General features: G+C 41.3%; 1 protein-coding gene across 3 annotated transcripts; it reads left to right on the forward strand.

The window, feature by feature from the left end:
• The first annotated feature begins 4,903 nt into the window (after positions 1 to 4,903).
• On the forward strand, positions 4,904 to 48,489 carry LAMP2 (lysosomal associated membrane protein 2). 3 transcript variants are annotated; one of them, XM_041000008.1, is made up of 9 exons: positions 4,904 to 5,093; positions 18,724 to 18,842; positions 19,610 to 19,820; positions 22,963 to 23,121; positions 24,331 to 24,518; positions 25,760 to 25,882; positions 32,344 to 32,404; positions 32,799 to 32,963; positions 44,981 to 48,489. In XM_041000008.1, the coding sequence occupies exons 1-9, from the start codon at positions 5,030 to 5,032 to the stop codon at positions 45,121 to 45,123; spliced, it is 1,233 nt and encodes a 410-aa protein (XP_040855942.1). In that variant the 5' UTR covers positions 4,904 to 5,029; the 3' UTR covers positions 45,124 to 48,489. The 3 variants fall into 3 exon arrangements, with proteins under 3 accessions (XP_040855942.1, XP_040855943.1, XP_040855944.1); XM_041000009.1 differs by lacking the exon at positions 44,981 to 48,489 and adding an exon at positions 42,295 to 43,430; XM_041000010.1 differs by lacking the exon at positions 44,981 to 48,489 and adding an exon at positions 35,315 to 37,669.
• The last annotated feature ends 23,600 nt before the right edge of the window (positions 48,490 to 72,089 follow it).

Genomic DNA, 72,089 nt, shown 5'->3' on the forward strand with positions numbered 1-72,089 from the left:
ACCTGGAGGAAGTTCCTAGCTCCTGGCTTTGGATCGGCGCAGACCAGTTGTTGTGGTCACTTGGGGAGTGAATCATCGGATGAAAGATCTTGCTCTCTGTCTCTCCTCCACTCTGTATATACGCCTTTCCAATAAAAATAAATTAAATCTTAAAACACAGTAATGCAGAGGAATCCATTTATTGTACAAATTTAAATACTGCAAAGTGTTTTAAGAATTTTACTTGTTAATTATCTGATTGCAGAATTACAGAAAGAGACAGAGGGACAAAGAGAAATCTTCTATTTGCTGGATCACCCCCCAAATGTCCACGAAGGCTGAAACAGGGCTGATCTGAAGCCAGGAGCCAGGAGCTTCCTCTGTGCTTCCATATTGGTGGAGAGACTCAGGCACTGGGCCTTCTTCCACTGCCTTCCCAAACACATCAGCAGGGAGTTAAATATGAAATGGAGCAAATTTGACCTGTACTGGTACCCGTATGAGATGCTGACAGTGCAGGCAGTAGCCCCAGCAGCTATGCCACAGCGCTCATTCCAATTCTTGTAAAAGTTAATTGAAATCTTTCTCCCTTGTCTCGTTTCTCTTAAAGATTGTATTTATTTACTTACTTGAAGGATAGAGTAGGAGAAAAGAGAGAGAAAGAGACTTTTCAGCCACTGGTTCATTCCCAAAATGGTCCTAACAGTCAGGGCTGGGCCATGTGCTCTCAAAACTGCTCAAAAGAATCAGAATTGACCTTCCGCTGGGGGTGAGGGGTGCTGAGGAGTTCTGAGCACCTAGGGGTGGGCGAGGAGGCTTGGGTGCGAGAGCACAGCAAAGCATTCAGAGCCGGAGCTTCCAGCCGCGCAGCCTGGGGCCGGATGATGTGAATCTGCACAGGAAAAATGATGAGGGTGGTTGTCAGGGTGTTTGGAGGAGGGGAACACGAAGCAACCGGGCCTGGAAACTCAAGCTGAACAAAGATTTGATATTGTTTAGCCTGTTGATCCTGACAAAATGCCCATCATTTATCTATAAACACCACGGCGTTGCTCTGTCTCATGAAGGTGCCTGTTCCAGACAAGCAAGCAGCATTTGTTTTTGTCTGTGCAAAAGATTATGTTGAAGAGGATTCAGCTTAAAAGGCTTCTCCTATTTCACTGTTCCATCTTTTAAAGGTTTATTTTTTGTTTGAAAGGCAGAGTTACAAAGAGAAGGACAGACACAGAAATCTTCCATCTGCTGGTTCACTCCCTAAATGGCAGCAAAGGCAGAGCTGGGAGCATCAGAAACCAGGAGCCAGGAGTGAGCAGTTTCTTCTGGGTCTTTCACCTGGGTGCAGGGTCCCAAGGACTTGACCCATCCTCTCCTGCCTTTCCAGGTCTATTAGCAGGGAGCTGACTGTGTTCCATCTCTTAAATTTGATAATATTTGCCAACACAAAGGGCATTTGTTAAATCAGATGTTTTATTAGTTGGGATGCTTTTATTTCCTCATATTTTTAAGAAATGAGCATTTACTCGTATAGAGGCCTAACAGTACAAAGTCGAGATCACATTGGTGACTATCCCTGGCCCATTGGAAGATTTAGAGAAAAATACCACGCCCAGCTCTGACTCTAGGCTAATTGCATCAGACTTTTCCTGTCCCGGGGCATGGGTCGGGGGCTGGGCAGGGGCATCTGTGTTTTAAAAGCTCCTTGAATGTAATTCCAATGGGCAGCCAAGATCAAGAAACACAGTCCTAGCTTCACCATTTCATTTGAAGACCAGAAAAGAGAAGTTGAGATGAAGTTACTTGATCAAGGTTGCACAGTAATTGTCTCAGCCCTCCTGACTCCTCAAATTGTCAATCTAGAGTTTCTTCCACTTCCCTTCTTTATCTCTTCTAAAATGTAGGGTTTTACTGACCATTAAACAGACACAATTTATAATGCAGGGAGAAAGGCCAGAGTCCTTCCACAAGGGCTGGTGGGTCACCTTTCTGAGGCTGAAAGTCACAGTTTCTCTGAAAAACACTCTACCCAGGACACATTTCCTGCCGAGTCTTGTGCGGCAATCAAATGCTGAGTAATGATGCTAAGACGGTGATGACCCTACTCAGGACTTGTTTTACCTGTGACAGAAGACATTCATAAACAAGTGTTCGCACTTTCAGGTATGAATTAAAACAAATGCGGGGTTCTTGAAGGGTACGGTGGGGACTCAGAGGTTCTATTTGATAACTAGGGAACGCTGTAAATTTCACAGAGGAAAAAACATGTATTCAGAACTAATCAAAATCACTCAAGTAAAACCTCGGAACGTTTTTCCTTACATCGATGCGTCTAAGGCATCACAGGACGACCAGCCATTGTGCACACGTGCTGATGCAGTGTGACTGCATGGAGCACCCCCTCCCTGACCCCCTCAGTGGACGCAGGAGACAAAGACAAACAAAGCCTGAAACAGTTCTCCCACCCTCCTTCCTCCGCACCTCTACCCTCCCCAGCCTAATTGGATATCCACAGGTGTGCATCCCTTTCAACTATGTAAACAATATTAAAAATAAATACATACACATGTATAAATATTCCATTAGATTATTGAGGATTCATGAGACTTTCTGCATCCCTATCCAAGCTCATTCATAAATCCTAGATTAAGATTTTTTCCAGGCCGCTGCCCTCAGGGACGCTGGCCGCCCGCGTGCTGGCCCAGGCTGAGGCTCACAGCCGTGGACGACTGCATTGTGATCTCGGACGACAGCGGCCCCGAGAGCTGCGGGCAGGCCGCTTCGAGCCGGGCATGAGGCTCCACAGGACCCTGTCTCAGACCTCTGGCGCGCTGCCCTGCCGCACCGTGGTATGGACAATGGCAGAGAGTCCAGCATCCTACTGTCAAGATATAGTTAACAGTTTCATTGGGAGTCCATCTTTAATGTGGAAGTGGAGATGCATACTGCATTGTATCCTCACATCTGGATATGTTAGTCTCCATTACACAGCTACTATACATCCCCTTAAATGAAAAGCCACAAAACAAAATCACCAGCAGGAAGAAAAAAGAAATTAACAACATCATGAAGTTAAACAACATGCTGCTGAATGACTACTGTGTCGCTGAAGAAATGAAAAAGAAAGTGAAGAACCTTCTTGAAGAAAATGATGCTACTGTATGATCTTTGAGTCAGTGAAGAATTTAGTGAGAAAGTGTTTTGAAGAAATGAAACTAAAACCAAAACCATCAAAATTCATGACATATATTTTCCACTGATCTTTGTTGGTGAGAGATATATCTCCTGCAGGCAACAAATACATGGGTTTTGTGTTTTAATCCAGTCTAATAATCTATGACTTTTGATTGATTTAATCCATTTACATTCAGGCTTAATATGAATGGGTGGTAATTTGGTCCTGTCACACCCAAAAGAATTATTATACAGACAATTTCAGTGAGCAAAATGTATTTCTTGCAAACATTACTTATTTTACTTGAAACAGTTAGAGAGAGAGAGACAGAGAACTTCTGTCTGCAGGTTCACTCTCTACCTGCTACAGTGGCCAGAGCTGGGCTGGTCCAAAGCTGGAACCAGCTTCCTCTGGATCTCCCTCATGGGTTCAGGGTCATAAGCACTTGAGCCCTTCTCTACTGCTTTCCCAGGCCATTACCACGGAGCTGGGCGGAATATGTATGTTTCTTTTTTAAACAAAGATTTATTTTATTTATTTGAAAGTCATAGTGCTAGAGAGTGGGAGAGACAGGTCTTTCATTTGCTAGGTCACTTCCCAAATGTCTACAACAGCTGGGGTGGGTCAGATAGGGGTCAGGAACTCCACTGGGGTCTCCCACATGAGTAGCAGGGACTCAGACACAAAGGTCCTGCTGCTTTGCCAGGCCTAATAGCAGGAATCTAGATTCAGGAAGTAAACTCAGCAATGAGCAATGGGCTGGTCCAGGCCAGAGCTCCACCATGCAATTGCAAGCCTGTGCATTTTCCACGAACTTTTTCATGGCCTGTCCTACAAGAACAGTGGTTCTCTTCAGATAGTGGGGGATGTGGGTAATCATTATTTTCCCTTGCTTTTAAATTTTATTTATTTTTTACGTGAAAGAGTTTCAGAGATAAAGGGAGAAGGAGAGACACAGAGAGATTTTCATCCCTAGTCCACTCCTCAAATGGCTGTAATGGCCTTAGTCGGGCCAGTCTGAAGGCAGACGCCAGGAGCTTCTAGGTCTCCCACGTGGGTACAGGGGTCCAAGAACCCGGGTCATCCTCTGCTGTTTTCCCAGACCACAGGCAGGAAACTGCATGGGAAATGAAGCAAGTGGATGCCGGTACTGCAAGCTGAAGATTAGCTTGCTGTGTGTGCCAAGGCATTGGCCTCCTATTTTTCCCTTTTTATCATTATTTTATTTATCTCACATTTTTCTTCCTGTATTTAATAACGGTACTTCCTCTTTCTGAGCTCAGTGTCTCACTCTGAGAAACAGGGTGTTTGTTGTAACCAGGCGAATTTCAGGACCATGCCTTGCTTCTGTGGTCAGTGGTTCCGTGTCACTCCCTAACTCTGTCGCCATCGGCTAGCTCCTTGGTGCACCTAAAAGCGTGCATTGTAGTGGTAAAAAGTGAAGAAGAATGTATTATTTTTCTAGGCATGACCTTGAGATACCTAGGAACCGCTTTTATAGCAGCAAAATTATTTTTTTTTTCTTCAAGAGATCGGAGTAGAAATAATCTCTGTACAGCCCTGAAAAGTTCTTTCGTTAATCTGAGAAGATGCCGTCCGCGCCTATCGCTTACAAGCGGAGAAATGGTTGTGAACCAAAAAGCCAGGGCGTGGTCACCCCGCCCACTGATCCTACATCACCACCCCTCTCGCTTTCTTCGAGCGCAGAGATAGGCTGAAAACAAGAAAGAGCCCCGCCCCTGGTCTTATGACTTGCGCTGAAGCGCCGACTCCTGGTTCTTGCAGCGCTGTGGTCGGTGGTCGGCGGTTGTCTCTCAACTCCGGGCGAGCCTCTTGGCTGTCGTGGTCGCCAACCGTTGTCGCCTCCTGCTCTGTGGGATCATGCCGCGCCCCGGTCTCTCCCCAGTTCAGGGCTTGGGATTCGTTCTGTTCTGCCTGGTTCTCGGTGAGTTCTCAGGCCCTCCCGCTTGGTGTTGAGCCTGGGCCCGGGGCTCCGGTTCGAAGGCCACTACTTGAAGGACTGTTCCCGCAGAAGGGGTGGGGTGTGTGTGTGTGGGGGGGGATGGCGTTTGAGAGGCCCCGCCGCTGATACTGGGCGGAGGCTGTGGCTCGGCCGAGGCGAGCGGTGACCTAGAGACGGCCTGACTGACGGGTGGCGGCGAAGAAGCGACCGCGAGAGTAACTAGGGGCAGATTCGGGGCGGGGGCGGGGCGCGTGGACGCCGAGGGAGTCGTCGAAGAGTGGGGCTTGGCAGAGGTCTGTGGAAAGACCAACTTGAGGAAGACTCTAGGGAGTGAGCGCGGGAGGGCGGGACCTGGCAGATTCTGGGGCGGCAGAGGCAATTAGGAGAGTCCTAATTGCCCTGGATCAGGGAAGAGCTTGGAAGGCGACTGAAAAAATATTGTGTGAAGTGAGAGAGAAATTCGAGAAGAGAGACTGCCTGCGTGGAATAACTTGGGGGGTAAAACGGGGGCGGCGGGAAGGGAGGAGACATAGGAGAGAGCCTGGAGGGCCAGGAAAGGGTTCCTGGGAGTTGTAGGTGGGACTTTGAGAATATGAGGAAAAAGATGATTTAAGAGATGAGTAATGATGCTGGATTTTGAGTTTGGCAGTCGAAGTTTTGAGACTGAAGGGACCTTAAACTGGCTGAGGCATTGTCCTTTGCAGTCTTTGGAAAACGGACGAGTGGGAGACTTGGGTATAGAATGAATGTCCTATGTGGACGGGTTAAGAATACTTTTTCAAATTAATTTTGCTGCCAACTCCCTGCCAGAACCTGATCCCTCCCCCTTCCCACACTGAAAAAAAAAAAAATCCAGACATATTTGAGGCTAGAGTGTCTCTCCGAGGACAGCTCTGGGGGACTGGCTGCTTCTTCCTCGTGACACAGCCAGGTGGGTGAGTTCAAAGTTGGTTGTTAGCAGGTGTCGTAATGGAGCTTAGCTGATTGTGTTCTGCCAGAACAGGCCACAGGTCCCCAGAGCTCTAATGCATAAAGCTGACCTTTGACCAGTGTCTCTTCCTGTGACCTCATTCATCCTGTGCTTGTCGCTACCCACTGGCTCTTGCTGTTTGTGACACAATACAAAACCAGAAGGAATAGACCCCAGTGGGAGTGGGGACGATACAGACGTGTTTGGGGGTGTTGGAGAAGGTAGTAGTGGTACTGGTACGCATTTTGTAATTCTCATTTCAGTAGAGTGAAATGACCTAGAACAGTGGATTCTCAAGAAGTGAGACAGTCTGGAAATATTTTTGCTTGTCTTGCGGGGGCAGTAGTGGCACCCAGTGAACACAGGCCCAGCATATTGGTGGATACCCTGCCAGGCACAGGGTAGGTCCTCAAAACAAAGACTTATCTGCCTCCAGAGGTCACTGTGCCAAGTTGAGCAGCCCTGTTTCAGAGCCATAGCGTTGGGAAGGTTCTGGAACCCAGTGATTTGCAAGGGCCTTTCCCAGGGCTCTGTGGATTCAGAACTGCAGAAAACTACTCAAATGTTTGCGTTTTTCTGTCCTCTCGCTAGTGTATAGTGAGGCCAAATAGTGCATGATGGCTGCCCATTCCCACGGCTCTGATGTTCATGTATTTTATTTTTCAAATTGAGTTTCTAATATGGTAAATGCTGATGGATGCAACTCCCATCAGCCTAAGTTGTGTAAAGTGCTTTGTAAATAACAAAGTGAAGCCCTCTTAACAGCAGCACTTTTTTTGTTTTTTGTTTTTTTTTTGCAAGTCCAGGATCTGGTGCAGTTTCCTCAGGGTGTAGGAAGCCCTTGTGTAGCACCTTGGTGGAAGATTTACTTCAAAGCGTTAACTGGGTTGCAAAGCCTTGGCTGAGGGCTGGCTGACGCTCGGAGGCTTGTTTACAGTGGAAAGCACCTTAACCTTATCAGTGCCTGGAACACATCTGACCAAGGCATCTGTTCACCACGAATTCTCGGCCAATTGAATCTGCACAAACACAACACTGCCATTGTTCAGAGATAGTGAAAAAAAAAATAGTAGTTGTCCTACTTGTTGGCTTTTATGCCATTAAATTTTGTTTTGTTCTTACTGAAAGCTTTGTTTTGTTTTGTTTTCCTGTGAAAGCAAGGTTTGCTCATTGCAGAAATAAACAGACAAAAAGGAGCATATGAAAGAACCCATCAGCTCATCTGCTAGTTCGCCATTTATTGGTTGGGACTAACCAGATTCATTCCCTTGGAAGATTTCCAGGATTGATTCTCCTGGTCTCTCAGTTCTGGAGCAGGATTCGGAGGAGTGAAAGTTAATGGACCTAGATGTGATATGTAACAGGTTCTAGGATAAAATTGAAACTGCTTTTCTGTATGCCTGCTTCTTCAGACAGCTCTAGCTCTGTGTGGAGCACAAAGGCCTCCCATGTCACTTTTCCCCCTAAGAATTTAGCAGGTTTGCAATTGTGGGGTGGGTTTTGCATGTTACTTTTCTACATAACAACATATATGAGGATTAGTTGTTTGAAAACTCGGTGATTAGGCCTCCACCTGTGATGCTGGCTGGCATTCAGTGTGGGTGCCGGGGTTCGAGTCCCAGCTGCTTCACTTCCAATCCAGTGCCCTGCTAGTGTGCTTGGGAAAGCAGTGGATGATGGCCCATGTTTGGGTGTCTGCTTCTTCTGAGTGGGAGACCCAGAAGAAATTCCAGGCTCCTGGCTGCAGACCTACCCAGCTCTCAGTATTGGTAGGTGTTTGGGGGAGTGAATTAGGGGATGGACAATTTCTCTAACTCTACAGAAGACTGCAATGATCGAACTTGGAGCTTCTTGCCAGTCTCCCGATGGGTGCAGGGGCCCAAGCACTTGGGCCATCCTCCACTGCTTTCCCAGGCCATTGACATGGGTAATGCTAATGCTGGATCATAATACAAGGGACTGGATCAAAAGTGGGGCAACAGAAGACTCCAGCCAGTGTCCATATGGGATCCTGGCACCGTAGGCTGAGGCATAGCCTGATTTACCATTGAGCCAGCCCCCCAAAAGCTCAGTAATATTTGTAAGGTGCATACTATGTACCTAGTACTATGCCTAGGTGCTGTAGAGGCTACTTGTAAAGAAAAATCTGTCCTGTAGGTACGGTCTGATTGGAGTTAGGGCTGTAGCTGTGCCAGTTTCTCTTTATAATCGTCCTGTACCCTTAAAAAAAAAGCCGCTTTATGTCAAGTACGAGAAGCAGTTCTTAGAGTCTACATGGTGGTCTTTTTCACAGAGATTAAGTTATGCTAATATTTACTTGAATGAATTATAATTGACTAGCGAAGTTTCTGAAAAGTTCCATGATTAGGGGATGGATAAAAAGGATAGTGAATGAAAGTACTTTCCTGACAGTATTACCTAATTATGTTCACTTTGTGACATCCTAGATTTTAGACTTCTGTTTTTATTGATTATTAGAAATAGCTTGATTTTTTAAGGGTTGAGGTATTTTTTTTTAAAGATTTATTTATTTATTGGAAAGTCAGATATACAGAGAGGAGGAGAGACAGAGAGGAAGATCTTCCATCCATTGGTTCACTCCCCAAGTGAGCACAACGGCCAGTACTGTGCCAATCCAAAGCCAGGAACCAGGAACTTCTTCCGGGTATCCCACACGGGCACAGGGTCCCAAAGCTTTGGGCTGTCCTCGACTGCTTTCCCAGGCCACAAGCAGGGAGCTGGATGGGAAGTGGAGCTGCCGGGATTAGAACTGGCGTCCATATGGGATCCTGGCGCGTACAAGGTGAGGACTTTAGCTGCTAGGCCACGCCGCTGGGCCGGAGGTATGTTTTTTTTAACCATTTAGGCTTTTGGATGGGAAAAACCTGCCACAGATACCTTTTGGTAAACTGCACTGGCAGAATTCCCTCTCTCCCACAAATATTTATTAAATGTCATTAAAAACAGTTGTTTTGTTTATTTTACTTGAAACTCAGAGAGTGAGAGAAAGATTTTCAATCCATTGGTTTTTCTCCAAATGTCTGGAAAGGCCAAAGCTGAAACCAGGAGCTTTTTCTGGTTCTCCTGTGTGAATACAGGGGCCCAAGGCCTTGGACCGTCCTTGCACTGCTTTCCCAGGCCATTAGCAGGAGTAGTGTTGATGCTGAATCAGAATGCAGGGAGGCTGAATCAGAAGTGCAGCAGCCAGGACTCAAACAAGGACCCATATCTGATTCCAGCACAGCTTGTGGGACATTAGCTTGCCGTGCTACCACAGGGGTGTGGGGAGGCTAAATGTCTTTGATTCCAGTCGCTATACCAGGTGAAAGGGGGAGAATAATCCTTAAGATAGATGAGGTCACAGCAGTCATGGAGCTTACACTGTAGTGGGGAAAGGCAGCCCAACAAGTGAATTATGTAATTTCATATAGTGATAAGTACTGTGAAGAAGATAAGGCAGGTAATGAGGAAAAAGAATGAGCAGAGGATAGGAGTAGGCGATGAGGCTGACCCCGTTGTGTAGTAAGTATGTAGGGAAGGGGCCTTGCCTTGTTGGGTAGCATATGGCAAGAGACCTAGGTGTGTTAGAAGGAGGCCAGCCATGTGACCATTGGGGAAAGAGGATTACATTTTGTCATTCCAAAAACTCTTCAGTGATTATTATTGCCACTCTTCTCAGTTCTAGTTAGGAGTCTGTTATGATTTTATTTGTTATTTATTTATATAAAGATTTATTTATTTTTATTGGAAAGCCAGATATACAGAGAGGAGAAGAGACAGAGAGAAAGTTCTTCTGTCCTCTGTTTTGCTCCCCAAGTGGCCAAAACGGCCAGAGCTGCGCTGATCTGAAGCCAGGAGCCAAGAGCTTCTTCTCGGTCACCCATGCGGGTGCAGGGTCCCAAGGCTTTGGACCGTCCTCTACTGCATTCCCAGGCCGCAAGCAGGGAGCTGATGGGAAGTGGAGCAGCCAAGATTAGAACTGGTGCCCACATGGGATCCTAGCAAATGCATGGCGAGGACTTGAGCCACTGGGCTACCGCGCCCCGGGCGCTATAAGTTTATCTTTTGTACTGTTATTTTGCATTGCCTACCTAGCACGAGGCATAGTACATGTTTAATCTGTGAGATTATGCCTTTATGGGCCTTGAGAGTATGATAGTGAATTATTTTCGGGTCTCTTTATTCTGTGTGTCTTAATTGATGTCTTGCAAGAAGTTCTTTAGTGATGTCGATGCAGAACTTTAAGATTAGTGTTCAGTCGAATAAATAAAGACCAATTTGCTAAGGTAAATCTCATATAATACGGCCAGTCTTATCTGTACTTGTCTGCATTCAGCTCTATCTAGGTAGTTGTGAGGGTTAATATGGAGAGCCTAGAAGTCTTTGGTGAGGAGGAGAGTTAGGTTTGCACAGAAAACCAATGGCTCCGAAAGAAAGCACTGGGATTACTCTGTTAGCTTCCCACATTTTGTTTAATTGATAATCTCAGTATTAGGAATGACTAGTTGGACTAGAGATACTTGATAGGCTTATCACTATTCCGTTCCTTGTAGGTTTAGTGTTTTCCATGAATATAGTTTTCTCCTCCTATGTCTTTGGGTAGACTTCATAAACAAGAATTATCTCCTAGCCTTGGAGTTCACGTAGGTGACTGTTGGCAAAGGAAGGTTGCTCTGTTTCTCCTGTAGGGACGAAAGCATTCTGATAATAATTTCCTAATCAAAGCTTCGGAGATCCCATCAGACCTTGTAAGTACTTGTTGGTATCCTGCTGTGCATTTCAGAAGGAGTGCTGGAGAGCAGCCAGACACCACTCAGCCATGAGCACTTCCCATTAGTTGAAAAGTGTTGAATCCTATTTCCTGACCCACACTCTGGCTTTAAAATAAAGTAATTTTGTAGCTTAAATCATGTTTCAAATTAATTTTTAATGTTCCTTTTCATATGTTCAACATTCGCAGCTTAAAGTTAATATTTTCTGCTTTTTAAAAATATTGATGCTTATTTTCTTTTTACATTTTTATTTACTTATTTTTTTTTTGAAAAACAGAAAGAAATATCCCATTCATTGTTTCACTTTCCAAATGTGTGTAACTGCTGGATTGGGTCAGGCCAAAGCCAGCAACTGTGACATGGGCCCAGGTCTTCCATGCAGTGGAAGAGACCAAGACCTGGGTTATCAACTGCTGCCTCACACTGCGCATCAGCAGGAAGCTAAAATCAAAGCAGAACCTAGGTACTGTGAGATGGGATGTAGGTGTCACGAGCAGGATTTGAACTGCTGCACCAGATGCTTACCCAGGCGCTCTAGGAGTCTTTCCAGAAAGAGAGTTTGTGTAACTGAGTGCAGGGAATACACTCACTCAAGTATAATTTAGAATTTTAAGTGTGGGACTGTTCATCTGATTTAAACCAACGGGAAAACCATCATTCTGAACAACAACAACAACAACAAAGAATAAATAGGCACTGCATGCCTGTGTGTCCTGTTTTTTTTTTTTGTAATAATTTTTAAAAGTATTTTTTAAGATTTATTTTATAGAAAAGTCAGATTTACAGAGAAAAGGAGAGACAGAGGTCTTCTGTTTGCTGTTTTACTCTCCAAATGGCTACAATGACTGGAGCTGAGCTAATCCAAAGCCAGGAGCCAAGAGCTTCTTCAGGATCTTCCACGTACGTACAAGGTCCCTAGCCATCTTTTGCTACCTTCCCAGGTCACAGGTAGGGATCTGGATGGGAGGTGGAGCAACTGGGACACAGATCGGCGCCCATATGGGATCCTGGTAGTTGCAAGGCAAGGATTTAGCCTCTTTAGGCATTACATCAGCCCCTATGTATTTATTTGAAAAACAAAGTTAGAGGGGCCCAGCGGCGTGGCCTAGCAGCTAAAGTCCACACCTTGAACGCCCCGGAATCTCATATGGGCGCCGGTTCTAATCCCAGCAGCTCCACTTCCCATCCAGCTCCCTGCTTGTGGCCTGGGAAAGTAGTCGAGGATGGTCCAAAGCCTTGGGACCCTGCACCCGTGTGGGATACCCGGAAGAAGTTCCTGGTTCCTGGCTTTGGATTGGCACAGTACTGGCCGTTGCGCTCACTTGGGGAGTGAATCATTGGACGGAAGATCTTCCTCTCTGTCTCTCCTCCTCTCTGTATATCTGACTTTGTAATAATAAATAAATAAATATTTTTTAAAAAGTTAGAGACAGAGAGAGATCTCACTTTCACTGATTCAGTCCCCAGGTGGCTGCAGTGGCTGGTCTGGGTCAGGCCAAAGCCAGGAACCAGGAGCTTCATCCAGGTCCCTCAGTGGGTGCCAAAGGCCCAAGCACTTGAGCCTTGTGCTGCTTTTCCTAGGCCTTTAGCAGGAAATTGGATTGGAAGTGGATCAGCTGGGACTCAAGTGGGCACCCATACAATGGGTGCTGGAGCTGCAGGTGGAGGGTTAATCTACTATGCTGTGGTATTGACTCCTGTGTCCTGTTTTTTAGAGACTATTTTTGTGGCTGGCATTGTGTAGCCACTTAAGCTTCTGCTATTGATAGCAGCATCCTACATCAGAGCACTGCTGTAAGTCCCAGGTACTCTGCTTCCCCTCCAGCTTCCTGATTGTGTGAGTAGGAAAGCAGCAGGTGATGGCCTAATGCTTTGGGCCTTGATACCCATGTGGGAGACATTGATGGAATTCCTGGTTCTTGGCTTCACCTAGTCCAGCTCTGGCTGTTGAGAGCATTTGGGGATTAAATCAGGTGAAGGAAGATGGATCTGTCTTTGATGTTGCCTATTGAATATATAGGTGTGTAAATGAAAACAAAACAAAACAAAACAAAACAAAAAAACAAAAAAGGGCTGTCTGCTGGCAGGCATTTTGCTTGGTGGCTAAGATGCCTGCGTTCCATATCAGCATGCCTCTATGTGGTTTCCAGCTCTGGCTCCCGACTGTAGCTTCCTGTTAATGCAGGTTTTTGGAAGCAGCAGTGATGGCTCAAGTACAGTTGAGTTCCTGCTATCCGTGTAGTAGACCTGGATTGAGTTCCTAGCTCCTGGATTCAGTTCCTAGCTTTTTTTTTTTTAAACAAATAATTGTGTTGCTGCCTTAGAAACAGTACTATAATTTTTTAAAAGATTTATTTATTTTTATTGGGAAGTCAGATATACAGAGAGGAGGAGAGACAGAGAGAATGATCTTCTGTCCGATGGTTCACTCCCCAAGTGGCTATAACGGCTGAAGCTGAGCCAATCCAAAGCCAGGATCCAGGAACTTCTTCCCGGTCTCCCACACAGGTGCAGGGTCCCAAGGCTTTGGACTGTCCTGTTCTGCTTTCCCATGCCACGAACAGGGAGCTGGATGGGAGGTGGAGCTGCTGGGATTAGAACCAGTGACCATATGGGATTCTTGTGCCTTCAAGACAACTGCTAGGTTATCGTGCCGGGTCATGTTCCTAGCTTTAGTTCCCTGCTTTAGTCTCCAAAAGGCTGTAACACTCAGAGCTGGCCTGGGCTGAAATTAGGATCAGGAATTCCATCTGAGCCTCCAACATGGGTGGCAGAAGCCCGAACACTTGCATCATCCTCTGTTGTCTTGTTAGAAGTGGAACTGGATTGAAAGCTGAGTAGCCAGGGCTTGAACTAGCACTGCAGTGGTTTAACTTCCTGCCCCTCAGTACTGGGAGGGAGCCTCATTCAGAATTGAAGAGTTTGAGGACAGAAGTGCCTACGTTAACATGATGAAAGTAAGTATAAAGTTTAAAAGTCTGAAGGATCCCGGGGTGCTATGTTTACCAGAAGGGGAACTTGTAAACTGGAATCTGACTTGCTTGGTATAGTTCCCTTGCCTCTGATGACTTGATAAAGCTTTTTTAAAGAAGCTGTCAGAGAATACACATAGCAATTCACAGCAAGGGTAACTTGCCCAGCATCTCACAGCTATTAAATTAGAATGCCTGGTTTAAATTCTAGCTCTTCAACATTAGAAATGGGGGTTCTTAATTACCTCTTATTACCTCTGAGGTCACTGTTTTTAATTGGCTTGGTTTTATCATTGGTGTTGTGTTCTTTCCCCACCTCCAGCTTTGTTGGCTGATGAGTATTTTTCAACTATGCTTTGAATCAAACAGACTTGTAAAAGTCTAGCCACTTTTTGTAGCATCTCATGCTTTCACAAGTGAAGTCCAAGTTCTGCAAGAACCTAGAAATGACCTTTCTGGAAACAGAATTGAAAACTTATTTAAATAGGAGAAAGTTTACTTTGTGCCATGCCTGTTTCTTGCTTTGGTAAATGAAGTCTCAACTCTAGGATGTATTCAGTTGCACACGCTTTTTTTTTTTTTTGTCATAAAACCTATTAAACAAAAATGGCCTGACTACTCTCAGATCAAACATAGCAATGAAGATGGAAATTGCTTGCTAGAAATTTTTTTAAATCAATGTGTAGATTTACCTTGTGGCAAGAGCATTTCTCCTAGCTTGAATTTCATGTCAAAATTTGTTGAGGGGAGGCTTTGGGGGAATATGCAGGTTCATAATTTGGCAGAGTTAGAGGCCTGGCCTTCCTGTAACCATATTAAACTCTGTTTTGGGTCCTTATTGTAGGGTACCTTGATGTAATCAGTCAGTGTTTATTGAAAATCTCATATGTATTCAGTACTACGGGGAATGTTAAGAGATAGAGAACCAATAATACACATGGTCTCCTCCACCATGGCATCAGTGATGGATGGCATTCATATAAAAGGCATACTCCTAGGGGGCTGTGGTGTAGATAACATTGTATGATTAAGGGAACATAATTAGAATTCATAAGAGTTACAGGCACATTATCAAAAGAGAATCATGAAGCCATTGATATGTAATACTTCATCTATAGACTTTGGTGATTTTTTTTTTAAAGTAATGAATTACTTTATATTGTAATTTCCCATGGCACACCAGTTTCCTTTGAAAGTGACAGTTGAAAATTGCTTTTGGATATTATGACAGTAGGGAGGAGGCAGACTTGATTGGCATAAAGTCACTGAGTAATTCAGAATAGTATGAAATATTACTGAAACATGGAGCTATGCATTGTACCTACTCGTTTAAGTTTTCTAGACTTAAGGACAGCTTTGTGGACAAAATGGCTACAGAAAAAATAGTATAGGCAGCTTCTTAATTGCAAGAGAAATATAATGTTATTTTAAACTGAGAAGGAATTTATGATAAAGGTATCAGGGTATACTGTGAACTTTTTGCCACAATTTCCTTCCTAGATATATAACCAACAAATCCACACTCACATGTGTATTTACCAATATTGTGTGTAAAAGTGCTTACAGTAGCCTTTGTAGTAGAACCAAAGAGGACACTATCCAAATGCCCAAGACTAGCACAGATAAATACTGTAGAGCATAGATATACACCTAATCAAATAAAGGTATAGGACCAGGGCAGTGAGAATGACTAAACTGTGGTTATGCACGACTTAGGTGCATCTCAATAAAGATGATGTTGAATGAAAAGCAGCTAGATGCCGAAGGTAGCATAGTGAATGATTCCATTTGTGTCAAGTTGAAAAATGGGTAAAACTGATCTATACTGTTAGAAATCAGGATAGTGACCTTTAACAAGTAAATAAAACCTTGGGCCCCTGCCACCCACTTGGGAGACCTAGCTCCTGGATTTGGTCGGTCTGGCCCAGCTGAGCATTTGTTATTGCTGGCGTTTGTGGGTAGGGAGGACCGAAGAATTAAGGATAATTCTCTCCCTCTCTTTTTTGGTCTCTCTCTTTAGAATAAATAAGAATGAATAAGTAAACTTTAGAATTCACAAGAGTAGTTACCTTTGGGAGGGGAATAGTAACCAAAAAGGGAGCTTTGGGTGTATTGGTAAAGTTCTGTTTCTTAACACCAGGGGGTTCAGTTTGTGGAAATTCTATGAACTGTGTACTTACTGTGTTATGTCACTTTTCCTTTTACATATGTTATTCATGCTTTGCTTTGTGTATGTATCAATAAAATCTTTACTTTGTAAGAGATGAATCAGCTCAGAATGACTGGTCCTACTGGCTGTAAACCCCCCATATCTTGCTACTGAGCTACACTACCACTAAATCTGACACAGCAGCTTGCATCACTGCCCACTCGACCACCAGCCCTGCTGGTCCTGCAGCCTGGGTGCTCTATCTCGTGCAGCTACTTCCCCTCCTTCCAGGGCATTTGTTCCAGTCCTGGTTCAATTGGAAGCCCTCCTATTTAACATCTGGGGTGAATGCCTTTGTTAGGCAGCGGTTAGCCCAAGTGCTCCTTCTTGCTGCAAGGCAGGCTGGGAAAGTGAGTATTTTTTTCCCCTAACTTTTTTAGTGCACAGTGATATCCACTAGAAATTCTAAACAAGGGGACTTTATTTCAGGTTTGGGGCAGCCTAAAAGAGAAGGGAATATTTATTCAGGTGATGTTTAGGTCAGTAGAAGAAAGGTGTTTTCAAATGCTAACCACGGTAGAAGCCTCAAGGTAGAGGTTGAATAGAATATGACATTTAGGTGTGTTGGAAACGAGTTTAACCGGATTAAAGGGTGTGTTCTGGGAAAATGGGTTGAGAGAAGCTAAAGTAATAGGGTGGGACAAGATTAAGGAAAGACAAGCAAAGGAATTCAAATTTAATATGGGAATATTGGAGCCAATAAAACTTTTTAAACAAGAAAGTGTCCTGAAAGGAAATGGTATTTAAGGACGATTAATGTGACGGTACTTCTAGGGCTGACCAGGGAGCCTCTGTAATGATTAAAGTAGGACGGTAGGTTGGGAGTAGAAATCAAAGCAATGACTGAATTTAAGAGAAAACTAGGAAACAATAGGATTTCACAGAGTAGAAACTCTAAAATTTCTGGGTTTGAGTGACTTGACCTGGTTTTTATTTAGTACCAAAGAGGCTGAGGAGAGAAGTGATTGGAGACAGCAGAACAAATTCTAGTTTTGAAAACTACTGACTTGGAGGTGATAGATGTATGGGTGGAAGTTATCTCTGTGCAATTGGAGATGGAGACCAGGAGTGAAAAGAATGGCTTTCGCAGATAGAAAGGCTGTGAAGAGAGTGGACTGTGTGCTGGAGCCCTCTGTTCATGGGCCACCAGGTAGACAATCTTGAATTTGATGTCAGGTGATAACTGAGTTACAACCTGTGCTATCTGCGTCATAAAGCTGCAGTTCTCTCAGTTTGGGACATAATGATTTTATTACTATTTTATGTAGCTTTTTCGTTTTCCTCTAGTATATGTGGGGCTTTTCTTTCTTTAGTTGTTTGTAAGTTTGGAACACAAGAAGCATATGCTGTATAAGAAGATTTGCAGTTGATTTGAAAAAGTGTGAGTTCTCAGAGCACCACTGTTGGTTAGGGCTGGACTGGGATCACAGCTCCATCCCATTTTAAACTCAGAAAAAAGTCATTGTAACATTGCATAAGTCTCACATGGTCTTTTGGGGCCTTGGCCAATAAGCTTAGTCACTTGCCAGTAACTGCACGCTTTGGCCTAAGTGCGTTCTTTAGGCTTCCCAAGACAGGTCTCCAGAGCATAACACAAGACTTCTGTGTACAACTTGAAACAAATAGGCAACATGTCCCTGCCTGTGGATGACACTGGATTTCTTATATATCATTAATGGATATGCAGTTATCTTGAGAAGACGGCCTAGTCCTTGTATATGGTGTGAGAAAGTGAAAATCATTGGGTGGTTGTCCACTACCTTACATTGCTGTGTTCGTCAGCCAGGTTCCTCACTCCGAGTTAGTGTTTTGAGTCTTTGGGCTCAGTGTAAAAACTCCCAGGGCTTTTCTGTCTCTATAAAGTTTCTCTGCCTCTTTAGAGGTGGCAAATTGAGAATTTAGGAAATAGTTTTGAATGCATATCAAAAAATTCATCAGCCTTGCTAATCAACCACATTTTAAAGTGAAACAGGTGAAATTTCAGTTTATGGAAGGTTTTTCTTAGAGATCTAATGACTATTCTTTGGTAATAGGATGCACATGCTTAGGAGGAGCTACCCCTGTTCTGATCACATCTGAGGAAGAGTTGGGGAAGATATCTAGGTGCTTTAGATCTTGTAGCTTGCTATCAAATTTAAAGTGTCAAGACCACAGAACATCAGCTCTGTCGTTATTTTTGCAGGGAACATTTCATCAGTGCTTTGAGAGAAGCAATAGTTTTTTTCTTTTTTTTAAAGATTTATTTATTTTTGTTTGAAAGGCAGACTTTACAGAGAGATGGGAGAGAGAGATCATCCATGCTGTCTGGTTTACTGCCCTGCCACCTCCAGAACTGAGCTAATTTGAAGCTTTATCTGTCAAGAATTTTGTTAAAAATTACAAAGAAAAATAATCACTAGGATAGCATATATTAAAATACCTTGCTTCTCTTTAGAGCTGATTGAAGTTTTTAAAATAAATATATAAGCATAATTGTATTTGTTTATGGGTTACAGGATGGCATTTTAGTACATGCATACAAATGTAAGGATTAGATCAGGGTAAGTGGCCTGTCACCTCAGGCATTTGTTTTTTTATGTGTATTTTGAACATTCAGAATCTTCTACTACTGTTTTGAAATATACAATTAATTGTTATTTATATATTCTGTGGTACAATTTAAAAATCCTACTTTTGACATTAAATGCAGGAGCCAGCCAGTCATATGCATTCGAACTTCATTTGAACGATTCAAAAAATGCCACTTGCCTTTATGCAAATTGGCAGATGAATTTCAACATAAGCTATGAAACTATCAACAAAACTAAAGTAAGTAAATATTTTAATTTTCTTGGATTTCTGCAGTAAGAATTTAATTTTGCCTTATTTAAAATGCCTATGGTGCATTTTTTCAAATATGATTTCATGCTAACTGACTTACATTTCAATTCTGGGTGGTTTTTTTTGGGGGGGCATGAACACTTGTACGTATTCTGTTTAGTGTTGGAACGGGTATTCTAATTCATTAGCTCTCTAAGATTTGTTTTTAGAATTGGCTTTGGGAAGATTATTTGAGCATTATTTGTTCAAATCTAACTACTTCTGTAATATCTTTAAAATGTATGCACATATACCAAAGTTGGCCTCTTTTTAAAGCAGCTTGTTATTAAAATCTTAATCCAATTCTTGTTTAAAATTTTCTTTTTATGAAAGTCTTGCCCATTAACAGCCTCATTTAAAAAGATTTTTAAAGGTTTATTTATTTTGAAAGTCAGACTTATAAGAAAGAGGACAGTGAGAGATCTTCCTTCTGCTGGTTCAACTCCCAAATGGCCACAGGAGCCAGCAGCGGGCCGGGTTCAGGCCAGTGACTTCATTTGGGTCTCTTGTGAGTGGCAGAGGCCCCCCTGCACTTGAGCCATCTAATGCTGATTTTCCCAGGCCACTAGCAGGGAACTGGATCCTAAGTGGGAGCAAGTGGTGTCTTAATCTGTTGTGTCCCAACACCAGCCCCAGAAATGTGTGATACAGTCTGAAATGCTTGGTGCTCATTGCTGCCTATTTGTTTTTTACTCACAGAATTCTCTCTCTTTTAGAAATCCGTTGTTCCAGAATATAGCAATGTGACATATAAGGGAAGCTCTTGTGGGGATGAGGAGAATGGTCCCAAAATAGCAATGCAGTTTGGGTCTGCTTTTTCCTGGACTGTGAATTTCACCAAGAAAGCATCTAACTATTTGATTGACAGCATTTCATTTTCCTACAACATTAGTGATGACAGAGTATTTCCTGGCGCTAAAGACAAAGGTAACCATATTAACTGGATTTGTGCCATGTGCTCTTGCTTTTTTATTGATAATAAAAATGTAACTAGTTTAAAAGTCATCATTATGCCTGTCTTCCTAACCAGAATGAAAATGTCATAGCTTTTAGTCCCTTGGCTCTTACTCTGACACCCATGCATAGTGGTGTTTGTGACAGTGGTATTTGCTGTCATTATTCACGTGTTTTGCTCTGTATTAGATATTACTCTAGATGTCTTACCTGTAGCATTTTCTATAATCCCTTTTTAAAAAATGTGGTCAAGTTTTTTCTGCTTATTTGGTTTTTCTGTTTTATTTTTACTTTTATAATAAAATTCCATAGGCTTTGGGATTTCCCTTAATAGCAACCCTGGAAAGCAGATATTGTCTTAACAGTTATTTGCTATCATATCTATGGTGTGTATATCTGTATATGATACCACATGTAAAAATTGTGGGTTTTTTTTCTATATTCTTGTATTTTTGTGTTCTGTTTTGTATATATGTATGTATGTGTGTGTGTGTATATGTGTGTATATATATTTAATGGGGTATTTATATCTTATATGTATGTGCTCTGCCTTGCCTCAGAGTTAGTGAAAGAATTGGAGAGACAAAGCTAAGTTATGTTCCGAAGTCATGGAGAATTGGTAAACATTAAACTCAGTCTCATTTTTTATATTTGCTGCTGCTTGTGTTTCTCTTTGAGTAGTGGAGGGTTTATTTTTATTTTAGGTGATGTTTACATAGTTGGTCAGGGTGGGAATGATTGAGGGTTAGGGAAAAGTGGGTGTGATCGTTGTTTCTAAATCTTCTATTTCTCCTTCCTGTTTGTGGGGGGAAGGAAACAGATAAAGGGGAGAAGCCATGCCCAGCCTCCCAGCCGCCCCAGTACCCTAGGATGGAGAATGGTCACCCAGTATTGACCCATGGTCCCAATGTGGTACATGCTTCATGGGTTTTGCCCAGGTGGTTTCAGTAGTTCCGAAATGCTGTCTATCTTGCCAATTCAAGGATGAGGCTGCATTGGCTGACTAGTTGACCTTAGGTCTCCATTCACCCAGGTATTTGCTATCATTGCTTGGCTGGGGTAGTTGTTCAACTTGTTCTGTTTTATTTCCTCTACTGTGGTACCAGATGTCCTCTGCAGACCTCAGTGGCCTCTGCCTTTTCCACTGAGGATCAGTTCTCACAGGTGGGCCTAAAGACCCAGGCCAGGTGACCTAGGCCCTGTCACATCCCCTTGTCCTGGGGCTCATGCATCCAGCACCCAGCACCCAAGTACGCAGCGGAGGGTTTATAAATCTTTTATAATGTGAGGAAATGGTGTAGTGTTTGCACATAATCCACACACATTTTCCTGTATACATTTAGATAATCTCTAGATTACTTATCAGTAGAATACATACTTATCAATAATAATATAATGTAAATAGTTGTATTGTGCTTAAGAAATAATGACAGAATGTGTGCTTGTTTAATTATATCTGCATGTTTACTGCAGATGTAATTAAAAGTATTTTCTATTTGTGATTGACTGGGCCCAGGCATGTGGAAACCACCGATACAGAGGGCTAACTGACTGTACACCTTTGCATGTGGCACCTAGTCCTTGGGGGGCCCATCTGTGCATTCCTGTGCTTGCTTCTAGCATGTTCTCACCAATAGTCCTGATTAGGAGAAAGAAAGAAGTCCGTGTGTGCTAGAAGAATGAGAACACTTGGTTAAAAAGCAGCTTGTGCACTGCCACTGTGACTAATGATAGAATTTGAGTAAGTGGAGAATTTGGATTAGGATATTTCCAGCAGGGGGAAGTATAGCATGTGCAGTAGTAATTGGAGAGCTGCTGGAGGATAAGCCAGTTGGCTAAGTACAGTATGTCTGAATTATAGGGTGCCTTGGAAGCCAAGGAAAGACATTTAACTTGATGGGAAAGACACTGGAGAACCATTTTAGCTTTTCTTTTTTTCAAGCAAAAGAATGATGTAGCAAAAGCAGAGACAATAGTTGATGAAGAAGAATCTGCAGGATTAATTTGGAAGAGAGGAGACTGCAGGCAAAGATTCCAATGTTAAGATGCTGTTACAGTAATCAAGGGCTGATGTAATAATTTCCGGACCATGGGAGCAGCAGTAAAAGCAAAATGTGCATAGAAAAACAAGGGAATCTAAATGTTCATATTTCTCTCCCCTGCTTTTATTTTGAACAGACAGAACTGTTTTTTTTTTTTTTGCTAGCTTCTTTGAAATAAGATTTTTTAAAACTGTTGGCAACCTAAAATGTCTCCCTTTTAAAGGGACTGTTAAGAATTGTTTTTGAAATAATTCAGTCTTTCGAAATACTACTTTATGCATCTGAAAATTGGAATAACTTTCTTTTTATGATCAAAATGTAGAAAATTACAGAGAATAAAATTATAGATACGCGCATACCCCCATTTATCTAGCAGTAATAAATGCAGCTTTTAAAAAATTGCTTCATCTTTTATTTGATTAAATAAATAACATTTTGTGGCCTAGCGCTGTAGCATAGCACATAAAGCTGCTGCCTGTTGTGCTGACATCTATATGGATGCTAGTTTGAGTTCTGCCTGCTCCACTTCCAACTCACCTCTGTGGTAATGTATTTGGGAAAACACTGGCAAATGGCCCCAGTCTCTGCACCTGTACACCCTTGTAGGAGACTGAAAAGAAGCTCCTGTCTTTGGACTGGTCCAGCTCTGACTGTTGTGGCTATTTGGGGACTGAACCAATGATGTAACATCTCTCACATAGATGGCAGGGGCCCAAGTGCTTGGGCTGTCATCTGCTGTTTTCCCATGTGCATTATCAGGGAGTTGTATTAGAAGCAGTAAAGCTGAGTCTTGAACTGGCACTCATTTGGGATACTGGTGTTGCAGGCAGCAGCTTAACCCACTGCACCACCACATGCATTCCTCATATTTCTTCTTTAGCTCCATTTGGTTTTCCCCTTATTCTGTAAGTTTCAGCCTCATATCTGTCACTCCCTGGAACATGTCATGTGTTGTTACTCTGGGCATGGAATGAGGCAGGTTGAGAGAAGAAAGCCAGTATAAATATGTATGTTTATGTGATCAGATTTCTGTTACCTTCTTTGCAAAAGCTGTTGTTAATTTTGTTTTATAGGAATTATTAATGTTAATGACTCTGTGAAAATTAAAATTCCTTTGAATGAAATCTTTAAATGCAATAGTTTATTAACATTGGAGAGGCATGATGTTGTGCAGAACTATTGGGAAGTTGTTGTGCAAGCTTTTGTTGAAAATGGCACAGTGAGCAAAAAAGGTGAGTACTTAAAGAATGTATGTCTATACTTGAGTCCTGTTTTAAGCTTGGAGTATAGCAGGTAGATTTTATTGAAGTTGTTATCTGAAAGCATTTATATACTAAGACTTGTTCCTGGCTTTCATTGAACTCTAAAGTTTTTGTAAATAATAGCAATCCTTATCAATTTAGAGTTTATGATGCACATGTTTTGAAATGGCCTTTTAAAAGATTGTATTAGCTGATAAAACCTAATTGTTGAACAGATGTTATAGCTGGATCATCAGCTCTTTAGGAGTTCTAAGACCAGGGCTTAGAAATGAGATTTCTGTGTTTTAATTTTGCAAGTTGATTTTATAACTTCAATATGACTTTATGGAAATGTAAGATTTATCACTCACTAATACTGTGAAATTGCTAACAGTTTCTTTTTTTTAAAAGATGCTATTTATTTTTATTGGAAAGTCAGATACACAGAGAGGGGAGTCAGAGAGGAAGATCTCCCATCTGCTGATTCACTCCCATAGTGGCTGCAATGGCTGGAGCTGAGCCAGTCCTAAACCAGGAGTCAGGAGCCTCTTCCGGGTCTCCCATGTGGGTGCAGGGTCCCAAGGCTTTGGGCCATCTTCTACTGCTTTCCCAGGCCACAGGCAGGGAGCTGGATGGGAAGTGGAGTAGCTGGGATATGGAGTGGTGCCCATATGGGAACCCGGAACATACAAGGTGAGGACTTTAGCCACTAGAGATTAAAATACTTCCCCTCCCCCCCTGTTTTAGAGAGTATACAAATAAGATTCTTTAATTTATAAATCTTTTACTGATTTCTGAACTCTTTCCTATTAGATAGCTTTCTTCTTTTTATAATGGTTGTATGTGGGATGGCAGAAGGCACAGGATTGGTAGGAATGAAATGTTTACTGCCTTACATCCCTGAATTTTACACCAGAGGCAGGTGAAATTCTTTGGGATGAGCATGCAGCCATGCCTGAGTAAATAAAACATTTCAATGTGTCCCAAGTCTGTCTGGTGTATTATAATGCAGACATCTTTCGGATATGAAGCAGCAGTTTGAGAAACTGTCTCATTTAGTTGAAAATTATACTAACAAGGTATTCTTTCCCATTAGTAGAGCCCTCTTGAATTTTGATCCTGAGAAATATTTTACTCTGCCTCGGCCTTACCAATTAAGAAAAAGTTCATTCTAGTTTATTTTATTCTCGCTTGTTTTAGAGTTTCTGTGTGATAAAGACAAACCTTCTACTACAGTGACACCTGTCACCCAGACCACTGTGCCGTCTTCTACTACAACTCCCACTCCAAAGGAAAAACCAGGGGTTGGAACCTATTCGGTTCATAATAGCAACGGTACTTGTCTTCTGGCTACCATGGGGCTGCAGCTGAACATCACTCAGGACAAGGTGTGTCTTCTGAATCGTCGCATCCTTTTGCTATTTCTTTTCAATACTGTATGTTATACTGCCAGCCCAACAGAAATGGCTCAGTTTTAAGTGGAGATTTGGTATCTACTTGCTGAATTTTAATTAGTTTGGAGTTAATTACCATTATGAAAATTTAATACAGCTTTCAATGTATTTTCTTGCCTGGCAGAAATCATGGCAGTTTAAAGGAGTCTTGGGGTTTCATTCTATTTACCATTAGAAGATCAGCATATAAACAGTTGATATTGATGTTAGGTAGTTTAAAGTATAACTCAGTCACACTTTGATCTGAAATACACTGTACCTCGGTACACAGGAACAGTGGGAATATCTGTTTCTGTAGTGATAGCATATCAATAAACTAAAGTACACAGTGGTACTTCCCAGCCTCAATTTACACTGTAGAGGGAGTGCTACTGAAAAAAATAATCTGATTTCCAGGATCCTGTGACTTAAACAAGCTAGACAAATGGCTCTTGTGCTCCATAAAAGTATGTGTTTTCATTTTTCGTGTTGCTGAGAAACACTTCCCTGTTGTCCTTTTTTTTTTTAAAGCAAAAATTCTATTTATATGAAGAGGACAGATTTTGTGGATAACAATTCTGTTTTTAAGATTTTTAAATTTAGTTTGATTTGAAAGGCAGAGAGAGGAGAGACACAGACAGAAAGATCTTCCATCTGCTGGTTCCCTAAATGGCCAGAGTGGCTGGAGCTGAGCCAATATGAAGCCAGCAGCCAGGAGCCACGAGATTGTTCCTGGTCTCCCACATGGGTACAGGGTCCCAAGGTTTTGGGCTGTCCTCTGCCACTTTCCCAGGCCACAAGCAGGGAGCTGGATGGGAAGTGGGGCAGTGAAGAGATGAACTGGCACCCATGTGAGGTGCTGGCACTTGCAGGTGGAAGATTAGCTAATTGAGTCATTGTACTGAGCTCTATAGATAATGGTTCTGATAACCATACTTTCCTCACTTCTTCAATCTCCCCTCTATCCTTTAATTTTTGCTGTAAAATAATTTCAAGATACTGTTTTCAGTAATCCAAGTCATGGCTTGAGGACCGGTGCTGACTTATTTATTTTTTAATCTGGAAATAAGATACCATAAATTTAACTATCTTAGCAAAGGGTTTTGTCTTCACCAAAGTTGGTTTTATTAGACTCTAAGGCTTTACTGTCAACTTGTGTAGTTAATATGCACCTTTCCACCCCTTTTTCCCTGAAGGTTTCTTCGGTTATTAATGTCAATCCCAACTCAACTGGCTCCAGTGGCAGCTGCTCTCCTCAAACTGCTCAACTTAGGCTGAATGACAGCATCATTAAGTATCTTGACTTTGTCTTTGCTGTGGTGAGTAACAAATTTTATTTATTTTTTTTACAATTTAGATTTTCTTAGAAAATGCATCCAAGAAACAGTTTTTTATGTATATAGGGGAGTGGCTATTTAATCTTATTTTCGATCCCAACACTACTTAATTTTAGAAGGTAGTCCACTGATCCCTGGTCATCCCAGAGTTGGCTTGATGTTCTGGGGACTGGACACTGTTATGATTGCCCACCTTGAGTAGCCCTTCTGCCACTATATAGATTCTAGTGTAGGAGCAAGAATTAACTCATCTAAAAACAACCTGTCTGAGGTAATGCATATAATTAATTTGTATGATAATGATTCTCCATTACTGCTTGGACAACTCTTATGTTTAGAATAATATCTTAATCCTTTTAGAAACCATACTATTTGTGATAGTGTCAGAAATAATACTAACATTTATTACTTTTTTCTTTTTTATTTCCATGTCTATGAAAATTTTGAAGATCTTATTTTTTAATCTGAAAGGCAGAGTTATAGAGACAAAAAATATCTTCCAGTTCTGAGATTTTTCCTTCTGCCTCATTCATTCTATTATGGAGCCTTTCCAGTGAATTTTTAATTTGCTCTATTGCGTCCTCCATTTCCAATAATTCAGCTTGATTTTGTTCCAGCGTTGCTATTTCCTGTGTGACATACTCCTTAAATTCCTTTAACTCTTGTATGTGCTTCTCATTGTTGATAAGCTTTTAAAAGAGTTTTTTGAATTCTTTATCCTCCATTTTCTTGATGTATTCCTCAGTTAATTCTAAGGTTGGCAGAGGTTTTGCTACTTTGCAGAGGAGTCTTCAGTAATTCCATTGTGCTTTGTGTCTCTTTTGCTCTTGGTCATTGTACTTCTGGTTAGCACATTCTTCTCCTTAAGGCTGGTTTCTAAGTTGTGTCACCCTCAGGTCTACAACTCAGTTTTACTTACTGTGGTTGTTACACTGCTCTTTGTTTGCAGCCTCTTGTGCCACTCCCTCCAGCGAGTTCCAGGTCTAGGTTCTTATCTTGGACTTCCAACCTGGTCTCTGTAGCCCCAGCTCCTGGCTCACCACTCTACCTCCTGTAATACTGTACTGAGGCTCCACTATTGTCTGTACAACCTTCTTCCATTTCTGGTTCGAGCAGTTCCCAGGATTAGGGGGACACCAGATGTCCTAAATAGCTAGGTTGTTGTTGGTGCTGATCTTGCTTGCTGCTAGGTCTGAGGGCCACGCAGACCTATTTTGAATCATAGGATGCTAAAGTTAGTATTATTTTCTTTTTTTAAAAGAACTATTTATTTTCATTGGAAAGTCAGATATACAGAGAGAAGGAGAGACAGAGAGGAAGATCTTCCATCCAGTAACTCACTCCCCAACTGACTGCAATGGCTGAAGTTGAGCCAATCCAAAGCTAGGAGATAGGAACTTCTTCTGTGTCTCCCGAGCTTGTGCAAGGTCCCAAGGCTTTGGGCCATCCTCGACCACTTTCCCAGGTCAGAAACAGGGAACTGGACGGGAATTGGGGTGGTCAGGACATGAATTGGTGCCCATATGGGATCCTGGCATGTGTAAGACAAAGATTTTAGCTGCTAGGTTACTGCTCTGGGTTCGGTATCATTTTCTGTGTGAGACCAGTGCAATGCACTGAGCTTAGTGAGTTCACTTCCAGCTCAGCGCATGCACAGCTCTTTGTTGTCCCTGTAGTCTCCAAACCTTTGGCATTGTGTGCAAAATGGTGCCTGATGTGCCCCTTGTGCCGTTAGGTCTGGGGGCTACCTTGGACGTATTTTGGGTGGAACCTATAGGATGCCACGTTGTTGCAATGCACTGAATGAGCTCACTCCCAGCTTGGTGCATGCACAGTCCTGTGGCATAGCCTTTGCCTTCCTACACAGAATGGCACCCGATTCAGTTCTAGTGGGAGTCTGGGCTGTGAAATCCACCCTGTTCCCGCTCCACCAGTTTGGGATCTGCTGCTCTGTCTCTGCTCCTGGTCAAATCAAACAAACCAGAAGGATAGGCAATTCTTTCTGTGTGTCACTTCCTGAGCTCCTGATAAACTCTCCTTCCCACCTGGCTGTTGGTGGAGCTGTAGCAGCTGGTGTTCAGATCACTGCTCGCTGAATGCCACTGGGTTATCTGGTCACTGCAACTTCACACCATTGTCTCCACTGCTTTCCTGTTTCTGTCATTGTCCAGGTGCCCCTCTGTTGTCGATCTGTCCTCTCCTGTTTCCTGGAATGTTCCCTCTCTGCTTCATGCTGGATAATGTTTCTGCATCTGTTTAAATGTGTCCTTACCCTGTCCCACTATCTTGATTCTCCAAAAAAGATGTATTTATTTATTTGGAAGGTACAACAGAGATATCTTTCATCTACTAGTTTGCTCCCTAGTTAGCCACTATACCCAAGGACTAAGTCAGTGCACTATGCCCAGGACTAAGTCAGAAACTTGGAACTAATTATGCTAATTACACTAGTTAAATGCTTGGCATACTTTAGTTATTTGAAACCCAGAATTAGAGAGGGGAGCAACAGAGAATGAGACTCTTCCATCCTCTGGTTCACTCCCCAAATGGCCACAACATCTGGAGTTGGACTAGGCTCAGGCTAGGAGCCTGAAACTTCTTCCATGTCTCCCACATGGATGCACGGACCCAAGCATTTTGGCAGGCTTCTACTGCTTTCCCAGGAGCATAGGCAGGGGGCTAGATTGAAATTGGAACAGCCAGAACATGAACAGATGCCCATATGGGATGCTGTCACAGGCAGAGGCTTAGCTTCCTATGCCACAACACCTCCTGGGATGCCAGTTTAAGATGTAACCCAAAATGGTGACATTTTGACCATTATATGGGCATTTTGAAAAAGTAAGGAAACTTGCAATATCATCAGAGTTTTGGGAAATGCATAGCATGTTTGGTTTTTTGTTTTCTTAGAAAAGTCACCAAAAGTAGTCAGTCAAAGCCAAAATAAACAAATGGGACTACATCAAAATAAAAAGTTTCTGTACAACAAAGGAGATGGTCAACAAAGTGAAGAAGCAACCAAAAGAATGGGAGAAAATCTTTGCACAACACACAGCTGATAGGGGACCGATATCCAGGATCTACAAAGCGCTTCAGAAACTCAATGACAGAAAAACAAACAACCCCATGAAGAATTGGGCAAAGTAAATAACCAGAAGTCTTTCAAAAGAACAAATTCAAATGGCTATCAAACATATGAAAAAAATGCTCAGGCTCCTTAACTATCAGGGAAACACAAATAAAAACCAACATTGAAGTTCTGCCTAAACACTACTGAGGTTGGCCTACATCAGAACTCTGTTAAGATTTTTTTTTTTTTTTTGAAAGGCCGATTTACAGACACAGAGAGAAAGGTCTTCCATTCATTGGTTTACTCCCCAAAAGGCCCCAACAGCCAGAGCAGAGCCTATCTGAAACTAGGAGCCAGGCATCACTTCTGGATCTCCCACATGGGCCCCCAATTCTTTGAGCCATCTTCCGCTGCCTTCCCAGGCTACAAGCAGGGAGCTGGATGGGACGTGGAGCAGCTGGGACACAGACTGGCTCCTATGTGAGATAATGATGCTCAAAGGCTGAGAATTAGCCACTTGAGCTATCACGCTGGCCTCATAGCAATATTATTTTTATTTTTATTTTTCATGATGTAGTTTGTTAGGTTCAGAGATTTGCTTTTTCACCCTCCCCATACCTCATAACTCTTCCTCCCAACTATTTTCCTCTATATTATAACAATAGTATATTCCTTCAACAATGATCACAAATTCATCATTCTACTATTTAATTGTCATGGCATTGCAGGTACAGACAATGATAGAAAATCCAACATCCTATTGTCAAGATATATTTAACAGTTTCATTGGGGGTACATCTTTTTTTTTCTTAAGATTTATTTATTTTTATTGGAAAGTTAGATTTATGGAGAGGAGGAGAGACAGAAAGACCTTCTGTCTGCTGATTTCACTTCCCAAGTGGCCTCAGTGTCTGGAGCTGAGCCAGTCCGAAGCCAGGAGCCATGAACTTTGTCTAGGTCTCCCATGCGAATGCAGGGTCCAAGGCTTTGGCCATCCTCAACTGCTTTCCCAGGCCACAAGCAGGGAACTGGATGGGAAGTGGGACAATTGGGATTAGAACCGGCACCCATAGGGGATCCCGATGCACACAAGGCAAGGATTTTAGTTACTAGGCTACTGCGCTGGGCTGGGAGTCCATCTTTTATTTAGAAATAGTTGCATACTGCAGTGTATCTTCATACTTGCCTCCATTACGCAATTCCTTTAGATAAATATAGGTATATACCTGTTTACCTATGTATCTATTGATCTTGTATTATGCATGTTTTGTTTTGCCAGCAAGGTAACACTTAAACTCTACAATAGGATAGGTCATGCTCTCATACAGTATGGCCCACATCTCTAGCTTTGCTTTCTTCACTCTCTCTGCCTTTAGTTAACCAGCGGATTTCTGGGTTTATTTTTTACTTTTTATTGGGGCCAACTCTGTGTAATAGGTAAAGGCACCACTTGTGGCATTTTCCTTCTTTATGTGTACTGGTTCAAGTCCTGGCTGCTCCACTTCTAGTCCAGCTCCCTGTTCATGGCCTGGGAAGGCAGCGGAGTAAGTCCTTGGGCACTTGCACCCATGTGGGAGACGTGAAGGACACACCTGGTTCCTGACTTTGGACCTGCCCAACTCTGGCCATTGTGGTCATTTAAGGAGTGAACCAGTCACTGGATGGAAGATTCTCTCTTTCTCTCTCTGGACCTGTGCATTTTAAATAAATTTTATGAAAACCAGACTTACAGAGAAAGACACACACAGAGAAACAAGGATCTACCTACCCTCTACTGGGTGACTCTCAAAAATATTTGTGATGCCTGTAGTTGGCTTGGGACAAAGCTAGGAGCCTGCAACTCTGAATCTCCCACTGGAGTGGCATGGGCCCCAGGATTTGGGCCATCTGTTTTTGCTTTCCCAGGCAGGGTAGCAGAATGCTTGATCAAAAGTAGAGCAGCTAGGACTCTAACTGACATTCATGGGATGCGGGTATGGCAGGTAGCAGCTTAAGCTGCTGCACCACAATAATGAACCCGAGTTCTGGGCTTAAGTCCCACTCATTTAAGTGTGTGGCCTTAGGGTGAAATGATTTACCATCTCCATGCTTCTATTGTTCTATCTCAAAGTGAAGATTTGATAGCACCTTTGGCTAGGGCTGCCATCATGGTTCAGCGAATCCCTGTTTATAAGATTTTTTTTTAAAGATTTATTTTATTTTTATTGGAAAGGCGGGGCTGCCAGGATTAGAACTGACGCCCATATGGGATCCCGGGTGTGCAAGGCGAAGATCTTAACCACTGCGCCATCGTGCCGGGCCCTGTTTATAAGATTTTAAGAATAGGGCTTGGCACTAGGAATTGTTTTTTAAGCTTTATTGCTTTATTTGAAGTGTTACAGGGAGAGGGAAAGAGAAATTTCTCCCATCTGCTGAATCACTCCCCAAAAGGCCACAATGGCCAGGGTTGGGTGAGTCAGAATCCAGGAGCTTCATCTGAGTCTCCCTCGGGGGCTGCATGGACCCCAAGCACTTGGGCCATCTTCTGCTTTTTCGGTACCTTAGCAGGGAACTGGATTAGAAGTAGAGCAGCTGGGACTCAACTGGTGCCTATGTGGGATTTATAATAGGTGATGGTTGTTTTAACCCAGATTTGTCACTGCTGGCCTCACTAACAATTTCTTAAATTGTCACTAGTAGGCTAGTAAGCTAGCCTACTGTGACTATGCTTATTTTCTGATGACTTTCCTTTCCCCTTTCTGCTGCTTTCCTCACCTGATTATAACCCATTCAAATTCCTTATCCCTGTAGTGACAGTGCTTTTGTATTTCCCCTAGTTGGACGTAGTTTCTCTCTTGCAATTTTCATGACTTATCCCTTTCTTTGTAGTTGGATCATTTATTTGTTTTATCTTATCTTCCCTGGCCTATTGCAAACACAGTGCTGGCAGGATCCAAGTCTGGTTCATTCTGCTAGCTCCCTTGAACATGTAAGACATATTAGCTTGTGTATACTAAGCACTCAAATAATTTGAATGACTGGCTCCAAAGGATAATAGCCATGAAAAGGAAAGATTAAAGCTGGTAGGGATTAAAGTCTGGGAGTCTAGGTGAGAGGCTACTGCTTAATCCAAGTGACAGGAAGAGTGGAATTGAGGGGTGAATGAGTCATGATCTGCACAGTGGCCAGAACTATATCTCTGGTCCTAAAGTTGAAAATGAAATGCAAAGAAATAGGTTTCTGTCCTATTTTGAGTTGTCTTTTAGTTCTGTTTATTCAGCTGGCCAAGCTCTAATTCCTGGTTTCCTATTTTGTGTCATGGTACTATATTGCTTTTCTTCTGTAAATATTAATTTTGCTTGTTGATTAACTGGAAGCTTCTTTGTTCCAACAGAAAAATGAAAATCGCTTCTATCTGAAGGAAGTGAATGTCAGCTTGTTGGTTAATGAAACTGGTAAGCAAAGCATTCGCCTAGGGGAAAGGAGTGTGGGTGGCACTGGAGGAATAGGAACCACAGTTGTCTTGTTACTAAACAGTGCTTTATTTAATGAAACAGAACATGCTTTGTAAAAAAGTATCCTTTAACACTATGTGGTTCTATCTTGACTGGCATCCCATATTTTTAAAGTATACTGAACAGTAGTTCAGGATGGTACTGAGATGTTAGACTGTGGAAACATGTATGGAAAGATGAGGGAACTTAGGCTGGGAAGACTTGCTTTTTGTGGGTAGACAACTGCACCCCTACCCCCAGCTCCCATATTATCGGTTAAAACCCCTGAGAACTGTTCCATTTTTGATACTGATGAGGTAGGAAGAAGTTACTAACGTCTTTGTTTTCTTTAAAGTTCTCAGCATTTCAAACACCAATCTTAGCTACTGGGATGCCCCGCTGGGAAGTTCTTACATGTGCAACAAAGAGCAGACTATCTCAGTGTCTGAAGCATTTCAGATAAATACCTTTGATCTAAGGGTTCAACCTTTCAGTGTGATAGAAGGAAAGTATTCTACAGGTAAGAATCAGCAACACTTGATTTATGATTTATTTTCTTTGATTGCTAGGTGGCCTTTCTTTTGAGTCATGAACATTCATATGTTGAAATAGAGAATTATGAAATCTCTTTACTCAGGTTCTCATGGGCCCTGAGTGAGGCATGCGACTCTGTGTTTGGCTCATCCTTTTTCTCAAACTCTTTCTTGGTTTGAAACCTGTGTGCATCAGAGTTATTAAAGCTGAAAACTGGTCAAAGTTTTAAGTGAGCTTTCACATAAAATACTGATGCTCCTGTTTTTGTGAGGAGGATGGTACTTGGCCTTCTTGGGGCCATCTTCTTGCTGGACACATTCTCATACTTGTGTGAAAGCAGTTTGGCATGCTTTTAGTAGGACAAAAGAAAAAGACTGGCATTTAAGCCTCAAATATGTGTAGTTTGTTATTCACCAGCCAGAACGATCTGGAGAGGTTTTAAAGCATGTGCCGGTGTGATTGAGGCTCTGTGAAGATCTACTCAGAGCTAATAATGGCATTTATCAGTTTAAAAAAAATGAAACCCTAGCAAAGGGCTCATTATAATGTATTTGTGTGAAAATAAAAGAGATATTTTTCATTACAGGAGTGAAATTTGCATTTAGAAAAAAGTATATAAGATTCCTTAAGTGACTTGTCCTTTTCAAACAATTGCTAGAAATTAGGGGTTTTGCAGATCACAACTCTGTTGAATAGAATTATTCCAATCATCCACATCCCTTTGAACAATTAATTCTACATTTTGGAAGGAAATGTGGAAACTGTGTTTAAAAGTGAATATGCTGTGAGCCATTCAGCTGCTTTTACAGAAGTGTTGAACTCCTAGTCTGACTTGGTTAGAAGAAAGCAAATTCGGGTCTTCACCTACTACTGCTCTTCTGACTAGAGAGGTTAATCACATTTAAAAAAATATTTCTAACAATTCATTTTCTCTTTTGTCTGTTTTCCTTAAATGCTTCAATTATTTTGATCTTTTAATACCTTTTTGGTGGTAGAGTTGTTACATAACTCTCCTGCATTATTACTCTAATCTTAAGTTCCAATTTTCTGTTTAGAATTTGAAATCATTTGCGGTGTTCATATCAGTTCAGGCCTGCTTATCTGATCAGCTCTAATAGAGATGAACTGTGCTCTATTTCTATTCTAAAACTTCAGCTTTTATGTACATAGAATTTAAAAACACCACCCAAGGGAATATACATTTAATATGGGTATTGATGCGTAATCTGTTTTTTGGGACTAAGTTCTTGGCTATGAGTACTTATGAAAAATACAAGACACAAGCAATATATGGCTGTATAGGGTGAGAAAATAGAATTGCAGTAAGGTGGGAGAGTCGTGATTGGACCTTACTGGATCAGACTACTTTCTAAAAATAGAAAGCATAGCTCCCATGGGCTGCCAGCCCTGACTAGGTTGGTAAGAAACATAGTAAATATACTCAAATTAGTAAGAGGTCCCAGTTTCTTTATTTTTACAGCCACTAAAATTGTCTATTCTAGGTCAGGGATCTGAAAAAAAAATTCTTTTTCTGTAAATGTCCAGATAGTATTTCAGCATTTGGGGCGTGTGATGTCCATCACTATTCAGCTCTGCTGTCAATGCCCCAGAAAAGCACTAGGTGATGCATGGATGCATAAGATGGATGCATCTGCATAAGGCTGTGTTTCCAGAAAAGTTTATGACCACTGAAATTTGAGTTGCATGTAACTCATGTGTCAAAATAGTATTCTTTTGGTCACCCCACCCACTCATTTAAAAATGTGAAAGCCATGATTAGCTCATGGTACAGATTTGTCCCATGGGCTATAGCTTGCTGAATACTAATCTGAAGGATCCAGAGCAGGCCTGATTGTTACAATCCCGTGATACCTTCTAAATCTTTTCCTGTTCTAGTCTCAATTTCCCCAAAGCCAGTCACTCCACCATTGACTGAGAGGGTAACTGGCTATGTAGAAATGGGGCTGGCTTAGCTGTGTTCATTTCTGATAACAGTCTTGCTTTAGAAAGGACTTAAAATATGAAGAAGTATATAATCTACATACATATATGTATTTATAAGGTATAATATAAATTATGTGCTCATTCATAGATATTCATAGATACGAATATCTACATGTACATACACAAACAAATCAAAGGACAAATAAGTTTTGGGACTTCAATTGTAGAAGAGTTTGTAATTTTTTGTAGCTTTACCATAAAAATATATCTGTCTTAGTTACTTCAGATTGGTCTTTTAAGAGCATTTCTGACTTTTGAATCAGCTTCTTTTACTTTTGGGCATTCTTTTTTGATTATACTCATTATTTGTTACACACTTTTTCTCACCTACAGCCCAGGAGTGTCCGCTGGATGATGACACCATTCTAATACCAATTATAGTTGGTGCTGGTCTTTCAGGCTTGATTATCGTTATAGTGATTGCTTACCTAATTGGCAGAAGAAAAAGTTATGCTGGATATCAGACTCTGTAACACAAATGCACATGATGATCTCTGTTACAAAATAATAAAGCAAGTACAAGTTCCAACATACAATACTGTTTAATGTATATTTTAGTTGTAGTTTTTGTCTCAGAATGAGTGGTATGGAGGACTTTGAACTTCAACAAAAAATTCCCTAAAAATATGAACTGGAGATTTGTCATGTAATTTTGATTTACCCAGCCAAGGACTCTTAAGCTGTTATTTTTATAGCAAGAAGCATGTGCACATATGACCTGGATTGTAGGTCCTATTTTACCATCTAGAATTGGTATCACATGTTTTCACTTTATATTTTCTGACTGGAAAATATAGTTAAAAAAAATCAGTTTTTAAAGAGTTTTTCCCACTGCATGTAGTTGAATTGGGGAACATATTCTGTCGTGGATTTGTACTTGCTCTTCTTGGATTATTTTGTGATTTTTTCCTTGCAGATTAATTCAGCTACTTTGGCACTGCTGCATATTTGACGTATGAGAGATACAGCTGGTAGATTGAACAGGGCCTAGTATTATGTTCTTAGCAATGAATGCTTTTCTAATGCTTTTTGAATATACTTGTATTTAATGTCGCTGTAATGACAAAAGTTATCAAGGCTTTAAAATTTTTAGAATAGATGCTAATGTTTAATCCTTTAAAAACTGGATATTTCATTATTTGAAATTGCAAGACACAAGACTGTTCCAACTGGGCATTTTAATCCATTTTTAGGTGCTTGATGATAATTGCTAGGCAGTGCCAATTGAGGGCATTAGTCTTTTGTACCTGTAAATTGGCTTCTATATGCAGTACTAAAATTAATGCAGTTTTCTCTTAAGTATTCCAGTATTCCTTGCTGGTGGTAAATGCATTTTTCCTTTTTTTTTTTTTTTTGATGAAGAAATACCAGTATGTCCCACAACCTAGATAAAAAAGTGCCCTTACACTTACAAAATAACTTGCTCTAACTCAAGCCTTGGTCTTACCATAGTTCATTAAAAAGTTGTTCTATGTTTTAATTTGCATTGATTGCCATAGCATTTATTAGTTTGGCTTTTACATTTAAATGGTTATGTGCTAATCAAAGCTTACATTATTATTGTTTATTATGATAGAGTCATTGTTAATTCATGTACTCTTTATATTCAGTCTTAATGCTGTTAGAGATGCACCAATTGTTCATTCACCATGCAGTAACTAACGTTTGTATGAGAAAGCAAAAATATTTCAGCTTATTAGTTAACATAGCTAGTATTTCTTAAAGCTTCTAGGAGATGCTTTTTAATGGCTGAACATATATTTAAAGATTGGTAATATGCAGCCAAATGGAAGGTTGCTATGTTTTTTTGGAGGGAAATTAGTATATGCCTTCTATTCAGTAGAAAATGAGGGATATGTGGGTTCCAAAATTCAGATGTTGAGTGCATCAATACACACACACATACTCATGGATATATAGGCAATTGCATGGTAGCATGTGTATGTCTATAACTGTCTTTTGATTTATACTGGTATGATAAATATTTTCTTTCACTTAAATTAGTTCTCTCTTTAGCCTTGAAACATTACTGGTTCAGAATCAGATTCTTGTCTAACCCTGCTGTTAGAGCTACCTTGAGCTGCATTTCCAGTTTAATACATTTTGTAATGACTAAATATAAATCTGATTTTTTAAAAAGACTTTTTATTTAAATTGTGTTTCAATGTAACTATAAAAATGGATGATGCCTATAAGAACTTGGGCTTTAGATATTTCTCATGATTTAAAATACAGTGGCTTTTAAAAACAATATTAGAAGCACAGTGGGTAGCACTGGTTTAATGCTGTTGTTGTTATTACAAGTTTCTACATTTAGATTATACATCTAATATTAAAATACCTCTAATAAACACTGTTTTATTGAAAATCTGACTTCAGTGAAAATTTTTGTATTTTACATGGGCCAGTTTATTAGTGCTATTTATACTATTATTTACCACAGCCACATGTTCATTGTATCTTCTGGTTTTTGTTTTATTGGGTTTCCATCTTGGTGGTGACACTATTTGATTTGGGGTATTTTTCATGTCTTAGCATTTGTATGAAGAAACTGGTCCATGTAAATATTTTCCATGTTTTTTTCCTCAAATGTTTAAACCACTAGTCTATGTATGATATCTCTCTTTAGATATTTGCCTGTTTGCTCAACATTGCTTCTAAAACAATAAAGATTCTTTTATTTCTTAATAAAATCTGCTCAAATTGTTTCCCATTGATTAAAGTCAAGATTTTTTTATACACAGTGGCAATTTCTTTCAAAGGGAAAAATAGGACTAAATTATTTCTAAAATGTTCTCTGTGTAGTCCTCTGTCTATAAGAATGGCCCATAGAGGACCCCACCTGAGTCTAGGCTGGTTACAGAATCATTACCTGGGAAGTGTGGGAAGTGTGTTTCAAAAATACCCAAGCCAGGCCCCATCTCTAAAAGATTTAACTCAGTAGGTCTATAGTGAAGGGTGTGTGTGTGTGTGTGTGTGTGTGTGTATGTGTGTGTGTGTTTAAGTATATAGGTTCTTAGGGAACCACTGATGCAGAATATTTTCTAGTAAAGTTTCATAGTATCTCTTCATGTATTTTTCCCAACTCATAAATTGAAGCTGATGTTTAATATTTGTGAATAATAGGTTTACATTGCAACCAAATCAACACTGAGCTGTTGATCTGAACCAAAGTAGGAGTTTGGGCAGTATATCTGTTGGATGACCTGAAAATACCTGAAGCTCTTAATTCATACATAGTTTCAAATCCGCATTAGACTACATAAGGCAATTTAGCAACCTAGCTGGTGATTTTTCCCTGGAATACCCAGTTTAAGCCATGTGAATGTCCAACATCAGCTGCCATGTGACTTTGGCCAAGTTGCTTAACTTCTGGTGTCTGTTTCTTCATTTCATGGTGGAGGCTTTAAAATCCTGCTATTCATTTTTTTTAGTGGTTAAGTTTCCCCTTCTAAAAAAAATTATACAGTTGAGTATTAAGGGGAATCTGTTAGGAACTTATTTATTAACATATCAAGAATATGCCTTACATTTAATATAAAACAAACCATCTTCACTTTCATGTATTTTTTCTAGAAGCATTCTTATATTGACAGATTTTTTTTAAGAGTTTAGCATTTTATTTCTTTGTTTAGACAGGTAATATTAAATTTTCTTGGGCTCATCTCCCTCCTCTCCTTTTGTTTTTAAACCCCGGTAGCTACTTTTGTGTTATTGGTAATAATCATATTTATCTTTGAAAATGAGATATGTGTGAGTGACACTGAGTTATAAGTATCTTCTCAAGTTTATGTGATATATTTCAGTTTGCTTATAAATCCAAAAGATATAATAGGATGTCACATAAGAATATGATTCTGAAACATTGTTTCTTACAAAGAAAAATCTTGACTTTATTGAATTTTAAAGGGAATCATAATTGTAAATGTGTATCTTACCCTTTCAATTCCACGCTAACAATTCAATTTGAAAACGTTTCTATAGTAACAGAAAATTGAAGATCAGCAGTATTTTTGATGAATGCAAAACTAATAATTAGATTTTTTTTTTGGCAATGCCACTTTTCAAAAATATATATTTGTTTATTTGAAAGGCAGATTTACAGAGAAAAGGAGGGATAGAGAGAGAAGTTCTTCCATCTGCTGCTTCATTCCTCAAGTAGCCATAATGGCTAGGGCTGAGCTGAAGTCAGGAGTCTCTTCTGGGTTTCCCATGTGGGTGCAGGGTCCCAAGGCTTTGGGCTGTCCTCCACTGCTTTCCCAGGCCACAAGCAGGGAGCTGGATGGGAAGTGGAGCTGCTGGGACTAGAACCGGTGCCCGTATGGGGTGCTGGTGTTATAGAGTGGAAGATTAGGCTGTTGAGCCATGGGGCTAGCCCCAGCAATCAGACTTTTTAATCTAAAATTTTTTACTGTTTCTGTGGCTGCTAATCTCTTACACAAATAAACTTTTCCTTTCTCCAAACTATTTTCAGTACACTGTGGAGGGTGCGTACATTAGACCAATAGATCAGAAGAGAATGACTTTGACAGAATGAATTTATCTTTCCTTTTAATTAGGATGAGATTCCATCAAATTACTATTTTACCAAAATCTCTTTCCATTATCTAAAGTTTTTTTTTTTTTTTTGAAGTTTGAATTCTCGAAATCAGTACTTGCTAATACGTTAACATGTTGCATAGTAGTTGAGAGCATTTTAGGTAAGTGACAGTGTCTAGAAAGATTTTTGTATTAATGGAGTAACCTTTTTGATCTATTCCGGGAGTATTTGTCTTATATGAAAGACTTATTGGCAGTATTTATGAAAGTCATTTCAGGACTAGGTCAGATACCCAATTTGGGAAGAGAGCATTGATTCCATTGCCAGAGGAAGAAATTAATCTAATGAGTTTTTTAAAGATCAAGTTATATTAAATCCAAGGCATAATACTTTATGATACATGTCACTTAATAGTTTATGGGCTAGATAGTAATTTTGGAAATTGAAGGGGATGAATTGAAGACTCATAATTCATACCTGACAATGTCAGCTCTCTGGATTCCTAACCAAGAAGTAAGTAAAAATCATCGTTGAAGTGGCAGCCATCATCAATGTCAAAAAATCCATAAAATCCAGAGTTGCGACTTGCTCCCAGTTTATATTTAAGTGTCTTCCACCTTCCTCTGTCCTTTTTTGTTCTTATGTCCACCTTCTAACTACTGCTATTCTAACCCCCTGCCTATTGTTTTCTCTTGTCTTAATTCTAAGATTCTTGAAGTAAGTATCGTGTTTCCCATCCCAGCTTCTTGATGTCCCAATTAGTCACTTCCCATTCACTACTATACCTGCAGCAGCTTGACTCATCCCCTTCCCTCTGTGTATTGCCAGATCCAGCAGACATTTCGCAGGCTGCTTTAATGTTTTACACTGTTTCCCTATCCTACCTAAGTGTAATTCTTTCCTTCCTTATATTCTGTGGCACCATTTTTTCCACCTGCCTTTTTCTTTTTTTAACTTTTCTTTCCTATCTTTCAAATCATTATACTTCCAAAGGATCTCTCTCTATACCTGTTTTTATACTATTTACCCTAACTTATAAGTCTTTGTCCGTGAATCTACCGCTTAGGTTCATCAAACCACTTGGTTGAGACACAAGCATCTTAAAATTCAGTATGTCCCAAACTGAGCATCCCTCATCCACACACCCTTGGCTACCTCCAACACTCTCCTCTCCTAACACACAACTACAAGTAAAACAAAAGTGAAAAGCATGTATTTTTCCTCTTGTGTTCTTTATGATGAATTGTACCAGCATTTACATAATCAAGTATGGAATTGGAAACCATTCTGTGATCTCTGCTGTAGCTTCTGCATCCATTTCTCTTAATTGGATCTCTGGTCTGTCTCTTCTGCATCTGTACATTTACTTAACCCAATTCAGTACCATGGTTTGGGGCCCAGTGACTAATAACACCTCTTAACTAACTGCTTCTCTCTGCTGTCATGTCTGAGACAGACATCCTGTTTAAAACTCAGCAGTTGATTTTTGTTATTCATCAGGATAAGGCCAAACTGCCTAGGAAGATAACAGACCTTTGTTGATCAGTCCTAAAATACTTTTTCTTTTCTTTTTTTTTTTAAAGATTTATTTTATTTATTGGAAAGTCAGATATACAGAGAGGAGGAGAGACAGAGAGGAAGATCTTCTGTCCGATGATTCACTCCCCAAGCAGCCGCAACAGCCGGTACTGCGCCTATCCGAAGCCAGGAACCAGGAACTTCTTCCGGGTCTCCCACACAGGTGCAGGGTCCCAAGGCTTTGGGCAGTCCTCGACTGCTTTCCCAGGCTTCAAGCAGGGAGCTGGATGGGAAGTGGAGCTGCCGGGATTAGAACTGGTGCCCATATGGGATCCCGGGGATTTCAAGGCGAGGACTTTAGCCACTAGGCCACGCCGCTGGGCCCTAAAATATTTTTTCTATTTTCTATCATCCAAGAAAGAATACCTTGTGCTCCATTGTTATGACTATTCTACTCTGCTTGCAATTCCTTTGAAATGCCATGTTCTGTCACCTGCCATATTTTTGTCTGTGCTGTTTCTTAAAACTGTAATCCCCTTTCCCTATTACCTACACGATTACTTACTATTCATCCTTTAAAACTCAGATCCAGTATTACCTTTTCCAAGTGTGTTGTGTAACAAGGTCGACTTTTAAGTGTGCCTCTGCAACCCTTTCATGATATGTTGTATGTTGCCTGGCCCCTATTGTGGCTCATTTTGGAAGTTACAGCCACTGATTTTCTTGTCTAACTCTCACACTAGACTAAGGATCTCGAGCCAAACAATTATATCATCAGAGCCAGCTTATTTCTCTTTTCCCACTATTGAACAATCCAACTCTATTATGCATTGAGTTCTTATGCTTGCCTTGTGTAGTTGCTTGTTTGGTGACTTAGTACTTCAGAGACTGCAGTATTCCAGGCATTTCACTTCTTTAACACCATCACATTTTGCTTATGAAAGCTCACAGCCTGATCATCAAGAAGGGGCTACTTCTATTCTTTATCTTCTGCTTAAGAAATCAGGGAAGTACATGATTATTCTATGTATAAAATGACTGCATTTTTTTTTTGCTATGCAAAAAGGTATACTTTGCTTATTTTGAAAGTCATTTTTGTGGGACATCTCATTGCCTATAATGAATTCCAATGATTTGTTACCTTCATATAAAAAACAAAGCATGCATATTGAGAAGTGCTGTCATTGAAACTTAAAATTGACCAGTTTGAAATTTTGTCATTGTTTGTTCTCAATTGTCCTCTCTCCACATCTAGCTCAAGACTGCAGTGCAGATGACGACAACTTCCTGGTACCCATAGCGGTGGGAGCAGCCTTGGCAGGAGTACTTATTCTAGTGTTGCTGGCTTATTTTGTTGGTCTCAAGCGCCATCATTCTGGATATGAGCAATTTTAGAACCTGTAATCTGATTATGTACAAATATGTTCAGATAACAAGTTTTTTTTTTCTTGCCTCTTGGTGTTTGAAACACTTTGCTACTTAAAATTGATAGTTGAAACTTTAATTCTTGAATCAGACCCAACATTTTGAGGTCAGTCTTTATTAATTAATAAAATCTGTTTTTGATCAAGTAAAAAATCAAAAGTATTGTATTTTCTAGGCCTGCAGACAAACTTGTTAAGAAGAGCATCAGTGTGCAATGTTTTAAGGTCTATATTAAGTCTTGGCCAAATTTTGATCCTAACCTAAGATGCCTTAAGCCCATTAACGTGGCCATTTCTAAGAATGAAATATGTAGTTGTATCTTTCTTAATGAAATTAATAAATACTGTTTCACTACCAGTGTTCTGTTTCAATGTGTAAGAACTGTGCTGATTTAAACTCATTACTGTGCCTTTGCATATAGTTCATTGAATAAATATTGATGTGGCATAAATGTCCATCAGATATGCTCACATCTGGTTAATTGCTGAGATTGAGAATGTCCTCAAGGCCATCAGCATTTTTAGGCTATATGACTTTCTTGGTTTTGATAAAAAGAATGTAAAAACTCAGGCTTGTAGTTTTTCATTAGGTAATAAAAACAGACTCAATATAACAGAGCTGAAAGTGGCATTAGAATTTTTAGAGCTTTTTTAAAAAAGGATTTCTTACATTTGACAATATAGACTATGATCATTCAAGCATATTTAACCACTTGCCTTCTTTGCTTTGTGTTTTGCTCACCTTTGGATCCCTGATTAGAATTGAAAGATAGAAATATTGTATGAACTAATTAGGACAGATTGTGTTGTGTTTCTCGACTTCATCTTGTTGATCTCTAGAGTATTAAAATCTAGTTAGTGTTGTTACCTGACTGGCACTTACGAAATGTAAGCTAACAACAATCTCAAAAGGAAGGCAGTGGAGCTTGGCAGCTAGGCTCTGACTTCTTTGAGACAGCCCCTGTGGGACATAGCATAGATAAGGGTGTGAGAAAGATGCTGTTGATGTTCAAAATGGGCTTAATAATCGGACCTATCAAAACATATTGCATGATATAAGTGTAGGATAGGTATGTAATACATAAAAAAGAGTAAAACTATTAAGATGAGACTCTTCACATTGGAGTAATTGTTTTATTAATTCATTTTGTGTGTGGCATGTTGGCTTGCTGAGAGTTTCTTGACATCCAGCTATCAATCTTTGAGGAGCTTCCAGTAAATACACTACTTACTATCAATGCAGGCTAATATGGTTACTGAAAATCATGTTACATATTCAGAACACTAGCAGCATTTTTATGGGTGGGAGAAAGTTATAATTATAAGAAAAATATATATTATTCCTAATGAGAAACACCAAATGTCAGATTCTGTTAAATGCATTAAACCTTAAACATTATTTACTATAACCCTGTACTTTTACTCAAATAGAAGTAACTTCACTGAGGTTACATATTTAACAGGTATTATTAGCATTTTGACAAAAATTACCCTAGTTAAAAAACAAAACAAACAAAACCCTTCTGGCTTAAGCTTCTGAACTATTTTGCTGAAGTATTTTTTTAAGACCTGAATGTTGGCCTTTCGCAATAATGTTAGTAAGGCACTGCTACTTTGATCTTTAGTATTTTGAACCTAGACTTTCTCAGATAGGATTATGAACATAGTTGGAGAAAAAGAGACGAGGATGAACATTTATTGACTATCTGCTGTGTGATCAGATGCTTTACAAATATAATTGTATTTAATCCTCACATATTTTATAATTGTTATTGTCTTCTTTTTGCAGATAAGAAAAGTGAGACCCAGTTTAAATAACTTGACCCACGTGCCTTAGCTAGTATTTGGAGTCAAGATCCAAATTCAGTTCTGTCTGAATTCAAAGCTTAAAATCTACGTTACATACATTGCATACATTGCCTTTCTCTTGGGTCAGTGGAAAGGGCTGTAGTCTTTTATCTTTTGCTGCTATACTTCCAGGCTGCTGTCAGCTAAGGATGATTATATATAGAATCTGGTGGCTCACTAATACGCATGTAAAAACAGATTAGGCTGCATTTTCTTGATACTAAGCTTTTTAAAACTTTCATTTTATTTTTACAGAATTCTTATTTATGATTTAATGATAGATGTTGCAAGAGAGAAAGGTGTGGGGAAGTGCACAGGCAGCTCCTATCACTGTTTGATGGGATTTGGGATGAAATGATATTGAAAGATGTAGGATGATCAGTTGCTTAGAAATGTTTGAATAAAATGAGAGCATATGAATAGAAAGATGCTTCAGAAAGTTCCAGGAAATAGAATAAATTCATTTTGGATGCAAAGCATTTTGAAACTCGTGAGCATTTTTTTCCATAATAGGCATTCTCATGAACTTTTTGAAGCTCCTTCATATGCATGGATGGGGTAATGGTATAAAACTAACCTAAGTACGCTTTCAAAAATGCTGGTTTCTTATTTCTACTTAATTGCATTCTTTACTAATTTCCTTTCCCTGCTCTCTGTTCTTTCTGACAGCTGAAGAATGTTCTGCTGACTCTGACCTCAACTTTCTTATCCCTGTTGCAGTGGGTGTGGCCTTGGGCTTCCTTGTAATTGTTGTCTTTATTTCTTATATGATTGGAAGAAGGAAAAGTCGCACTGGTTATCAGTCTGTGTAATCTATTGAATCTTTGGCATCAGAAGCTATATTTCCATTGGCTAAAAGCCAGGAAATGCTGTGCAATAGACTGTTTAAGATATGCAGACTAACCTCACTTGGTGAGTTGCTAGTAACTTGGGCATGAGTAGCACTTATTTAAGAAAAAAAATATATTATGACCACTTTTTCTCTATTTTGTTTCTCTTCCTTTGTTGAAATGTAATTGAAAGAAAAACTATGGCTTAAAGTATGGTTTTTAAAATAAATAATGATTTTCAGCCTCTGGATCCTAGTATAAAAGACTTTCTATTGAAGTATAATTTTATATGTTGCAGTTACTTGCATTTTGCTACTTTGATGTTATTTGCAAAATCAAAGCTGTTAGTGAATTTAACTTGCTTTAGGAAATAAACTGAAGGACATAAGGAATTCATTTTCATTGGTGGTAAACATAAGATTTGGTTCATTGTAAGATTTCCCACTTCCTAATCAGGAAGATTTCAATATTTGTATTTATGTTCGTTAAAAAGCAAGTGCTTCTCAATATTGAACTTAATATAAAGTCTGACTGTTTTCTCCATTATTGTTGGTGACCACTGTGTTTTAACAAGGATGCCTTTTTCTTTGATCTCCTGAATTTGGAATGTATTGATTTCCTCAAATTTCACACTTATGCTGAAGGATAAAGTAAGACCTTCAGCTTTTTAAAAACATGCTGATGTAGAATGGGCTGATTTTTAAAAAATATTGTGATTTATAATTTTCCCCCTCAGCGCCTTAACTTTATACAGAAAGTTAATTTATCCTTTTTCTCCCTATAGTGTTTTTGTTTGTTTATTTCTGTTCTTTCTGCCCTCTTACTTCCTATTTGAATAAGTTCTAATTGATTTAAAAAAAAACATACTGATTTCCTTTGTTCTCAACAGCAAGTGCTAGCTCTAGAAGCAAGCACTGTGTCATCATTCAGATGGCTGACTAGCAAAAACTGGACAGAGATTAATCTGTGAATTTGTTGATCTTGATACAGATACAGATTTATAAACCTGTAGAGACCTCTAATGGCTCTGGTTTCTAGAGTAAAGTACCAGAGACTATTCATTCATTCCTGTGTCTATTTGAAATATTTTTTTAAAATTTGGAAGTATAGTGTTTTGGTTGTTTAGCATCCAAATGGCTTTTTGGCATGCCTGTCGTTAGCATAGGCAGAAGTTAATTTTACTATGCTGTTCTATCTACGCGGTTTATTAAAAACTAAAGCTCCCAAATGTCTGCCTTCATTTCAGAAATTTTCCTTGGTTTTAAAGTTAAGTCTTAGACCTTAAAAAAGCTTGTTATTACATCTAAGGAGAAGTCCTAATCTACCTCTCAGTGCAGTGCAGATGCTCAGTTCTGCTGTGTTGAAACCATTACCTGATCAGTATCTTTCTTGACTATCTTATCTATATGCCCAACTCAAAAGCATATATTCCAAAATGTCTCTAAGTATGTAAAAATGTTTTCTTCTAAAATATTCTCTGAAAACCTGTTGTTTGCCAAAAGGAATTTAGTTAAAATGATGGTACCATAAAGAGCAATGGTTTTATTTCAATACCTATTTTTGAGATGACTATCTAGAACCCAGATTAGTTCAATTGGCTGGTAACAAGTATCTTAATTGGAACTTTAGATATTTCAAAATTGTAGATTCCTTCAAAGTTTTTTATGTTTTGGGACAGATACTTATACCACTAATTTTCATTAGGTATTATAGCTTTATCTTAGATCCTTAGAAAATGTGCTTAATTTATCAGAAATTAGAATATAAAATATTAACAGAGGGCCAAAAGAAAAGCTTTGACTTCAGAAAAATGCAAGAAATTTGAAGTCTATGAACTGAATGTTCACTGAATTCATTTTATGTCAGTACAACAGTGGATCTGGAAGTGGCACTTTGATCTCATGAGTAAAATTGTTTTTCACCTAGGCTTCTTTGAAAGAACTGATACTTGCTGCTATCTAAAGTTCTGAATATATTAACTTAGAGAACTAAATCATATCTATAAAATTATATTGTGGTACTCCTGTTTGATATGATATATGTGATTTTAGATTGATGGATTAAAAAATAATAAAGATCATACATTCCATACTACTATGGAAAACTTCATATTTATTCTCTGTGCTCAACCTTAAGAGCTTAGGTTGATTTGTGCAGTCTAAGTTTCTTAAATTTTAGTCTCTTGAAATCATAATTTCATAGGTATGTACCTTAGGAAAGTGTTAGAACCTAAAGTACAGACACTTCAAATACAGGGGCCTGAATGATCACAAAAGCTCCCTCCCTCCCCCCCCAAAAAATTGATAATAAAATATGGAACTGAGAAATCTAAAAGCTTCTTAATAAATGTATTCACACCTTATGTCTGTACATTGCACAACTATATGCATTGTTCATGTTATTCTGGGTAAGATAGACCGTGAAGATATGGCAGGAGCAGGAGAGACACTGTTCATGTTCTAATTGTTTTAGATTCCTTAAAACCTAACCTAAAGCTCAATTGTCATATGATTGATTTCAATGACAACCCATGCATTGGACATACTTTTTTTTTTTTTTAACAAAAGGGATGCTTTTTGGTGGGAGAAGGAATTGAACATTGGCTGCCTTCATAGTTTCTGAATAATAGTATTTCATAATCTGTTTGGACATTTAATAACGTTTAGGTGAAATGTCATTATGCAGATGTAGCACTATAGAGGACCTCTTTTTCTTGTTGCATCTCTCATGGAATATATGTCACAACTCTGCACATCATAGGTGCAAAAAGGAGCATTCCATGTTCATCGTGTGCATTCTGAATGCTTGTACTGCCTCTAGAATTCTGATGTAATGGTTTTTTATTTTCCTTGCTTTTACTGTGTATGTATTTTGATGGTATTGCAAATTCAAATTCCATTGTTGCAAAAGGCACACAAACAGGAAAAATCTTGGTATGTGATGCAATTCAGTAGGAAAAAGTAGCCGCAAGTGTTATTGAGCAGCCCCACTGCTGTGTACTATACACATAGTATTCATTTCATTTAAATACAGCAGCCCTTTGGAGTTGGGTGATAATCTCCAATTTATAGATGAAGTAACTGAAGCCTGAGTTGTTTACTTAACTGAAAAGAAGAACCTGCTAGTACCTGACTGTTGTGTGTCACATGAACCTTGCGGGGAAACGTGCACTATTATTTCAGTTACTGAAACTCTACGAGTGTACCTGGAGCCCTAAGTGGTCCTTTCCCACTTTTGACAGTATTTCTTTCTCGCTCTGCAACTTTCCATGTGCTGGGTAAAGTCTAGCATAAGATTGGAGCCACAACAGTGGAGGGGTCTATGAGAGAATATGTACTTTGTGTATATGAGGGGACTTCACAAAGCTGGTAGAAACTGAATGAAAAGGTTAATTTATTTTTGTGCAATAAATTTTGAAATTCATGCATGTGCAGTATGTACATGTATGTACTTTTTGCATTTGCATGTATGAAGTAAACACATTAAACAATAGTCATCTCCAGGATTTCAGATTATGGATGGTTTTAATTACTTTTATAGTTCTCTTGTTGAATTCAGTTTACTGTGGTTGTCAGAAAGGCCTCAGGAAAATGATTTCCAGTGAGTGGATTTTTAATCTCCATAGCTCTTGTGTTTTGAGCAGATATAAGAGCTGGTCTCATGAAAATACAAAGCTTTCCATGCCAATCAGATGTCAGGATGCTCTACTTTGAAACATGTTTTTCCTTTTTTAAAAAAAAGTTTAAAAATCATTTACTAATGTATTTGAACGGCAGTTACACAGAGAAGCAGAAAGCAGCATTCCATCCAGTCCCTAAATGGCTGGACCGCTCGTCCTGGGCTGGCTGAAGGCAGGAGCTTCTTCCAGGTCTCCTATGTGGATTCAGGGGCCCAAGCAAGGACTTGGTCTGTCTTCTGCTGCTTTCCTCCACATCTGAAGTGAAGCAGCTGGGACTCAAACTGGCACCCATAAGAAATGCCTGTACTGCAAGTGGAGTCTTAGTCTGATACACTACTCTGCCAGCCCCTGAAACATGTTTTTATCAAGAACATTTATTTTACAGTGTTCATTTGTTCAGTCAGTTGGCATATAGTCATGCACAGTTCTCTTGCCCCCCAAAGGGATGTAGAGGTACAATTGCCATCTGTGTCCCTATAAAACCTGGGAGGTACCTCCTTCCATCTCAGGACCCAGCCATGTGCTGCGTGCGGAGGCTCCCACTTGGAGCTGCTACTAGCAACTGAGAGAGATGCATAGGAGTCTAAGAGTTGATGGCAAGGGGCTCCATGGCAGTGGGGTTGGGGAGCATGTCGCCACATGCCGCTCTCTTTTTTAAAATTTTATTTTAACTTCTTTTTAAATTATTATCATCATTCTATGATACAGTTCCATAGGCCCTGGGATTTCCCCTACCCTCTTCCCAAGTCCCCTCCCCCCACCACCAAAGTCCCCTATATTATTACTATAGTGTAGCTCTTCATAAACAGTCACATGTTCATTGTTACGGGCATGGACACTGGCAGAGAGCCCAGCAGCCTATTGTCAAGATACATTTAACAGTTTCATTGGGAGTCTATCTTTGATCTGGAAGCAGAGATGCACACTGCACTGCATCCTCACATCTAGATATGATAGTCTCCATTACACAGTCACCACACCTCAAGAGGTTTTGATAGTTCAACAGTCCTAAATGCTGCTCTCTTCTGTACCTCACCTCTGTCTGTGGGTTCCACCAAGGCAATACCCCTAGGAGCCCTGTTCCCAAGCCTCGCCTCCCACAACCTCCCTTTCTAGCACCAATATTAACTACTGAGCCTCTTTTTAAAAATGATTTTATGTATTTTTTGCTTGTTTGAAAGGGTTACAGAGAAGGGCCAACTCAATGGCTCAATTGGCTAATCTTCCACATGTATGTGCCGGCATTCCAGAGGGGTACCCGTTTGTGTCCCAACTGCTTCACTTCCTATCTAGCTCCTTGCTCGGCCCAAAGCCTTGGAACCCTGCACACGTGCATGGGAGACTGGCAAGAAGCTCGTGACTCTTGGTTTTGGATCAGCTCAGCTCTGGCTGTTGTAACTATTTGGGGAATGAACCAGCAGATGGAAACTCTCTCTCTCTCTCTCCTCTTCTAAATCTGTTCTTCAAATAAAAATATTCTTTAAAAAAAAAAAAACAGGTTCTTCAGTGCCCTCAGAGATTGCCCCACATCTGGGACCCTGGGATGGTTGGGAGGCTGGGTGTGACTTCTTTCTTTATCTCCTTCCTTCCCTCAGATACAGGAAGGAAAAAGAGAATGTGTAAACAATGGTCTTACCCACTTTCCTGTAGTCCTTGACCCTTTGAGCCCTAATCAACTATGTAAAGATCATAAAAACAAAACAAAACAAAAAAAAAAAAAACAAGCTCTTTCCACAAATGCCTTCCTGCCTTTATGTGTATGTGCCCAGCCCAGAATGAAGAGTGAGTTGACAGTCAACTTAGTAATTCTGGTTAAAGGTTTCAGGCAGGTTTCTGAGTAATCATATTGAGCTGTGTAAAAGCAGAACACAGGCCTACAAACATACATTAAATAAATTAGCCATAGAGAGAACTGAGGTGATTTATTCACATCACACTATGGATTAAAGCATAGGCTCTCAAATTTTAATGTCTGTGAGAAACACCTGCTAAGCCCCACTAACAGAACTGATGAAGTCAGGAGAGATGAAGTGGGGATTGAAATTCATCATATTTTTAGCAAGTTCCCAAAGTGGTCCTGGTGCTTTTGGTTTAGCAACCACACATTGGTGGCCACATTAGCATGTATTCTAATATTCCCAAGTCTCATCTGTGACGACATTTCCCCAAATCTCAAGGAGCTATCACTGTACCAACAAGAGTATCACAAAACCTTTCAAACCCAGAAAACCTAGCTTTGCACCTACTGTTCCTGATGGGTCCTTTCCAAAGTAACTTGTCTCCTGTAATTACAACTCCAAGGGAAGGAAGAAAAGTGGTAGGGCAGGGTCTCTGTCCCTATGCCAGTCAGGTAGCTGGCTTCTTGCACCTTTCCTGTCACCTCATGGAACATTTATCCTATGAGCAGTTCACACCCTTTCCAAACTCCTAAGCACCTTGATTGGATTATGCATGGGAGAGAAGGGACTGGGCCTGACAAGAAGACAGGCAATTTCTGCTCATGGGACATTGGTGCATCTCAGTAAAACAGGAGCTTAGGTAATGGTTCTTTTTGGTTGGCACACAGAGAGGAGGCTGGGCCTCAAACTTTTGAACTCCAATCCCTTGTCTCTTACCATCTGTGGAGCAGCAGACATGCTCACCTCTCAAGATATTATGCAGTTGTAAACAGAGCAGCAGGGACAATCATGGGAGTCTGAAGGTTCATTCCCCCAAAAGAAGGATTATCCTCAGTAGGTTGCAAGATTTAAGCTGCCATTTCCAAACAAACCTGCCCAGGGACACACATAACAGAGAACAATGGGCAAGTGCACACTTTTCATTGTTAGGGTCAGAAAACAACTAACATTGATCCTGGTGAGTCAGGCAGGATTTAGAGGGGGAGCTCCAGGACACCTTTGGTTCAGACTAAGGTATATCTGACCCCCACCCCCCACCTCTGGGTTCCACCTTGTCTTGCAGCAGCTGCCTTGGGAAACAGAAAACCTGTAGGGGACAGACGAAATGGGAGGGAGCAGGGACAGAGGAATTTTCAAGAGAGCTTGTGCAATCCAGGACAGTCCAGTTATGTTTTTAAGACAATCAGTCCTCCCAAGAGAAACACCATCCATTGCCTAATTGCCTCAGTGTGTATCCTTGATCTGCTATGAACTGGAAGGAACTAGGGATGGGGCAGCTTGAAGCTAAGGGCCAGAGCATGCAGCCAGCACACCCCCCAAACACTGTCTTCAAGTCATCTAGTGGTCTTAGCAGCTTGGTGTACAGAAAGTCTTGCCTCCACTTTTGTTCAGCCTCTTCTGATTTCTTTTGCTTGCTTTTTGTTGCAATTGAGGTCATGGGATGAACACTTTGGTCACATTTGTGACTCAGTTCCTTTGGTGTTGCCCCCAGAACTGCAAAAATGAACCTGGATATAATTTCAATTGGTTTTATCCAAAAATGGATCTGGGTTTCATTTCAATTCGTTTTGCCCCCAAATTGTTGTGAAAGTTATTCCATTTGGATTCTCCCAAGGCTACGTTGCATGCTAGGCAAAGCAGATACCCTATTCCATGTTATATCTCAGATTCTTATTGTCTGACCAGACTCATCCAATTGGATTATAATCGAGCATCAGGTAGTAATGTACAATTGCAGTTCCTGTGACAAAAAAGCCCATTAATTGCTATTTAATGAAGTAATGAATAACATAATCTCTAAAATTTGACACTATACTCTCCACCCCTTCAAATTCTGTTACGCCACTCTTTTTTCAAGTTCAAACAAAATCTGCATAAACCTTTGTTCTACAATATGTCCCAGCAAGTCTCCTTCTCTCAGATTCTTCACATCCTTTTTAACTTCAGCTGCTGAGTTCTCACTGGAGTGAAGGCAGCTGACAGTTCAAGGGCTTTTCAGTGAGGATTCAAAGGCTGGCAGCTGTGGATTTTTCAGTTTCATGTAAGGTTCCAGGAACACATATATACAAAAAAAACAGGTCCTCACCTAAAAATGTTATAAAAACATAAAACCAAATATGAATACTTTATGCAGTTTATAACAATAGCATTCTCAGGGAAAATACAATGTTCCTATCTCTGTTCTTAAAGTATTCCTATTCCCAGCTAAGTACCTGTTTGCACAGGATAAGGCAGTTAAGGACAATGCAGAAATAACAAAAAGAGAACATTCCATAGCAGCAGCCTCTTCAGGATGTCAATCAATTGGTAGCAGCCAGCCCAGATTTCCCACCTCTGAAATAAATGCAATTGTAGAAAGTGTAAAGATTAATTGACATATTCAACAGTAACTCATCTTTTTGGAAAACAATGTAAACTACACGCATACAAATTTAGGTAAAATACAAAATTGGGGGAAAGATCTATGTGTGGAAATATGTGATTCTTATTATGTCAAAAATGGCTCTAGCTTGGAGGTGAAAAATTTTTTTGTTTCATGACTTTGCTAATTTTCTTTGTTGTGACTGAGAATTACTGATCAGAGGCTGACACAATGGCCTAGTGGCTAAATCCTCACCTTGCATGTGCTGGGATTCCATATGGACCAAGGTTTGTACACTAGCTACTCCACTTCCCATCCAGCTCCCTGCTTGTGGCCTGGGAAAGCAGTCGAGGACGGCCCAAAGCCTTGGGACCCTGCACCTGTGTGGGATACCCGGAAGAAGTTCCTGGCTCCTGGCTTTGGATCGTCTCAGCTCTGACTCTTGCGGCTATTTGGAAAGTGAACCAGCAGATGGAAGATCTTTCTCTCTGTCTCTCCTTCTCTCTGTAAATCTGCCTTTTCAATAAAAAAATTCTTTAAAAAAATGTTACTGATCAGAAAGGGGCCCATAGAAATTAACTTTTCTTTGGTATATATCTTTATCCTTATACTTTTTCCCCTGAATTCAAATGAGGAACTTGTCTTTTGGTTAATACTTACTCATACCTAGATTTTCTTGTATTTACAGTGGGCCAGGTGACAAGAAAAATGAATTAGCTTCAGTCTCTCCACTTGAGGTCTGAGGTGAACTTCTATTGCTGGAATTCAAAAGATTTCTTTCATTTTGATAATTTGGCTGTATGTTCTTGAGGTTGCTTTCTTGGGCTTCCTCGTTTTGATAAAGGTCACTAAAGTACATTCTCACACAACCTTATTCCTCTGGTCCCACCCATGGGCTGTCTCCTCCAGGGACCCTATTGTAGCTGACTGCATGGCAGGGAGGTACATCCTTGCAGTAGGCATCTGAGGTGGTAATGCTGTTCCACCCTCTACATTCCCTTTCCTGATTTTTCTGGGTGGGGAAGGTGTTGAACATGGGAATGCCATGCTCTCGGGCATCTTGCGCTCAGGCAACTGGGGCGGAGACATCTGGGGCTCACATCTCTGGAGCTTAGGCATCTCTGGCTCACACATCTGGAGCTGTGGCATCTGGGGCTCAGGCATCTCTGGCTCACACATCTGTAAGTCAGGCATCTGGAGTTCAAACATCTGGAGCTCAGGCATCTCTGGCTCACACATCTGGAGTTGTGGCATTAGTGGGTCATGCACCTGGAGGTCAAATCTCTGGAGCTCAGGCATCTGGGGCTCACACTCAAGCATTTGTGACACATCAGGTTTCCCAAGGTCACACCTCTGGAGCTCAGGCATCTGGGGCTCACACATCTGAAGCTCAAGCACTTGTGGTTCATGCACCTGGAGGTCAAATCTCTGGAGCTGTGGCATCTGGGGTTCAAACATCTGGAGCTTAGGCATCTGTGGCTCACACACCTGGAGCTGTGGCATTAGTGGGTCATGCACTTGAAGGTCAAATCTCTGGAGTTCTGGCATCTGGGGCTCATACATCTGGAGCTGTGGCATTAGTGGGTCATGCACCTGGAGGTCAAATCTCTGGAGCTCAGGCATCTGGGGCTCACACTCAAGCATTTGTGACACATCAGGTTTCCTAAGGTCACACCTCTGGAGCTCAGGCATTTTTTGTTCACACATCTGAAGTTCAGGCATTTGAAGATCAAACATCTCTGGCTTACATCCCTGGGGCTCACACATCTGAAGTTCAGGCATTTGAAGATCAAGCATTTGGAGGTCAGGTACCTGAGGCTCATATCCCTGGAGTTTGGGCATTTTATGGTCACACATCTGGAAGTCAGGCATCTGGGGCTCAAATATTTGTGACTCAGGCATTTGGAGGCTAGGCATCTGTGGCTCTGGTATTTGTGGCTCACACTTCTGGTTCTCAGTAATCTGGAGTTTAGGCATGTTGAGCTCACACATCTGGGATTCAGGAATTTGTGGCTCAGACATCTGGGGGTTAGGTATCTGTGGCTCTGATATTTGTGGTTCACACTTCTGGTTCTCAGTAATCTGGAGGTTAGGCATCTGTGGCTCACACATCTGGACCTCAGGCATCTGTGGCTCACACTTTGCAGAGCTTAGGCATCTGGGGCTAGGTAGCTGGGCCTGAGGCAGCTGGGACTGGAGCAATCCCTAGGGGAGTGCATCGGGCTTATTCAGCTCCTGACACAGGGCTGCCTGTGCAGATCATAGATGTGAGACTGTTGCCTCATGCTCCTCAAGCTGCCACTGCAGCTCGGAAGACAGAGCACAGGGCACAGCCTCGAGCTCTTCCACTTTTTCCAGTAGCTGACAGGCCCGGTGAACCTGCTGCTCCTGTTGCTTCCTGGCTATCAACACCCTAAGAACCAGCACGTGCTCCAGGTGTAGGCCCTCTCGCAGCACGCGGCACCTCAGGGTCAACCACAATGGACAGCTGACTGTCATCAATCTCATCCCAGGACTCTGAGTTGGAGGTCATGTGAAAGTCTTGGCACGAGCACTACTTCATTGGTGAATTGGATCACCTTGGTGTGGTGTAACCCATTTTCGGTCCCTGAAAGTCCACAGTCATGGATGCTGCTGCCCAGTCAGCCACCACAACTGTTAGAAGCAATGGTGCAATTCTCAGCTCCCTGCTCAGTCCTGTTTCAGTCTTTGCTTCCTCTCTGACCGCCTTCCTCACCCGCCCATTCCTTCTTAGACAGAAGCCCTGTCAGGATCTCTGTCCCTCGCCACTCCCTCCCAGGCGATGGATAAACACGTCATCAGAGGCGGATTTTTAATCTTGCCGCAAAGTCTGCCGGGACTAACTGTTCTCGAAAGGAGTCCGCATCGCTAAGCAGTTGGTCAGCTTCTCCACAGGGCAAATCACGTGTTTTGTCGCTGACGGACTGTGTATTTGAACCCCAGTGAGACGTTATTTCCAAGAACCTCTGAAGGACAACGCACAGCTGTGGAAAACGAGGTGAGTGCCTCGGACTCTTGGCTCAGCTTCTTCTCACGTAATGCAATTGCTAAAGAAGACTTGTACAATCTCAAATGGTCTGTGCTTTTTCCTCCTCATCTTAAACTTATGTTCTTTAGAGGGGCCTGTGCTGTGGTAGTGAGTCAGGGAGCAGGCTGGGATGCCACCTGAACGGCCCTATGAGTCCCTGTTGGAGTCACAGTCTGATTGACATACTGTGACTGGGAAAGCAGCGGGAGATGTCTGAAGTGCGTGAGCCGCTTAACCCATACAAGAGACCTAGATAGACTTCTTGGCTCCTGGCTTCAGCACGACTCAGCTCCTACTTTTTCCACCGTTTGGAGAGTGAACATGGAGATGGAAGTTTTTTGTTCTCTGTGTAACTCAGCTATTCAAATAACATTTTTAAAAAGATTTAGTTTTTACTGGAAAGGTAGATTTACGGAGAGAAGGAGACACAAAGAGAAAGATCTTCTGTCTGCTGATTCACTCCCCACATGGCTGCAAAAGCCGGAGCTGAGCCCATCTGAAGCCAGGAGCCAGGACCTTCTTCCGGGTCTCCCATGCGGGTTCATGGTCCCAAGGCTTTTTAGGCTGTTCTCGACTGCTTTCCCAGGCCACAAGCAGGGAGCTGGAAGGGAAGTGGAGTCACTGGGATATGAACTGGCTCCAATATGGGATCCCAGAGGTTGTAAGGTGAGGATTTAGCCACTGAACCATTGTGCCTAACCTGTCTTTCAAATAACTTTTGAAGATTGTAAATAGAGGGCCCGGCATGATAGCGTAGTGGTTAAGGTCCTCGCTTTGCATGCACTAGGATCCCATATGGTTGCCAATTCTAATTCTGGCAGCCCTGCTTCCCATCCAGCTCCCTGCTTGTTGCCTGGGAAAGCAGCTGAGGACAGCCCAAGGCCCTTGGCACCCTGCACCCACGTGGGAGAACTGGAAGAGCTCCTGGCTCCTGGCTTCAGATTGGCACAGCTCTGGCTGTTGCAGCCACTTGGGGAGTGAACCATCAAATGGAAGATCTTCCTCTCTGTCTCTCCTCCTCTCTGTAGAACCACCTTTCCAATAAAAATAAATAAATCTTTAAAAAACTTTTTAAAAAGGATTGTAAATAGAAATAACAATTTGGAAGCTGTTGCAATTAAGCAAGCAAAAATAATTTGACTTAGCCTAAAGTGGTGATAGTGGAGATGGACTCCAGTAGAGAGACAGAATTTTTTTCAAAAGAAAACTTATGTACAATTGCTATAGACTTGGTGAATAGGTAAAGATTGAAAGAAAGAAAAGAGACAAAGATGGAGCCTTTTTTTTTTTTTAGATTTGAACAAGTAAGTGAATGGTGGTACCATTTCGGAGATAAGGAAACCTGCAGAAAGAAAGAGAAAAGAGTTTTAGAGATGTGCTTTGTCTATGTCTTCTTAGTATCTAGGGTGGAGGTAACATGTAGGCCTTCTTGAATACATGGCTCTGGAGCACAGGGGGAAATTGTGCTGGAAATATAAATTTGGAAATGAATAGTGATGGAGGAAGGAAGGAAGTCTCAGCCATTTTAGCTCCTTACCTAAAAGCAGATCAAATTTCCAGAGGGACTCTTGCTCTGGCATTTTTTCCAAGAGCCAGCTCAAACCCAGGTCTTGTGTTGTTCCCTATCTGATCCTCTGTGTTCTTTTCCATCCCTGCATTCTTTTTCAATTTTCAAGTTTGAAAGGCTCGAGAAAGGGGCAACACAGTGACTGATCAGGGTAATCCTCCACCTGGAAGTGCTGGCATCCTGTATGGATGCCGGTTCGTGTCCTGCCAGCTTCACTTCTATTTCAGCTCTCTGCTTATGGCCTGGGAAAGCAACAGAGGCTGGTTCAAGTGCTTGGGACCCTGCACTCACGTGGATCATCCAGAAGTTCCTAGCTCTTAACTTCAGAACTGCCCAGCTCTGACCACTGCAATCATTTCGGGAATGAACCAGTCAGTGAGTGCAAAAACGCTGTTTCCTCTCTCTGAACTACCTTCCTTTCAAACAAAAATAAATGAGGGCTGGAGGCAGAACTGATGCAGCAATTGCAACCACCAGCGTGTGCATAAGCTGATTGGGGTGACAGACAGTACCGGACCCTGTATTGGCAGACACATAAAAGAATCAGGTCTGGGATCACCTCAGATGAAGTTGCTTTGGGGATCTCCCCAACTGAATTGCTGGACTCAGAACCCAATCATGGGGATAATTACAGGATCTATGGTCTGACTGCGCAGTGCATGTGTCAGAACTGGGCTCCTCAGTGGCTCAGATGCAGCAGCAGACAGCATACCCAGATGCACATGGAGGATATGGCAGCCCATTGGAGCCTGCAGTGGACACTTGGTACCACAATGGAAGATGGAGGACAGAGCAAATTGATCAATTACCCTAGCCAAGTGTTAGTAGTAAAGATCTGGGCAAACAGAGACTCTAATGTGGACTATGTCAGCCAGTGGATTCTGGAGAGATTTCATCATGTTTGGAGTGGTGAGATTGGCAGTAATTTAGAAATGTTGAACTACTGAAACCTTTTGAGTAGTGCCCTCAGAGCATGCCCCACTCTGGGGACCCTCGGGTGGTATCAGGTGGCTGGACCCAGGGTGCAGAGGCATTTGGGAGGCTGGATGTGGCTTCTCTCCTTATCTTCCCCCTTCTTCTGGATATAGGAAAGAAAAAAAAGAGAGAGAGAGAATGTGGAAATGGTGATCTCACCCAACTTCCTGTAGCCCCTGACCCTGTTTACTCTAATCAACTATGTAAAAAATCATCAAAATATAAAAGTAAAAAAAAAATTAAAGTAAATGAATCTTTTTTAAAAGAGAAAGAAAAACCAAGGAAAAAGCTGGTACAAAGCAGCTCAAGTCTGTTCAAGCTGTGATTTTATTTCCCTTGAAAAATTTGTTTTGGCTGTGAGTTCATATTCCCTCTCCTCTGTGTTCTGTCCCTCTTTCCTTACAAACTGGTATTTAACAACCATGGATCTAGTAAGAAGAGTCATATAGAGATACTAGTGAAAACCATGGGCTGCATTCTGGGGGCACTCTAAGTGTGTGTGTGTGTGTGTAGTTATTAAAGACATTAATTTTTGTTTGAAAGCGGAGTTACAGAGAAGGGAACACACACACACACACACACACAGAAGAGAGAAAGATTTTCCATCCTCGGGCCCGGAGCAGTGGCGCAAGTGGTTAAAGGTCCTCGCCTTGCACGCCCGGGATCCCATATGGGCACCGGTTCTAATCCCGGCAGCCCCGCTTCCCTTCCAGCTCCCTGCCTGTGGCCTGGGAAAGCAGTTGAGGACGGCCCAAAGCTTTGGGAACCTGCACCCGCGTGGGAGACCCGGAAGAGGCTCCTGGCTTTGGATCGGCATAGTATCGGCCCGTTGCGCTCACTTGGGGAGTGAATCATTGGACGGAAGATCTTCCTCTCTGTCTCTCCTCTCTGTATATCCGCCTTTCCAATAAAATAATAATAAAAATAAATCTTTAAAAAAAAAAAAAGATTTTCCATCCTCTGGTTCTATCCCCAAATGGCCAAAATGGCTGGAGCTGGACCAATTGAAAGTGGGGAGCCAGAAGCTTCTTCCAGGTCTCCCAAGTGGTTACCGGGGCCCAAGGACTTCAGCTGTGTTTTCCTGCCTTCCCAGGCACATTAGCAGAGAGTTAGATTGGAAGTCAAGCAACCGGGACTCAAACCAATACCCATATGGGATGCCACCATTTCAATGGAGGCTTAACGTACTACACCACAGCCCCGGCCCCTCCAAATTTTTGAAGCATGGTTAGATTATAGTTAGTCATTAAAGGCATAAAAATAATGCAACACCAATTCCTACTAGCATCTTATAAAATTATTCTGCTGTATGCTGTTTTAACCTTAGAAGAGTATTAAGAGCTCCCTAGAACATTTTGTGTGTGTGATAATGCCCAATGAGAAAAACATTACCAAAAAGAATGCTATTGACATGAAGTAGCATAACTTTTGAAGGTATATCTTGATAAAATGCAGATGTGTATAATAAGGTAAAGAAATGTATTCTATACCAAAGAAAAAGATGGACAACTCTCCAATTTATTTTTTGAGTAATTCAGCAAAGTTTAAATAGTGTGCAAATAATACAGTACAAAACATATCAAAGCATTTGCAAAATTCTACATAACCTATTTTTATAAAGAATGGACTGTCTCAACATCTCTGTTACAAATATTATTAGTTATTAACCAACAAGTCCACCTTTTTTTCTTGCTGAAACGACCTGTGTTCAGCCAGTGATATGGCAAGTCTTGGGTTGTGTCTCATGATTGCTTTGAGTCCATCCTGTTCTCCTTTGTTAGTTTCAGAGACCATTTTGGGTATTTATAATATCATACATTGGCCATGCAAACTTACCAGCTTAAAAATTAGCCTGCTGTAGAGTTACTGAATATTGTTTTCAGCCTATGGGTGCCTTGGCATGGCCAGACCAAGTGATTTCATGGGCTGGCCATTCACCACCTCTGGTAGAGGTAGGTGTGTGATTCTGTGCTGGTTAATGTGACATATCAGAAAATCTGCTGGAGATTTCAGGGAAAATGTTCCTCTTTGGACCTCGTGGCTAAGGTCCTCACCTTGCCACGTCCCACATGGGTACCAGTTCATTCCCAGAGGCCCCACTTCCCATCCAGCTTCGTGCTTGTGGCCTGGGAAAGCAGTCTAGGGCCCAAAGCTTTGGGACCCTGCACCCACATGGGAGAGCTGGAAGAGGCTCCTGGCTCCTAGCTTCAGATGGGCTCAGCTCTGGCCGTTGCCATCACTTGGGGAGTGAATTGTCAGACGGAAGATCTTTCTTTTTTTTTTTTTTTTAAGATTTATTTTTATTATTTTTTCATTTGAAAGGCGGATATACAGAGAGGAGAGACAGAGAGGAAGATCTTCCGTCCGATGATTCACCGATCCGAAGCTAGGAGCCTCTTCCGGGTCTCCCACGCGGGTGCAGGGTCCCAAAGCTTTGGGCCGTCCTCGACTGCTTTCCCAGGCCACAGGCAGGGAGCTGGAAGGGAAGCGGGGCTGCCGGGATTAGAACCGGCGCCCATATGGGATCCCGGGCGTGCAAGGCGAGGACCTTTAACCACTTGCGCCACCGCGCCGGGCCCGGAAGATCTTTCTTTGTGTCTCTTCTCTCCTCTCTGTGTATCTGCCTTTCTAATAAAAATTAATAAACTCTTAAAAATTTTTTTCCTTTGTGATCAGATAGAGGACCAGTAACATTGAATCCTTTTACAATGAGCCCCTAGTTTTAGATTCAGTGCTAACCTTGAGATTGAGAAGAAGTGTCAGGTAGTGCTGTGATCAACAAAGTGAATCTCCACATAAGGTTTGGTTCAAAAGTTGAAACTGATGATTCCATATAAGTAAAATCATTATTATTATGCATTTATGCACTAAAATATGAAAATGTTCATTACTTTCATAATACACCTTTTTTGTAGAAAAGAGCTGGTCCAAGAATGGGCTGAGACAGCAAGAAAAAGAGACTGACTTGGAATTTTAATTGTGGTTGGAGATTGGGCTGGGATGAGGGTTCCTGTGGGTAGGGACCTGTGTAATTTGAAACTCCCATGAGCACCAAAGCAGGGAGCACTAATTCTTTCTATATCTGGCTTATCCAGGGAAGAGGGAAGGATAAGACTTAGAAGTAACAAAAAGTGAAGTCTAGCTCACCTTTGATGTTTGAATGGTGACAAAAATGTGTCATGTGTCATTCAAATGAAATTAAATTTATTTAAATAAGCCATTATGATGCTCTATGAGTCCTAAAGCCTGTAGCCTGTAAGGATGCTCTATTAAATGTTTTAAGTACTTTTAATATTCTGAGGAATGAAGTAAGTACTTCCATCACTATCTGCAACAGTGGGGCCACTTGGGAAGTGACCCAATGGATGGAAGGTCTTTCTGTCTCTCCTTTTCTCTGTAAATCTAACTTTCCAATAAATCTTTTGTTACAAGTGATGTACAACAATTTGTCTTCTGTTTTGTGTTCAGCAAATCCACTGAGATTATAGGGGTGTGTTCAAACTTAGAAGATCTCCAAGTATTACTGTAACTTGAATCCACAGATTAAGTCCATGGAGGTTTACCAATTGGTCCATTTCTGCAGACATTAATTTGAATTCAGAAGCTCTGTTATAGAGGTACAATAGCAATTTGGCCATGCCTATTTTTCCCGTTTTTATAAATTTTTAAAAATAATTTTGGATTTCCAATTGGGTCAAATCATGGACCTCTCTCTCTCTCTCTTTTTCAGAATTTTGGTTCCTCCCTTGTGCCTATATTCATTCCTTCTTGCCTGCCTAATTTTCTGTGTTTTCTTTCTTTTTGGGGGAATATAAAATATACTTCAAGGATTTTTTTTTTCTGTCCTGCTTATATTTATAAATTGCTTTCTCCAGAGAGCCTCCAATCTGTGTCATCAATGTTAAGGGCTTCTCCTGTGACAGTGGTTGCTTTATGGAGCTCAAGCTATGATTGGGTTTGAATTTTCTCCTTTGTTTTGCCCTAAGTGTTCTATACGTGATTCTTCCTATAACTTTGAGGATCAGAACTTTGTTGTGGCACAGCTTAGGCACTATCAGTAGCAACAACAAAAAGTATTTTCTGTGATTCTAGTGAGTCCTCTGTTTGGGGGATTGTGGAGTCAATAATTAAAATCTTCAATTTGACTGCTTTTCCTCTATACAAGTAGTCATCTCATGCCCTGGAAACTGTTGTGTGTCTCGGGTCTTTCCCCTGAACTCTCAATGGAATGGTGGCAAAGGTTTGCTTTAGGCACACAACTGAACAGTATAAGGTTAAGGCTCTTTCTTCTGAGCTTAGAACCAGTCAAAGCTTGTGCTGGGATCAAGACACATGATTCCTTCTAAGATACACACAAGGGGCTGGCACAATGGTGTAGTGGGCTAGGCCTCAACCTGTGGCACTAGCATCTTATGGATAGCAGTTCAAATCCTAGCTGCTCCACTTCTGATCCAGTTCTGTGCTTATGGCCTGGGCAAGCTGTGGAGGATCCCTGAACCTATGTGGGACACCCAGAAGAAGCTCCTGTTTCCCAGCTTTGGACAAACCCAACTTTGGCCATTGTAGCTATTTGGGGAGTGATCCAACAGAAGCAAGATTTCTCTCTCCATGTTTCCTTCTCTCTATAACTCTGCATTTCCAATAAAGTAAATAAATCTTAAAAAAAAAAGAAAGAAAATTCATTGGAACTCAGCAAATGCAGCAGAAAACAGCATAACTCAAAGAACATATTTACTCATCATCAGGCAACAGAATCAGTTAACAAGTCAAAGCAAGAAAAGTAAAATGCATGGTAGAGGTGATCATTGTCTTAGCATCCTGCTCACAGTACCACTTAAGGACACTACCGTACAGGATAGATACCAACCAAAATTCATCTTTAGTGTAGGGACTAATAATGCCAATAACTGCAATAAAAGATATGAGACATTGTTTATTTGTGTAATGAAACTTTCTGGAGAAACCAGAATGACCTGAAATGGTTTGAGAGGGTAAGGAAATGAGAATGGTTGACTTTTTTTGGTTATTGGAGAATGGGCTGAAGTGAGAATACCTGGAGCCTGCATGATTTGGCCAGTGTCAAAGGAGAACTAAAGCCCTTAGTTTGCCAAGATGTAAGGCATGAGGAAAATAGGGACAGATACGCTTTAAAAAAAAAAACAACACCTCTCAGAAGCCAAACATTAAAGAATTGAATCAAGACATGCATTTAGGCTGGCAGTTAAAGACACCTACTAAAATACCATATCCAGGAACTGCACAATAACTCAACTGGCTAATCTTCAGCCTTTGGGTGCCAGTATCCCACAAGGCACTAGTTTGTGTTGCCAGGGAGAGCGGTGGAGGACCTTGGGAGCCTGCACCTATATGGGAGACCTGGAAGAAGCCCCTGGTTCCTGGCTTCAGATTGGTTCAGTTCTGGCCATTGTGCCCATTTGGGGAGTGAACCAGCAGATAAAAGGTCTTTCTCACTGCATCTCCTCTCTGAAGTTTGCCTTCCCAATTAAAAAAAAAAAAACCTTTAAGTACATAAAATAAAGTTCCATGTCCCACATTGGAGTACCTGGGTTCCATGTCTGGCTCTGGCTGCTGACTCCAGTTTTCTGCTAGTGCACATCCTGGGAGCAGTGTTGATGAATCTTGTAGTTGGGTTCCTGCCAACCATTTGGGAGATGTTGGTTAAATTCCTGGGTCCCTGGTTCATCCCCAATCTCAAATGTTTCAGCCATTTGGAAAGTGACCCAGTGAATGTGAGCTCTGTGTGCCTGTGCTCTTTTGTTCTCTCTCTCTCTTTTAAATAATGAAAAAGTAAAAACCAAACCAAATCCTTCGTTATAATATACTTCTGACAACACTATAGAAAAACGCAATGATGTTACTGAACCTTTCATTAACTTTTGGGCCACTTGTGCCAGCCTTCTACTGATGCTGAAGAATTCAGTATCTTGACGTTTGAGGATGTTTTTAAAGGTTGATTGTTATTTACAGCTGAAAATCCTGGCTGATGTAATGTCAAAAATATAAATTATAACCATATTGGATAGGTGACTCATAACAAAAATGAATTTAAGGAGGTCGTATTATCATGGGATCATATTAAAAATATACTTAACAAACAATAATGAGAAAAACATCAAAATAACATACTAAAAGGCTCCATAAAAGTTGGGAAGTATCTAACAAAATAGAAGGTAGGGCCTGGCACTGTGGCATTACAATAAAGTTGCTGCCTCCAGTACCAGTGTTGTATATGAGCATGGTTTCAAGTCTTGGCCGCTCCACTTCTGATTCTGCTTCCTGCTTATGTGACCAGGAAAGCAGCAAAAGATGACCTAAGCGCGTGGGCCCTTGCACCTATGTGGAAGTCCTGGATGTAGCTGCTGCTTTTGGCTTCGGTCATTTGGGGGTGAACCCGTGGATGAAATTTTTTATCTCTCTCTTTGAATGTCTTTGCTACTGCTTTTCCCTCTATAATTCTGCCTTTAAAATAACTAATCTTTATAAAAACGGAAAAAAGGGGGCCAGCATGGTGCTCAACATGTAATCCTCTGCCTGCAGCACTAGCATCTCATATGGCTACCAGTTCTAGTTCCAGTTGCTCCACTTCTGATCCAACTGCCCACTTATGGCCTGGGAAAGCAATGGAGCAAGGATCAAGTCCTTGGGCCACTGCACCAATGTGAGTGACCTGGAAGAAGCTTCTAACTCCTGGCTTTGGATTGGCTCAGCTCTTTACATTGTGACAATTTGGACCAGTGGATGAAAGATCTGTTTCTCCTTCTCTTTCTGTAAATTCGCCTTTCAAATAAGAATAATTAAAACTTTAAAGAAAAAGAAAAAAAAAATAAAAGAGCAGAAGATGCCCTCTGCAGGGGACAGTGTGGTGGTGTTTCAGGATAATCCTCTACCTGTGGTGCTAACATCCCATATGGGCCTCAGTTAATGTCCCAGCTGTTCCATTTCTGATCCAGCTCCCTGCTAACAACCAGGGAAAGCAGCAGAGGATGGAGCCTTTGTGCCAATGAGCAAGACTCAGAAGCAGCTCCCAGCTCCCAGCCCAGCTTTGTCTGTGATAGCCATTTGGGGAATGAAGATCTCTCTTTTGGTCTTTCCTTCTCTCAGTAATTCTGACTTGCAAGTAAAACACATAAATCTTAAAAAAAATAAATAAAAAAAGGAAAGTGTTGGGCATGGAGCAATAGCTTAATGGTTAAATCTTCACCTTGCAAGTGCCAGGTTCAATAAGGGCTCTAGTTCCTGTCCCAGCTACTCCACTTGCCATCCAGCTCCCTGCTTGTGGCCTGGGAAAGCAGTTGAGGGCAGCCCAAGGCCTTGGGACCCTGCATCTGCATGGGGGACCTGGAAGAAGCTCCTGGCTCCTGGCTTCAGATCAGCACAGCTCCAACCATTGTGGCCATTTGGGAAATGAACTGGTGGATGGAAGATTTTTCTGTCTCTTTCCATGAATCTATTCTCTTTTCAAATAAAATTAAATAAATCTTAAAAAGTGTTCTCTGCAATATTCCTTACTAAAAACAAAATATTTCAAAGAGTGAAGCATCAACATAATCTAAATAATAAATATGTAATTGCAAAGGAATGCTCTTACAATGATTATTCCACAAATTATTTGATATTCCAATAATTTCAATAAAGAAATAAAATAGCATAATTAAAATATTTATTTTTATTTGAAAGGCAGAGTTAGAGAGCGAGAGACAAACAGAGATCTTTCATTCATTCATTCACTTCACAAATAATTAGAATGGCCAGAGCTTGGTCAGACTGAAGCCAGGATCTAGAAGCTTCATCCAGGTCTACCACATGAGTACAAGGACCCAAGCAAATGCCTTAAATATTAGTGTGTGGGTGTGTGTGTGTGGGGGGGGGGAGGGAATTATATGACTCTGATCAAAGCCTGATCGACATGTTTGAAAATAATTGTTTCAAGATTTATTTATTTTTATTGGAAAGGCGTATATACAGAGAGGAGGAGAGACAGAGAAGATCTTCATCTGATGGTTCACTCCCCAAGTGGCTGCAATGGCTGGAGCTGAGCCAGTCTGAAGCCAGGAGCCAGGAGCTCTTCCGGTTCTCCCAAGCAGGTGCAGGGTCCCGAGGCTTTGGGCCATCTTCAACTGCTTTCCCAGGCCACAAGCAGGGAGGTGGATGGGAAGCAGGGCTGCCAGGATTAGAACCGGCACCCATATGGGATTCTGGTGCGTGCATGGTGAGGACTTTAATCACTGCACTATCGCACCAGGCCCTGGAAATAAAGTTTAACCAAAAAAAAAAAAAAAGGAGGTAGATTTCCACTACTAGTCCAGATGGTATAATATAGCCTGAATTTACGCTCTCATGGGTATGGTATATGAAATAGCAGTTTTGTAGTCATTGAGTATTAGGTAACAAGGGACAGAGATCCCTGAGAAATGGGAAGCAAGTGAGGCCAGGCCCACATTTGCTCACTGTACTATTTCTCAGCTCACTGAGAGTTTCTAGACCATGGCATAGGCGGCAGAAACCCAGTTAGAACCTGGAAAACTCTAAGTTTAGAAAGTTGAGTGGAAAACTGGGAAAACTCAGGTGGCTGAAATCTATTAGAGCACCAGAGAGGGGAAATGTATAGAGAGGATTCTCGACATCTTTAAAGGGCCTTGAGTATTAAATGGATGTGAGGAAACTCTCAGTGCGCCACTGTAGGGTGGGAAGGGTCAAGGGATGGGGGAAGGTTGATGAAACAATTGCTACCATCTTTTTTTCTTTCTGTCTGTAGGGAAAGTGGGCAGAGAAGGGGAAAGGGCTGCTTGCAGCAGCCTGGCATGCATCAGTACCCAGGGATGGGGGATGGCCACTCAATGTCATTCCAGGGTCCTTGATGTGGAGCATGTTCCAAGGGTGCTGTTTAAGTGATTTTTATAATTCTGAGATGTTGTTGATTTCTTTGCTCCAAGTTAGAGGAAATCCCTCCAAAGTCCATCGTCTGACATAAGTCTGCCTTAGAGTCTCCACTTGCCCAGGTACTTGTTGTCAAAGCTTGTGTAGGAGAGTTGTCCAATTCGTTCTGCCCTCCATCCTCCACCATTGTACTAGTCTTACTCTGCAGGCCATAAAGCTGCCATGTACCCCATGAGCATCTGGGCATACCGTCTACTGCACAGCCTTCAACAACCGAGGAGGTCCTTTCTGACATATCCACTCAACGGTCAGGTCACAGATCCTGTGATTTTCCCCGTAGTTGGAGTTTTGAGTCTGGCAGTCCTGTTGGAGGAGAGTGGCCTCAAACTGAGGTGACCCCAGACTTAACTCCTTTGTGTGCCATCCTGTCAGAGTCTGGATCAACCCATCACCCGCATCACTCTACACACACACTCACTGGTGGTTGCAGTTACCTGGTCACTTCTGTCCCCAGCACTATCTCATACACAAACCAATGGATGTTGTTCCCAGCTTAACCCTGCCCACCACACACCAGGCCTTCATGCACACCAGCAGGAACCATAGCCTAGTTCGAGCGGCCCCCAATAACCCCCACCAGGCCTTCCCTCAGTCCCAGTTTCTGTGTATGCCAGTATGTGCAGCAGACTGGTCTGGTCTGTCCCACATCCCATTCAGCTTTTGTATACACCAATGGGTGCTACAGCCTAGCTCAGTTCGACTGACCCTACCATCCAGCTCAGAGTTAGTGAGCGTCACCACCTGTTCAGCCGCCCACCCCCAGGCCTGGTCCTCACGCTCTAAGTGACAACTGCAGTCCATTAGATGAGTGCCCACAGTTTCCCTACTCAGAAGTAGCGCCTGGTGCTGTGGCCTAGCGGCTAAATTCCTTGCCTTGCATGCACTAGGATCCCACATGGGTGCCTGTTTTAATCCCGGCGACCCTGCTTCCCATCCAGCTCCCTGCTTGTTGCCTGGGAAAGCAGTCAAGGATGGCCCAAAGCCTTGGGACCCTGTACCCCTGTGGGAGACCTGGAAGAAAATCTGGGCTCCTGGCTTTGGATCAGCACAGCTCCAGCTGTTACGGTCACTTGGGGGATGAATCATCAGATGGAAGATCTTCCTCTGTGTCTCTTCTCTCTGTGTATCTGACTTTCCAATAAAGACAAATAAAAATAATATCAGAAGTATGCAAGAAGTTTTACACAAAAATATTCATTGATTTATCACCTGTAGTATCAAGGGATTAAGAAAGCAACAAAGATAATACACAATTTGGGTTATATATGCTCTCCTGTCGGAAAACAGCTTAACCATAACACCCTGACAACATTGATATGATTACAAGAATGGAATTAAGAATAATACAGATTGTTCTTAAAATTTCTGAAGTCACTTCATAGTCAGAGAGGCCAAGTAGGCAATGCTTAGTCTATTTCACTCAAATTTTGGCAGAAAGCCATTATGATTCTTTCAAGAACATGTTAAGAATGCAGTCTTATGAGGAACAGTCCCAAGATTATTTCTTGTCGGCTTCTCTATGTTGTGGGAGGATGCCGTGAATTAGCCTCTCACCCACCTGCCTGTTTCCAGTGAGGAATGAACACATTAATCTCCTTAGTGTAGTTAAATGGACGATATAACATGGATGGAATCCAAAATGCACTTGTCCATGACAGGATGAACTACCATCACATCATGTGTCATCTCACCACTGTGTCTCGGTGTTGTCCTGTGGGGTTAAGGATGTGGGAGCTGCCACCGTGTGGACCGTGGCTACGCTGCCTGTGCCTAACCTATGTGCGGTCATCTGAGCTTGTTGTTACCTCGCTGGCCAAATGTCTGACAGAGCAGCAAGCCAACCTAGCAGCTGCTTTACTCAGAGAGTGCTTGATCCCCTCACAATCACTTCCTCTTTCATCGTACAACAGTAGTCCTACATCCTGGTAATAACTCAATGGATCGCATTAAGATGGTCACTTTTCTTGACTCCTGATCACTCTATACAAGATTAAAATTCCCAAGTGCCAGTGACAAACTATAGCTAAATATTGGTTAGGTCTGTAGTTCTTAATTTGGGGCAATTTTGTTTCCCAGGATATATTTGGTAGTTATATGAAGATATTGTCTATAAGACTTATTTACTTACATATTTAATTGAAAGGCAGCGTGACAGCGAGGAAGACAAAGGAATCTTCCGTTTGATGGAAGATTCACTCCCTAAATGACCCCAGCACTTAGTTCTCGTCCAGGCTAAAGCCAAAGCCAGAATTTCATCCTGGTATACCTTATTAGTGGTAGAGGCCCAAGTTTTGCTGCTTTTTCAGACACACATTAACAGGGCAATTGATTGGAAGAAAAGCAACTGGGACTCAAACTGACTACAATATGAAATGCCAGCATTACAAATAGTGGCTTAACTTGCTGTACTACAACATTGGCTCAGATATTTCGGTTGTTAAGAATTGTGGGGAGGGGCCCAGCAGTAGCCCAGTGGCTAAAGTCCTCGCCATGCACTTGCTAGGATCCCATGGCAGCCCTGCTTCCCATCCAGGTCACTGCTTATGGCCCAGGAAGGCAGCAGAGGATGGCCCAAAGCCTTGGGATCCTGCATCCACATGGGAGACCTGGAAGAGGCTCCTGGCTTCTGGCTTCGGATTGGCTCAGCTCTAGCCATTGCGACCACTGGGGGAGTGAATCATCGTACAGATGATCTTCCTGTCTTTCTCTCTCCTCCTCTCTATATATCTAACTTTCCAGTAAAAAAATAAATAAATCTTTTTTTTAAAAAAGAATCGTGAGAGACATAGTACCAACATTTGGTGATGAGAATCCAGTGTGTAATATACACATGCAACTCCCACAGCAAAGAATTATTAGTATTGCCTCTTCTGAGAGACTTTGTGCAAGAGTGAGTTCTCTTCAGGTTCAGGACCTCAGTCTCTAGTCTTGAAAGTTCAGAATTGCCAAGCACAAAGCAGAGCTGCCAAGCACAACGTCCCTCAACATGTTACTAGTAGTGATAATAACTGTGATAATAGTGATAGTAGCTACGCCTATTCCTGCTCTCACCCTTTTGTTTCTGAACCCAAATATTCTTCTGAGCCACATCAAACTCCTTGATCCACTAAATACACTAAATTCTGGGGAACAGGACTTGATCCTCCTGTATGGCCTTTGAGTTGATGCTCCAGCTGATCTTCAGCAGGCAATTATACTACTGTGTCCAAAAAAAAAAAAAAAAAAAATCAGTGTTCTGAATGGTTTTATACAGGACCAGTAGACCTTACCATCAGAAGGCCTATTCCTGTATTTTGTTTGTTGTAAAATGAATTCCCTGTTCTAAAGCAGTGCTCTATGGTATCACATGCCAATTGATCAAATGCTTTGTAAAATTTCAGATGGCAATGTTGACCATGGATCCTGTGGTTAAGAAAGGCAAGCACATACCATGTCATTGCTAGGCAAAACAAACAAACAAACAAAACCCCAAAACATATGATGCATTCCTAGATAAAAGAATCAACTTATTGCTCTCTGATCATTTGGACACCTGAGCCCCATATTGGAGTGCCTGAGTTCAAATCTTGGCTTTTATTTTTTGTTTCAGTTTCATATTAATGCATTCCTGAAGGGTAGCAGGTGGTAACTCAAGTGACTCAGTCTCTGCTACTGATGTGGGAGACCTAGATTGGATTTCTGACTCCTCATTTTAGACTGGTGCAGCCCTGACTCTTGCAGGCATTAAACCTGCAGATGAAAGACTCCTGTTTGCCTTTCACTCTTCCAAATCAAATAAACAAACAAGTGAAACATTTTTAAAAATCAAAGGCAAAATACTTTCAGGCATGCAAAAACTGAAGGAAACCGCAATCAGCAGTTCCGTATTATATAAAAAATAGTAATAATCTTCAAGCATAACGAAAATGATGCCTACTGAAAATCTAGATCTACATAAAAGAATGAAGAACCTTGGAGAGGTTGGTGTGGTGTACTTGGTTAAGCCGCCACTTGGAATGGCTGCATTCCGCACTGGAGTACCAGTTTGATCCCTGTTTGCTGGTTTTTCTGTTGCAGATTGCTTGTAGTGTACCTTAGGAAGACAGTTGAGGAGGTCTTAAGTCCTTGGGTCCCTGCCCATCCCATAAGAGACCTGGGTGGAGTCTTGGGCTCCTGTCTTCAGCCTGGTCCAGCTCTTGCTATTGTGGCTATTTGGGAAATGAGCCAGCAAATGGAAGTGTTCACTTTCTCTCCCCTCCTTCCCTTATGCTCTACCTTTTAAATAAATAAGTAAATAAATCTTAGTTTTAAAAAGCCTGCTTAAGCAAAAATAATGTGTTATGGGCTTTACAACGTATACATAAATGGGATTCATGGTAATAATAATAAATATTGTGGATGGTAGAAATGCAATTTCTGTCTGGGTCCATTTGTGCTGCGACAACAAAGTGTAACATAATACCACAGGCTAGGTAATTTGT

This window comes from Ochotona curzoniae, unplaced genomic scaffold (genome assembly GCF_017591425.1).
Source record: "Ochotona curzoniae isolate NIBS_2020 unplaced genomic scaffold, NIBS_Ocur_1.0 scaffold_1852, whole genome shotgun sequence".
NCBI classification, from domain to species: domain Eukaryota; kingdom Metazoa; phylum Chordata; class Mammalia; order Lagomorpha; family Ochotonidae; genus Ochotona; species Ochotona curzoniae.

What these genes read in the sequence shown, in the direction of transcription:
- LAMP2 (XM_041000008.1), top strand. Translation starts at nt 5,030, where the DNA reads ATGCCGCGCCCCGGTCTCTCCCCAGTTCAGGGCTTGGGATTCGTTCTG. An exon ending in TGAACATCACTCAGGACAAG is followed by an intron (nt 24,519 to 25,759) that starts GTGTGTCTTCTG and finishes TTTTCCCTGAAG; the next exon opens with GTTTCTTCGGTTATTAATGT. An exon ending in CTTGTTGGTTAATGAAACTG is followed by an intron (nt 32,405 to 32,798) that starts GTAAGCAAAGCA and finishes TTTTCTTTAAAG; the next exon opens with TTCTCAGCATTTCAAACACC.